At 37.7% G+C, this 60,948-nt stretch overlaps 3 protein-coding genes and 1 long non-coding RNA gene across 10 annotated transcripts in view; 2 read left to right on the top strand and 2 right to left on the bottom strand.

Moving 5' to 3' along the window:
* The first annotated feature begins 21,058 nt into the window (after positions 1–21,058).
* On the top strand, positions 21,059–22,564 carry LOC5564012 (mitochondrial amidoxime-reducing component 1). Its single transcript, XM_001648284.2, has 3 exons — positions 21,059–21,392; positions 21,478–22,342; positions 22,405–22,564. Exons 1-3 carry the CDS (start codon positions 21,383–21,385, stop codon positions 22,508–22,510), a joined length of 981 nt encoding a protein of 326 aa, XP_001648334.2. The 5' UTR covers positions 21,059–21,382; the 3' UTR covers positions 22,511–22,564.
* A 32-nt stretch (positions 22,565–22,596) lies between these two features.
* Positions 22,597–31,955, bottom strand: LOC5564011 (mitochondrial amidoxime-reducing component 1). Of its 2 annotated transcripts, XM_001648285.2 has the most exons (6): positions 31,710–31,955; positions 31,408–31,448; positions 31,040–31,184; positions 30,297–30,980; positions 22,953–23,027; positions 22,597–22,880 (listed from the first exon to the last, which is right to left on the bottom strand). In XM_001648285.2, the coding sequence occupies exons 2-6, from the start codon at positions 31,415–31,417 to the stop codon at positions 22,772–22,774; spliced, it is 1,023 nt and encodes a 340-aa protein (XP_001648335.2). In that variant the 5' UTR covers positions 31,418–31,448; positions 31,710–31,955; the 3' UTR covers positions 22,597–22,771. The 2 variants fall into 2 exon arrangements, with proteins under 2 accessions (XP_001648335.2, XP_021697098.1); XM_021841406.1 differs by lacking the exon at positions 31,710–31,955 and having other exon boundaries at positions 31,408–31,498.
* Positions 31,956–34,425: 2,470 nt separating this feature from the next.
* On the bottom strand, positions 34,426–35,466 carry LOC110674445. Its single transcript, XR_002498871.1, has 2 exons — positions 34,777–35,466; positions 34,426–34,680 (listed from the first exon to the last, which is right to left on the bottom strand). It is a non-coding gene; the product is annotated as an uncharacterized LOC110674445 (long non-coding RNA).
* Positions 35,467–48,317: 12,851 nt separating this feature from the next.
* Positions 48,318–60,948, top strand: part of LOC5564010 (vesicle-associated membrane protein 7) — a 23,752-nt gene continuing 11,121 nt past the window's right edge. The window contains exons 1-3 of one of the 6 annotated variants that reach the window (XM_021841379.1): positions 48,323–48,531; positions 48,590–48,766; positions 55,941–56,148. In XM_021841379.1, the coding sequence (XP_021697071.1) occupies positions 55,945–56,148 (204 nt within the window). In that variant the 5' untranslated portion in view covers positions 48,323–48,531; positions 48,590–48,766; positions 55,941–55,944. Of the gene's footprint in view, positions 48,767–55,588; positions 55,867–55,940; positions 56,149–60,948 lie in introns of those variants that run through there. The other 5 variants (XM_021841382.1, XM_021841385.1, XM_021841374.1 and 2 more) reach the window with 5 other exon arrangements.

The raw sequence follows: 60,948 nt of genomic DNA, 5'->3' as shown, positions 1-60,948 counted from the left end.
CTTAATTTTTTAACGCATTGTGACCTAAGCCAAATTATCGTGGACAACTACGATGTGATGCTAAAATTGGGCAGTTTTAGTGTGATAAAGGTGATTTCTAATGTGTTATTTTATGATATAATTAATACAGAGTATTGCACTGTGAGTATACAAAAGGTCAAAAAACTATTTAGGATCAAAATTCCAAGCTTGACAAAAAAATATTGAAATCAATAAGCCCTGTGAGACCCGATTATTCTGTTGCCATGGGGCCTTAACTGATATAATAAGGCATCAAAGTATACTAAATATGGCTGCCGAAAAGTGCCGATTCAGAAGAAACTTGCTTAGAAAAATGGTCGAAAATTATATAAATTTTGACCTAATTTCATTATATCTTTGAATGTGATGATTTCACAGCTTTGGTATATTCGGCAAATTTGTGTATTTTTGTAATATATAAAATGTTGTAGAACATGTTATGTTCGTAAATTGCACATTGAGCATAGAAATGGTCAAAAAACTGATATTTATGGTAAAATAGGTTAAATTTAAAAATTTAACCGTGAAAACGAAGTCAAAAATATCAAGTATATTCAGCAAAATTGAAATAAAAAGTAAAAGTATATTCAGCAAAAAGAAATAAAACTTTGCTGAAGTAATGATCGCCCAAAAAAATTTTTTTCAAAAAAATTTTTTTGTTCGGGTGTCCTATTCAATCTAATTTAAAAATTATTTTTTATTATTAGTCGGGATGCTAATAATTTTTTGAGATTTTTATCAAATGTTTATTTTTCAATATTCTATTCATACGGAGGCCGAGTGCATATAATTGACATAGTTAAGTATTGTCTAGTACAAAAAACACTTCCCAGACAACCAGAAGTCGCATAACAATTTACAAACAAAGTACGATAGTATCGACCGCATAGAGCTATGGAAAATCATGGACGAGAACAGCTTTCCCGGGAAGCTCACAAGATTGATCAGAGCAACGATGGACGGTGTGCAAAACTGCGTGAAGATCTCGGGTGAACACTCCAGTTCGTTCGAGTCTCGGCGGGGACTACGACAGGGCTACGGACTTTCGTGACTGTTGTTCAATATTGCGCTTGAAGGTGTCATGCGGAGAACCGGACTTAACAGTCGAGGCACGATTTTCACGAGATCCGGACAATTTGTTTGCTTCGCGGACGACATGGATATTACTGGGAGAAAATTTGAAACGGTGGCAGATTTGTTCACCCGCCTGAAACGCGAAGCAACAAGAGTCGGGCTAATGGTGAATGCATCGAAAACAAAGTACATGCTGGTTGGCGGAACTGAGCGCGACAGGGCCCGCCTAGGAAGCAGTGTTACGATAGACGGGGATACCTTCGAGGTGGTGGACGAGTTCGTACGGACAACAACCCTGTAAAGATGGTGTTCGCCACGAATCCGGTCGGAACAAGAAGGCGTGGGGCGCAGCGAGCTAGGAGGATTGACCAGGTACACCAGGACCTGGAGAGCGTGGGTCACAGTCGAGGATGGAGAGAAGCGGCCATGAACCGAGGGAATTGGCGAAATATTGTTGGCGAGGCTTTATCAAGATAATTGATATAAAGCCAAATAAGTAAACATCTACAAACTTCTTGTTCATGCTCAGAATGATTCAGTATTTTTGAATGTATTACAAAATGTTCGACTGAATAAGAATAAGAATATGAATAAGAATCTCAAGAAGTTGAAAAAATCTGTTTTCCAAGTAAAATTAAGGGATAATTCAGAACACATTTATTAGAGAAAATCAAAAATCACTATTACCAAATTTTCTTAAAATGCACTTTAAGATATGCTTATTCAAGTAACAGAAAAAGTTTTTGATTTCACTTGCGCCATTTTGAAATGTTACGCTTGGAAAAGTGAGTGAAAAAACTACAAAAACGCTTATATCTTTTCATATGAAAATTTTAGAGGTATGACGTCTTCAGAGAAAATGTGTATTTTGCTCATATCTAAAACTCTTCAGAACATAGTAGGCCTGAAAAATTGATATTTTCGTTAGTATTGAGGAAAAACCGATTTTTGACCATAAAGTTCTAAAGTGACCTATATCTCTAAAACTATCAGATATAGAAAAAAATGATGTTCTACAAAGTTTTCATATTTTTTATAATCTTCAATATTGTAGAACATTTTGTTGCGCTATCTTTTGAAATAAAAAAGTTTGAGAGCGAATTTCGAAAGCTATGAAATTTGGCGCTTAGGACACTTTTGCATATAACGCGCCTTGACCAGACAAACAAATGTTCAGAAGACACCAAAACCCTATCTCTTATATTTTTAAAGTTATTAATTTATTCCACTTAATTTTGTTCCGTGGACCAATGTGCAGTGCGAGTTGCGAGTTCGTATAGAATGATATTGTCAGATGCTGTATACGTTATAGCCGGTATGATCCCAATTTGCATCACTTTGGCAAAGGAGTGAGACTGCGCGGAGAAAAGAAGATGGACCCACCGGCTTATCCCAAACCTTGCGATGTGAATGAATAGGAAGCATGGGGAGGTAAACTTCTACCTGACACAGTTCATATCAGGTCATGAATGCTTCAGAAAGTATCCCCATACATCTGGGCACGTAGAGTCGCCACACTACCCAGAATGCCCAAACATCGAGGAGACACCGCAACATATAGTTTTTGACTACCGTAAAACGGGGTAACTTTGATAATGTGGGTAACTTTGATAGTGCGTAACCCACCGCATACTAAATGAAATATCATAATTTCTGTTAACCAGTTAAGCAAAACGAATGCAAAACTAAAGAATATTAGTATGACACTTCATGTAAGAGCGGTTTTCATTTTAATCAAGAACATTTTAGGCTTTTTATACGAATTTAAAAAAATTACACAATTTCAGCATTTTCAAAACGCTTACAAACAATCTGTTCTACGATCACTATTTGATGTAGTTTTGAATAGTTGGCCACTTATCTTTGATAGCCTAGTTATCATAGAACTTGAATACGGTCTCAAATCTCTTAGCGAAAAACATATTCACAAACTGGGACCATTTTTGTAATCTAAGTCAGAAATTTCCATATAACGTTAAACGCCTAGAGGTATGCAATGCCCTACAAATGTTCGTTATTCATTCAATTTTGTTCGAATCATACTCCATTATCAAAGTTACCCCAAAACAGAAAACCAACTTTCGATTATATGAAAAATTATATATCCATTCAAAATGAATCAGTTGCCAATTTATCGACTGTAATCGATAGCTAGGATGCCAGTACTTGTTTTAAAAATATAAATTGTAAATCTTTGAAACAGCATGCAAAAATATTCAAGTTTTCTTCGAAAAAACTATCAAAGTTACCCCGTTTTACGGTACCCAAGATTCGCGGAAGCTCGGAACGAAATGCTCGGAAGCAGATCTAAAACCCGACAACATCGTGCAGAAAATGTGTCAACACGTTAGAACGTGGCACGCGGTGAGCACAAATCATGTTGTCGCTACAATAAAAATGGTGAGAAGAACAGAGGGCGTCGAGCCGCGATCGGAGTAGACAAGATCCTCCATCGGTGAAGAGATCGTGCGTCACGTATTATCGGCGATGGGTAGTCGGGGCACCTATGAACTGAAGTCTCATTCCACCGGAATAGCAGGACTGGTCTCGGCATCAAACCGACCAGCATCGAGTTAACGGTCGGGGACTAGTTGAGTAGACCGCGAATTAGCACCGGCAAATAGTTGCCGAAGCGCCTGTGAACCCAAACATTCCCGCCACCGGAATCGCAGGACTGACCTAAACATTTGTACGGATAGCATCGGTTCGGAATATCTTCCGCTGCCGGGGAAATTATCATCGGAGTATGATAGGTCCACTGCCGGGGACTATTCCGAGTGGTACATAGCGTATCACTGGCATGAGTCGTTGGAGCGCTAGTGAACCGGAAGCCATCCTCCAACTGGAATCGCTGGTCCGACTTCGGCACTCTACCGGCCAACAACGGAGGTATGTCATTTATGCTACTTAACCTGAGGAGGCGGATGCTTGTTTGCCGCAGTGGAAGAAGAATGATGTGAAGGCCCGTACTATTAATGCATTCTTTGTGAAAGAAAGTCAGTTGCGTTTCATCAAGAACTTTCCGCGATAGGACTGACAGCTAAAAGTGTGCATGCAACTGAAATGGAAGGATAAACAAAACATGTAAGTGTTATCGGAGCTTAACATTTTCCTTTGTAATCGAACGGTCACTCCGATCACGAAACGTCAAAAGCTCATGGTAAACAAAAAACCAGCTGATCACAGCTGTCTCATGGATTTCCTTATGGATTTCGTAGTTTGCAGGGTTGCCACCATATTTTGGAAAATGTCTGGCGAATTCAAAATAGAAAGTCTGGTAAAATCTGGCAGGCTCCGAAGGAATGATTGCATATCAAAATGTCAACCGAAACAAGAAAATAATATAACATTAGTTCACTTCATTTCGAAAATCAATGAAAAAAACTCTTAAATTAAGCTAGTGCTTTTTGAATATATAAAGTTTCATTAGAAAATTCAAAAAACTTTATATGGCATGTAACATAAGAATTGTTATAGCCTCATATACAGAACTATGTTTTCACTTTTGATTCTATTATGTCAGTTATGGTGTATATTGGATATGTATTTTATGTTTGATTGAGACTTCGCTAAAAGTTGTTTTTCAAAATCTACATCAGTCTTATGAATAAAAATTTTGTTCTAATAAAGTTAATCTGAAAATAGTCAGCTTAGTGCAAACATGAGTGAAACAATATGGTAAAGGTATATTTTAAAGTATCCGAAATTAAACCAGCTAAGGCCTGCATACTCGAAGATTTAGGTTGTTCAAATTGAACACAATCTATTCCATGAGTTTTAACCGTTGTGTGCTTGCTTGTCTCGTAGGAAACCACATTCAAAATGCACACTGAAAATATTTAGCTTAGCTTAGCTTAGACTGACTACACATATCAATGGTTGCTATTCCGTGATTGACCGAGTTCAGTGAAAATACACAAATAATCAACTAGGAGATCGGCTGGGATTGGCCATAATCTTCTTCAGTGTGCATAATTCAGTGCCTCTATTTCATTCATTCATTTATTTAGTTAACATCTACACAGATAACACTGAATCAACAATTTCACGCCACAATACTCGATTCGTGGCCGCATCTCTCCATCCTCGGTTCTACCCCACGCTCGCCAAATCGATACGCACTTGATCAGCCCACCTAGCTCGCTGCGCTCCACGTCTTCTTGTACCAACCGGATCCGAAGCGAACACCATCTTTGCAGGGTTGCTGTCCGGCATTCTTGCAACATGCCCTGCCCATCGTATCCTTCCAGCTTTGGCCACCTTCTGGATACTGGGTTCGCCGTAGAGTTGGGCGAGCTCGTGGTTCATCCTTCGCCGCCACACACCGTTCTCCTGCACACCGCCGAAGATCGTCCTAAGCACACGACGTTCGAAGACTCCAAGTGCTTGCAGGTCCTCCTCGAGCATCGTCCACGTTTCATGCCCGTAGAGGACTACCGGCCTTATGAGCGTTTTGTACATGGTACATTTGGTGCGGGCGTGAATCTTTTTTGACCGCAGCTTCTTCTGGAGGCCATAGTAGGCCCGACTTTCACTGATGATGCGCCTCCGTATTTCACGGCTAACGTTATTGTCAGCCGTCAGCAAGGATCCAAGGTAGACGAACTCGTCGACCACCTCGAACGTATCCCCGTCTATCGTAACACTGCTGCCTAGGCGAGCCCTGTCGCGCTCGGCCCCACCAGCTAGCATGTACTTTGTCTTGGCCGCATTCACCACCAGTCCAACTTTTGCTGCCTCGCGTTTCAGGCGGGTGTACAGGTCTGCCACCTTTTCAAATGTTCGGCCGACGATGTCCATATCATCCGCGAAGCAAACAAATTGACTGGATCTCGTAAAAATCGTACCCCGGCTGTTAAGCCCGGCTCTCCGCATAACACCTTCTAGCGCAATATTGAACAACAGGCACGAAAGTCCATCACCTTGTCGTAGTCCCCGGTGGGATCCAAACGAACTGGAGTGTTCGCCTGAAACCTTCACACAATTTTGCACACCTTCCATCGTCGCTCTTATCAGTCTCGTGAGCTTCCCGGGAAAGCTGTTCTCGTCCATGATTTTCCATAGCTCTACGCGGTCGATACTGTCGTATGCCGCCTTGAAATCGATGAAAAGGTGATGCGTTGGGACCTGGTATTCACGACATTTTTGGAGGATTTGCCGTACAGTAAAGATCTGGTCCGTTGTCGATCGGCCGTCAACGAAGCCGGCTTGATAACTTCCCACGAACTCGTTTACTACAGGTGACAGACGACGGAAGATGATCTGGGATAATACTTTGTAGGCTGCATTTAGAATGATGATCGCTCGAAAGTTCTCACAATCTAACTTGTCGCCTTTCTTGAAGATGGGGCAGATTACCCCTTCCTTCCACTCCTCCGGTAGCTGTTCTGTTTCCCAGATTGTGCCTATCAGCCGGTGCAGACAAATGGCCAGCCTTTCCGGACCCATCTTTATGAGTTCAGCTCCGATACCATCCTTACCAGCAGCTTTATTGTTCTTGAGCTGGTGAATGACATCCTTAACCTCCCTCAAAGTGGGGGCTGGTTGGTTTCCATCTTCCGCAGTACTGACGAAGGCATTTCCTCCGTTGTCCCGTCCTTCATTGCCTGTGCTCTCAGCACCATTCAGGTGCTCGTCGAAGTGTTGCTTCCACCTTTCGATCACCTCACGCTCGTCCGTCAGAATGCTCCCATCCTTATCCCTGCACATCTCGGCTCGCGGCACGAAGCCGTTGCGGGATGCGTTGAGCTTCTGATAGAACCTACGCGTTTCCTGAGACCGGCACAGCTGTTCCATCTCCTCGCACTCCGTCTCCTCCAGGCGGCATTTTTTCTCCCGAAAGAGGCGGGTCTGCTGTTGCCGTTTCCGTTTATAGCGTTCCACGTTCTGCCGGGTCCCTTGCTGCAGCATGACCGCCCGCGCTGCATTCTTCTCCTTCAAAACCTCCTGGCACTCCTCGTCGAACCAATCGTTCCGTCGACTCCGTCCCACGTACCCGACGTTGCTCTCAGCTGCATCGTTGATGGCGGCTTTTACTGTTCTCCAGCAGTCCTCAAGAGGGGCTTCGTCCAGCTCACCCTCTTCCGGTAATGCAGCCTCGAGTTGCTGCGCGTATGCCGCTGCGACATTCGGTTGCTTGAGCCGCTCTAGGTCATACCGGGGCGGCCGTCGGTACCGTACGTTGTTAACGATGGAGAGTTTTGGGCGCAGTTTGACCATCACCAGATAGTGGTCAGAGTCGATGTTAGCGCCACGATAGGTCCTGACGTCGATAATGTCGGAGAAGTGCCGACCATCAATCACAACGTGGTCGATTTGCGATTCTGTCTGCTGTGGTGATCTCCAGGTGTATCGGTACGGAAGGCTGTGCTGGAAGTAGGTGCTACGAATGGCCATATTCTTGGAGGCGGCAAAATCAATTAGTCGTAGGCCGTTTTCGTTCGTCAGCCGGTGGGCGCTGAACTTTCCAATCGTCGGTCTGAATTCCTCCTCCTGGCCAACCTGAGCGTTTAGATCTCCTATGATTATTTTGACGTCGTGGCTTGGGCAACTGTCGTACTCGCGTTCAAGCTGCGCGTAAAAAGCGTCTTTAGGCTGTGAGGGCTGTGCACGTTTATTATGCTGAAGTTGAAGAACCGGCCTTTGATCCTCAACTTGCACATTCTCTCATTGATCGGCCACCACTCGATCACGCGCCTCTGTATATCTCCCATCACTATAAAAGCTGTTCCCAGCTCATGTGTATTGCCGCAGCTCTGGTAGATGGTATGGTTACCTCTAAACGTTCGCACCATTGATCCCTTCCAACACACTTCCTGCAACGCTACAATGCCGAATCCACGGTCCTTCAGCACGTCGGCGAGTATGCGTGTGCTCCCGATAAAGTTGAGAGATTTACAGTTCCACGTACCGAGCTTCCAATCGCTAGTCCCTTTACGTCGCTGTGGTCTTCGCCGATTGTCCCGGTTCGTATTCTCTCGTTGATTATTCGTTGCTTGATTTTTTTACGGCTGGCTTGCAGGGCCTGACACCAACCCCCTAGATTTCCGGAGGACCATTCCCCCTAAATGTTCGGAGGACCATAGTGCGCAGTTTAGCTTAGAGTCCTTCTCTGGCACTCGGACGATGATCAGCCGCCCCTGACATGGGGAACAGACGCTGTTGTGAGCCGCTCCTAACATGGAGTACAGACGCTCAAGGTTTGCAGAAGCAAAAGCAAAAGCAAACCCCCCCTTCCCTGTCAGCATACGACCAAAGTTCCCACCGGGGGTTGGTTACCCGATCTTCCCTAAGGTTACTCGTACCCCGGCCAGTACCGCGAGGAGGTAGGGATAGGAGTTGCTGGGCAAGAGGCTAAGGACCGCACAAAGGGGTCTATTTTATTCCTTCAGGTACGCGAGGTACCAATGGTAAGCCATGCCCAGCCATTTACCAACCAGTGCCTCTATTTATACATGGTCAATAACGGCGCCGGCCACGTCCTTGCAGTCAGGTGGGATTGGGGGAAGGAATGTTAGTGTGTAACCTTTGCTATTTGGAGACCGTGTTTGCCTCTGCATCTCCACAAAGGTTACTGGGAAGGATGTTTGTTAATGGGGAGGATCGTTGGGTCACAGGATTCACTTTGATAAGCGATTAGACCATGATAAATAATTATTTGTGAGCTATAAATATGCTTATATGTAAATATAATATTTTCATTTGGTGTGAACAATATCTATGTAGAGAAAAATTATGCCGACACTTGAGGTGACGAACCTATCAAAGTTTGTTGAATAAAGTGAACCTTTCGCAAGTCTACACTCGTCGAACCATTCAAAGTTTTTTTTAGTTACAAAAATAAAAGTAAAAAGAAAAAGGTGTTTTGAGAAAAAAAAAATTGGACGTATATCATTTATGAATCAGAGTTTATGTCGACACTCACAGTGACGAACCTTTCATAGTTTGTTGAAAAATCATATTTACGTCTCACCGTTGTAACGGTTAAAGGTGCAATCATACATATTTTATAGATTAGATATAGTAGCATGAAACGAGCTCACCAATTGATTCGTCATCCTTGAGCAGCAACAATCCACTTTCAGCTTCACTCGTTTGCTCGGCTATATAAAAACACACAGAGAAAATAGGCGCGCGACCCGAGAGGGAAAACAACTGACGACTGCTCGGGCTTTCTTGACGCACTGCCCAGGAGCAAGCGTCAAGGTCGAAAGATCAAAAAGAACTTATCGAACGCGGCACTTTTTCACTTTACTCGACCGATGCGCGACATGTTTGATCCTGCCCTCATCGCCGGCCCCCGCAGGAGCAAGCGTCAAGGTCGAAGGATCAAACACAACTCTCAAAATGCACACTGAAAATACTTCACACAAAGCTCAAATAGAACATTGCAGGAAATGAACCCAATGAATAGACTTGATCAGAAAGTTTCTGGCCGTATGTTAGTTAGAAATATATTTTGAGCAGTTGTACAAGACTTATGCATAATTTGGACCAAGCACAACAATTCTTTAAGGTAATTATAGAACAAAGCCACAGCTAAAATTTTCAAGAGAACAAGACTTGTGAACCAAACAGCGCTCCGCGTTGAAAATTTATCCCATTGGTTGCCATCAGCAAGCAAGCAATTTGATTAGTTTTCAACGCGAACTGTTGTCAGATTGTCCAGTCTTGTGCACTTGAAAATTCAAAGTTTGGCTTCGTTTTATAATCACCTTAACAGTTGGCGGTCTTTGTATTACATAAATTGTATAACAATTTTAGGCGTGTCGAAACCACGACCGTTCATTTCTAGGCGTACTCTGATCATTTTTATGAAAATTTTAGTTTGACAGCAGCCTGGCTGCTTGTTGATTTTCTGTTCGCATCCCCCAGGCTAAGACATGTAATAACAGAATGGAAAACAATCAAACTATTTTTAATGATAATGTCCTACACACCGCCAAAATTGTAGCTTAGTGTTCTATGCGTTGGAGTCTATACAAAAATGCGATTAAAAGCCAAATATCTTTATTACAGTAAGTATCACTAAGTTACACAAAAGTAAAAATAGTGAACAGTGATCGTCTGTACTTCAAATATTTCTGTTTCCTATTACCTACGCCCAGAGCCATAGCGTGACCTCATGACACCCTTGGCGAACCGCCATTTCAGCGCCCCTTAAACAAAGCTAATCGAAATTATTTTTTGACAAATTTTGAGCCATTTCTACAAGTTCTATTAATACCATCAAAAGAGTCATAAATAGTTAAAATATTTTCTTAAGTTCAGAACACATTAAATTGTTGGCTAAACTTTTTTTTTTATTGTCTGCGTACTTTTGAATGTTATCCGAAAGATGCCATGAAAAATTACGAAGAACAGTACATAAAGATAGAAACAAATCTAATCTAATTTCAATCTATTTGCCGTGAAGAACTGGGAAGAATTTACGAGTTTATGCCTGAAATAGAACTCGATATCAATATTAATTCCTTAAACAATTTAATAATGTTTTACAAAAACTAACCTCAAAATTGTAATTGTAAAGTATAGGATAGTATGGTTTAGATTCTTCGGAAATTGAAATATATTTCATATTTTAGGAAATTCATAGAGAAATCAAAGAAAATTCTCTAAGATTGTAAAAGATATTTTGTAGAAATTTTGCTTAGATTTAGTCAAAATGTTCTCCAGAATTTTTATTGCAAAACAGCAATGTTGCAATTATGTTATGATGTTACGGTGGAAGAGATGGTTCATCAAAGATCTATGAAAAGTATTTTTTTTATATATATTTTTGTTGTAATATACTTAAAAACCATTAAATGAACAAGGAAAATCTCATCCAGGCTTTTTTTTTCAAAAGGTGATCAAATTTTATGAACAATGTTAAAGAGGTCTTAATAGTTACATTCAACTTTTATACTACATTTTTTAATAAAAAGAGTTTCAGCTGGTGTAGAACATTCTTAAGGTTATTAAAAATATACTACAAATTCTAAAATTATGTCTGCTGTAAGAATTTTCGTCTAGGTTTAGAGCAGTTTAAAAAATGGTCAGAGTTATGAAAATAAGAATACAACACCTAATCAGAATCACACCAAGAATTATGTAAAAGACCGATCTATCGTATCGAGAGCTCTGCTCAGAATCCTGTCCTTGATTTTGTGAGAATCTTGCCCAATTTTCGTGGATTTTGTGAGAATTCTGCACAGATTTTCGTGGATCCCGCTCAGAATAGTGTTAGATTCATGTTCAGTATTCTATGAAAATTTCATTTAGGATCCAGCCAGGGATTCATTGAGATTGTGTTCGACGAATTTAGCCATTATGCTGCAACCTTTATCAAGGCTTAGTAGAATTTCAGTTTTGCATGTCAACTTCTCAAAGAGTCATAAGTGGGAAAGTATTTCAAATCAAACTATAAGGAATGAACAATGTGTTTTGATATGCTTGTTGCATATTTTATTAAACACCTTTCAGAAATTGTTTTACATTTTTCTTTATTGTGCCTAATATTTTTTTTTTGAAATAATTACTAATAAAATACTCTAATTTAATATGTATCTTCCAAAATTTTACCAAAGCGTGAATTACTCATTTTAGCGCCCCCTTTAGGCTGGCGCCCTTGGCGGGTGCCAACCTGGCCAACCCCATGCTACAGCACTGCCTACGCCATAGTGTATGTATTTTTATCAGTGCTAAAATAATGTTTATTCGAATAAATCCTACAATATTTTATATAAGTCCGTAAAGTCTGTCTAGATTTGAAAACGTCTTGCAAAATGAGCTGTTTGTCTTTTTGTCTTTCTTTCGATAAAAAATCTGTCAGTGCCAGATTAATCTTGCATAATGGCAACCCTGGGTTGGAAGCCAATGTAAGCTGAAGCTAGCAGAACAATGCCTGGCTATGAAGGATAATCACAGCGAAAAGTGTCAGCACACATGGCACCACAGAATGGGCCTCAGAGATATGGACATCGTGAGTATAATCAACCAGAATGATATGGCAAGCGGATTTGAGCTGCAAGACTGTGGTGAACGAATCATTTGTAAGTGTTGTTTCAAGGGGAAATTAGCTCGCCGACCATTTCCGCAGATTCCAGAGCGAAAATCACTGCAGCCTTTGAACTTAATCCAAACGGCTCTGTGTGGTTCTATGGACAACCCGACCCCCAGTAATAATACATAATGACCATGATTGATTATTATACACGTAAAATTTCCTTATAAAGATGAAATAAGGTAGGATAAAAGTTCCTTATAAACGAAGGTTCCTTTCCTCACCAAATGAAACATCAATAGAAATAATTTGATCACCATTCTTTCTCGTAGAGGTAGTAACAGAACTTAACCCACAAAACAAAGCCCTAGCGCATTAAAAAGATTTAAGGGGAGAGAAATTGATCAACATTTCTTCTCGCTCTTTATGAATAAAAGAGTCTCAGCGATAAAATACAACAATTCTAAATGAATGCATATATCCTTAGATCATGAAATAAGGGTTCGAGATGGAAGAAAGTCATTTCATTATTCTTCCATATCCCACAAAACGTAATGAGCGAGTGCGAACGTGCTCGATCGTCTTACTTATGTATTACAGATTCGAGTGCGTTTAATGAGGTTATGTTATCTTGTATGACAGCATAACTGTATATTCACTCCAAACGCTTAGCATAATGCTATATTAAAATAATGCTACAAAGCATTTACAATGCTAATCAAATAGATCATTGCTTGACAGTTATTGAATAACTACATGATAACATTATTAATGCATAAAGTGTTGACTTTCGACCAAATTAATGCAATTATATAATGCTTGTGGTTACTTGGGTAAGCGGCTATTAGAAAAAAAAAAGTTCGAAAAGATATGGGGTTTTTACGCCCGTTTGATTGGACTACAGTTCATGCAAAAGGGATTTTCCCCATCTTAATCCTCATTAAGACATCGATCAGTTGGAGGTATGAACAACTAAATAAATAAATAAATAAAAAGAACATGTGGCTGTAGCAGTCATGCGACTCAATGCTAAAGGGAGTCTATAGAAGCAAACGATGGAAATAGGTGGATAGGCGTCGCAAGGGACCGACAAGATTGAAATTTAATTAGGTGGTGAAAATTGAGCAAGCCATTACGGATTTCAAGAAGCTCCGTATATTCGGATGTAAGGCTTATGTCTACATTCCGGATGTAAAAAGCAAAAAATTCGAACCGAAGGCCGAAAAACTTATCTTCGTCGAACATTCCGAGCACCATAGAGGTTATCGCTTCCTCAATCGCAACGCAGACAAGATCATTTTCAGTCGCGACGCACGATTTGTTGTATTGGACAACGGTTCAGAAGTGCACGCCGATACGGGAAAGCTGAGCGAGCCAGAACAACTGGTGGAAGTGTATGTCGCGGAATTGCGGATGTGAAGTGGAAATCATTGACCCGGGCGAAAGCGCGACAGAAGCGCCTGAACAACCCGAAGAAGAAGTATATGAAGATGCTGAAAGTGATATCGTCGGTTTTGCCGAATAGATACGATGATTTTGTAGTCGGACTGGCAACCCATGTGGAAGAGCCAGCTGATTATCATGAAGCGTAGGCGGTATCCGAGTGGAAACAAGCATCCTTTTATTAATCGAAAATCAAAACTAAATACTCGAAATAAGATTTTGCTGTACAAAACTGTATTTAGATCAACTCTAGCCTACGCTTCGCCAGTATGGTCCGAGTGTGCCATGTCTCATAGGAGAAAGCTAAAAGTTTTTCAAAACAAATGTTTAAAAATGGTTCATAATTTACCTCCTTGGTTTAGTACCAGCGAATTACATGACATTAGTCATATAGAAACCCTAGATCAGTACTGCAATAGGATTAGATCAAACTATTATCAGAAATGTGAAAGTTCTTCTTTTGATATGTTGCGTGCTTTATGTAATTAGTGTTAGGGTCCTAGCTTTTAAGTTTTTAATTGTTTCAAGTAAGCGGTTTTTTATCTGAAAAGATTGTTTTCCTCTAAATAAAAAATCAATATGATAAAACATCATCACTATTTTGTAAAGATACTTAAAAAATCGATCTAATGTTGAAAGTTGCTAACGAACTCATTATTTGTAGAATAAGGAATTTATTGTATAATATTCTTTATGATGAATAAACTGTTGATTGATTGGAAACAAGCAATGAAAGAAGAAATGCAAGCTTATAAAGAAACCCAATAGTTGAACCTAGTACGGCTTCCAGCCGGTAAGAAACTGATAGCTGCAAAATGGATTTTCAAACTCAAGAAAAAAATAAAATGGTGAAGAGATTAAATATAAAGCAAGGGTTGTAACTGTAGGCTATACTCAAAAGCACGGTATTGATTATTAAGAAGTGTTTGCATCTATAACACGTTCACGATTTTCCCAAATTTCGGAGTTTTACCCGTATTGTATTGATTTTATTTGTTTATTATTTTGTCTCATTTCACGGCACATCAGCGATATTTGTAAATTTCAATCTTCGCTACTAGATTCTTTTTGTAATCCAGTCAACAATTCTTCAAGAATTCTAGCAAAAAAAAAAAACTTACAACGAATGTCCTTTGTGGTACTTCCACGAACTATTCAGGTATTCAACCATGTGCTTTGAAGAGATTCCTTCTTGGAGAATGTGGTGGGTTCCGTCTGCATCTTGACATCTTGACCGAATTACTTCACTTCTCAGAGCTGCGCCTACTCGGTTGATTCTAATCTACCACATCTCCCTTTGTTCAAAATCAAAATGCTTCTGATCATAGTAAATCAATCTCAATTGCTATCGGTATTATTCCTACCTAAATTATGTGAATCTTTAGCTTGTATAGTTTGCTGATAATGGTACAATGATGCTCCATTATATACCAATTCATCCCTTGTTACCTGGAAATCTGACCCTTGACCATCGAAAATTAATGTCGTTATTTTGCCTTTAGACCCTGATAATTCAATGTGTCTTCTCTGGTTCAATGCGTGATTAGCACGTTGTCCATTCAGGTCTTCCTTTCTTTACTTTAATCGTAAGGATCATCTTTCATTTTGCCTTCTCCTAGCCAACACGTTATTAGCGTGTTGCATCAAAGCCCTTAATTCTGACTTGCTTTTTCCGAATCAACACCTCTTCACGTTGTCCGTTAAGGTCTTTAACATATTCTTGCCTTCTTCGAGCCAACGCGTTGGCGTACGTTGCTCGTCAGGACTTTTATAATACGTGCCTTCTCCGAATCAACGCAACTCAACGTTGTCCGTTAAGGTCTTTGACTTATTATTGCCTTCTTCGAGCTAACGCGTTGATGCGCGTTGCTCGTCAGGACTTTGACAATACGTGCTTCCTTCGGACCAACGCATCTCTACGTTGTCCGACTTTTACTTGTTCAGGGATGTCTTTCATCTCTTCAGAGAACTGGAATGGAAGCACTCTCTGCTTTTGTTGTCCTTCTTCACTTCGTGTGACTCAGCATCATATGCTAGCACTTCAGCTAAACTAGATTTTTTAAATGGCTTCTCAATTTCTCAGAAATGCTTTAAGATTTTCTTCAGCAACTTATCTCAGTAATTTGACAATACCAAGATTGAGATACAGTCGCTGTTCAACAACGATGGGCGCTTGAATACGTCGATCACGATCCTTGGCTACTCGGTGAAAAGGGTCGTCAGAAATTGTGTTTTTCATTATGGCAGCATTATCGTTCACCTTTTCATTCTTTGGATTAATGATGTTGTTGCTGACGCCTTTCGGAGCCTAATATAATCGGTTGTGATTTGTATCCCATCTTAGTCGCCAATATGTGGTGGGTTCCGTCTGCATCTTGACATCTTGACCGAATTACTTCACTTCTCAGAGCTGCGCCTACTCGGTTGATTCTAATCTACCACAGAGAAGAAATTCCTTCCCCAATTATGTTCGTACTTTCCAGTGCTTTCCCCAAGAATTCCTTTACCGGTTTCCACTGAGCTCATCCTGGGATTCTCACGAAAAATCATTCCTAGACTTATTGATCACCAGAAAATTTCTCTATCAAATAGCTAAAAAATAAAAAAAACACTTGAAGAATTTCTCCAGAGAATGCATTAAAAATTATTTTAATAAATTCTCTTGGAAGGCCCTCTACATACTTATTACATATATATTCCAATTGTTGGTTAAAAGTATCCTCCAGTTGTCCATTAAAAATTTGATTAGGATATTCAGGAATAACAACAAGCAAGGATTTATTCCACGAATTCCTCAGATAGTTCAACAACAGTTCTTCCCACTTTACTTTCGAAGTTCTTCCTAAATGTCTCTGCAGGATTGTTAAAAAACGCACTCAAAATTATCCGGACTTCCTGCAAAACAATCAAATGATTTTTCCAGGTGTTGCTCTAAAAATTCCTTATAATATTTCACAAGAATTTCATGAGCAATTGAAAAAAAAATACAATTGAGAAAATTTTATTCATGATTATTCAGAGAAATTCTCCGCATTTGTATCTGCATTATTTTCACAGATATTTTTTTAGATTCCCTAAGATTCTTCCGAAAAATTCACCAGAGATTCATCTGAATATTTTCCAGAGATTTTTTTGTTTAAACCGCACTAACGATACTTTTCGGAATTTCTGAAGAAATTTTTCATCAGATTTACTAATATTTTGCAATTTATTCTTGAACTTTTTAAAAATTTCTCTAGAAATTCCATCAAATATTTTTTCAGGGTCTAGAATTAACTCTAATTTTTTTGGTAATGGTCATCTCAGGATTTTTCCATGAATAAAATTTAAATAAAAAATCTCCATTCTCAATTTTTTGGTTCAAAAACTACTCCGGGATTATCACAATATTTTAAGGGTTTGCTCTACATATTCCCCTACAAATCACTCCATATCAGATTTTTAGAGAAACACATACAAAAAAAGGTTTGAAAGTACTTTGTTGGTAATCTTTTGAATAATCATTATTCGGAAAAAAATACAGAATTCCTGTCGTAAAATTCAAGAATTGACAATGTACCTCATAGAAAAGTTAAGTGGTTCTTGTAGGGTTTACTACAAAAAATCTTGTTTTTTTTCCTCGTCTCCTATAATAGAAAATTATTGATGTTTTTACTGAAAGCATTTGTAACTAAAAATCTTAGATAAAATTTTGTATCAACTCCGAAGTTTTATGATACTCTGGTGAACATATTGATGTAGAATTTTTCCTACGTTCAGAATTTCAAAACAAACTTTTTTGAAGGGTCTATTATTCTGTAATACTGTAAGAGTTTAACGCGAAAACATTGAGAGTATGTTTTTAGTAGAAAAATTCAAAACTCCTATAATTCACCATTTTTTAAATTATTCGAAATATTGCATTTTTTTGGAGTGTGGACAGATTTTTGTACGAAGTTCCTCAAAGCGTCATGCGAAGGAAGGAGAAATAAAAGCAGGTTGAAAGGTTAAAGCAGTGCAATAGATGGTTAATGGTAAAATTAAAGTCAAGTGATTATTTATCTTATTTCTAGAGGTAAATTACAGGATAGTTGAAACCTCTCTAATTATTTGACAAATAAAATAAATTTCTCCAGAAGTTGCATCAGAATCTTCTTTAGAAATTATTTTGAAAAATATCCTTCCTTGATTTCCGGTTTTCTAGAATTCTGCCAGCGAGCCTATAGAAATTCCGCCCTAAAGGATTCTGCTAATAATTGATAACATTATTTCCAAAGAAGTGTTTTAAGGAAGTTCAGTACAAATTTCTTTACTTTTCTACTTCTCAGTTATTTTGCTACATATTTCTCTACAGATTCTTGAACCGCAAAACTTTTTCTGGGGTTTTCAACAAATTTCCTCTGAAGAATTCGCAGGCAAGCGACATTTAAAAACCTTTTGTTTTTAATTCTAGAATAATCCGGGGAATTGAAGAGAAATTTCTCGGAAAAGAAAACATAGAAGAATGTTTGACGCATTTTTTTTATTGTTTTTGGAAATATTTGTTAAGGACTTTTATGAGCTTTGCGGAAGAATTTGTAATAAATTTTATGGAAAAAATATTTAAAGGGATTCGCAAAAGAATTTCTAGTAGAACAATCAGCAGAATATCTCAGTATTAGATTTGACAGAATCAACTTTTTGAGGAATTGCGAGAAAAAACTGAACTTGTGAAAGATTTAGTAACATTTTTAGGTAAATCCGGGAACATATTCCGTAATCAATTTGCTAATGAAAAATAGACAAATAACCCGAGGAGGAAAGAATAACTCGCAATAACTTATGCATACCATATTTTGGTATCATACCATAATTGGGTATTGTTCAGTTTTCAATACCTCGTTTTGGTATTATAAAGGTATTTAAAAAAAAATGTTTCAAACAATTAAAAACACTCCATATACCAACGAAAGGTATTGAGGACTGCTATTATTGAAATAACTATTATTGAAAAAAATCACTTTTATATGAAAATCCATCAAGTATTATTTAGGTATTGCAATACCTGATCTAATTATCAGCTTGGCATTTGTAGAATATGCAGGAGGTATTATTTTAGGTATTTTACCTTTTATGCAGGGCTCATTCATACCTCATTCAGGTTGTAAGTATTGAAAATTATCTGGTATGGAATCAATTTGGTATTCAGTAGTTATTTTCTTCTGTTCGGTAAGGAATGAATGTCAACAAGGAGGAATTCACTATGAAAATATGAACAAGTCCCACAATATTATTTGATTTATTTACAAGACATTTTCAAAAGTTCTGAAGCCACCCTTCAATATTCCTTGAGGGATTTGATTATACTAAAATTCTGTAAAGAATATCGAAGTTATTTAAAAAATTCTACAAATCTGTTGGAAAATAATCAAATTAAAATCTATGAAGTAATAAGTTTTCTTGGAAAAACATAGTTTAAGCGACAATTCTGTTTCATCTTTCCACATCATCTAAAGAAAACTTGGATACGCCAAAATTCCATGAAAGTTATGTCTTAATTTTCAACAAGAATTTTCGCTATGTATTGTCTTAGAAATTCCTTTAGAAACTCTGTCTATATTTTTCAATTATTTTTTTCGGACACTATACGAGTTGGAGTTAATGTATGAATTTCTTTAGTGAATTCTCATTACCGGATATCTCGAGCAGGGTATCCTCCAAAAACATAATAAATCAGAATGCAGGGAACATGCTGCTTTATGCTGAAACAGTATTAATTGGATTTGGAACGAATTTTGGGAAATGAATTTCCAGGATATTGACGCTTTTATTGTCGATAAATTGCGCTTATCGCATACAACAAAAAGTTATTTCTAACAGTAACCATTCGATCGACAGCAACGGTTAAGCTATCGGTTTTGCGCGATTCACCACCTCGCTGCTGCTATGTGAGACAAGCGAGGTTTCCTCACTTCAGTTGTTCAACATAAGAAAACGTAAATACTGAAGAGATTTTTGTCAATAACCATGACTCTTGTTATTGACAAAAATCTCTTCAGTAGTTACATTGATTCAGAAGATTCTGCTACGTGTTAATTTGTTGTGTTTTTTTTTATCATCATAAATTCTGGGGGGGGCTGGATGATTCTGGAGGGGGCCAGGCCCCCCTGCCCCCCCCCCCTGTTCCTACGCCAATGGGGAAGGGAAAGAATTCGTTTTGGTAAACGATAAAGATTTAATTTGAAATGAATGCACCTAACCCGATTCGCAATGTTGCTCGATAAACGCAATGTACGTCGAATAAGTGTTCGTCGCTCCTTGTGATCAAATGAACAAACACTACTAACGCGATATAGGGCACTTTTCACTTCACGACGCGTACGACGTACGAATCAATATTGATCCTGGTCGCATCAGCCGCCTCCGTCGTGATCAAAGGATCAGTCACTAATCGGAATACTTGAATGGTAAGGTAGACGATGAACTATATATGCGACAGCCCGCTGGTTTTGAAGCACCCGGACAGGAGAAGTTTGTGTGTAAGTTGCAGAAAGCATTTATGAACTCCGGTGCTGGAATCAGTCACTTCACGCAGCATTGCTGGACGATGGATTTAAAACAGCGAGGATCGGATCCTCTATGCGCGCGAGAGCAACGGCGTTATCGTATACTTACTAGTGTACGTTTACGATTGTTTGATTGCTTGCACTGACGAGGCTATAATCGATCGTATTTATGCGGAACTAATGGAGTTTGAAACCAGATCTCTTAGAAATGAGCGTTATTTCCTCGGGACGAAATCACCAAGGTAGAACCGCCGGCTTTGTGTAATCGGACGCTTGCGTGCCGGTAGTCACCCCTCAACCAAAGTCGCAAGGTCGACCTCGGCATCCACCCGATCCGCCCGTAGAGCATGACAAGAAGAGTAATGCAAGTGCATCTATCATAAAGAGTCTCACTTGGCCCAGTCGTGTGCCGGCTCTAAAATGTAAGCATGCATACAAGTTGAAAATGCGGGGTATACCTGCAGGCGATAATTAATAAATATGGATTGAAGGCAGTGTTGTTAAATACCATGAATATTATGTGACCTTGACAACAGAATATTGCGAATAGCCATCCCTGTTAAGACCTCATTAGAAAATGTTTTTCCTGATGACTATTTCTGAGGTACTCTAGGATAGCCAATTTGAAGATGCAATGTTCCGTATGAGAGAGCACTATGCGCATTAGTGTTTATCTCGTAATTTTATATTAAACAGCTCTGATGTAAGGCAACGGGAAGAGAAAGCACACATTACAAACACGTTGTCTTTGTGCGTCACGGCGTTCACATACCAACTTGTATATAGTAAAAATTATAAATAACTCTTCAAAGTGAATGTAAACTTGACAAAAAGTACTCTGAATCATAGACTGATTCGCCGAAAAATAATGTAAAATTATCATCGGCTCAAATCCCTAGCCACTAACACCGCGACAAAAGACTTGCAAACAAATCACTGCAACTGCGCAGAACGAATGTTTACATTTTTATTCAATTCACGACCACTCAACTGCCGACCTTCCGCACACCTACACGATGCATCGACAAGGGCCGGAACCAACATCGCACGATAGCACACCTCAGTTCAGTTCCAGAGTAAATCTCACAATTCGTCGAAGCAGATTCCCTTATCTGTTGAACGGTGTCCAAAGATAGAGCAGTCGTGCAAATCTGTCCCGGTTATCAGTTTTTCTGCTGTTTTGCACCGTAAATAAGCTTCTGATTGGTTGGTCTTGGTAATTGACGCGAAAGGCGCGCGCGCATGTGTGAGCGAATTGGAAGATTTGTCTTTTGTTCGCCAAGATCACGTCGCCACCAGTCGTTGGCAGACAGTGTGCAGCACAAAAGCGAAAGCGATGTTCTCCAGTAGGTATCATTTGTTGTGAAGTGATTTATATAAATATACAGGATAATTAATAATGTTGTTTCAATTGGCCTTGATTGGATGCAGAATTGGTCGAGGAATTCAGTGGACTTAGTCCGTCCAGGCAGGCCTTACTGGTGGCTGCCGGCGTGGGAACGATAGCCGTTGGAGCGGTAGGCGCTTGTCACATCAAGAAGAGGATCGACAATACTCCACCGAAGCTTTGGCGCCGCGTTGGAGAGATCAACGAGATCTATGTGTTTCCCATCAAGTCATGCGCTCCGATCCGGATGAGTCGGGTCAAGTGCTCCGATTTGGGACCTCAACGGAATATGATGCGCGATAGGATCTTCATGGTGACGAACCTGGAGGGCAAATGGGTCACGGCCAGGCAGAAGCCGAAGATGGTGTTGATTCAACCGCAGTTCGACGACGGTTACAAGCAGATGACTTTGTCCGCACCGGGAATGGATGACATCACGATTCCGGTTGGTGCGTTATTTGAACAGAAACCGATAAAGGGAGTGGTTTGGGGTGAAACGGTCCCAACGGTGGACTGTGGAGATGAAGTTGCCAAATGGCTGTCGACGTATTTGCTGGAAAAGCCTGAAGGCTACCGACTGAGGTTCTATCCCTTGGATAAGACTTCGCGCGTGAAGAGTGATGACGATTCGGGTGCCCTGCAAGATGAAACCAGTTACATGCTGTTCAACACAGCAACAGTGGAAGATTTGAACACACGCCTCGATAAGAAGGTATCAGTGCTGCAGTTCAGACCAAATTTTGTCGTCAAGGGTCCCCCGGCTTACGCTGAAGATGATTGGCGATGGGTGAAGATCGGAAGCACAGTGTTCAAATACGTTAAGCCATGTCTGCGATGCGTGTTCACGAACATTGATCCGGAGAAGGGCTCGAGCAGCGTAGAAGGACAACCCCTGAAGACCCTGAAGAGGTGAGATGGATTGGGAGTGGGTTTTGGAATTTTTCACTTGACATGTGATTTTTGATTTTTAGCTATCGCAGAAAACCGGAATTCGGAGAGGCACCTGCATTTGGCATACATCTAGGCTTGAGAGTTCCCGGTGAGGTTAGCCTCGGAGATCCAGTATACTATGGATGAATTAATCGTATGCCTTGTATAAATTTTAATAAATTTGTTGTATTTTTAAAACAAGGATTTTTTCTTTCTTAATAAGAACATCAACGTTACATAACATGCGGATTGATTTGCATAAAAAAGCAAAATACTGTTGAGCTCCTATACCGAGTCTGTTCAATCACGTGAACAGCAAGTCACACAACGTAAGAAAACATATATAAAAAGTGAGGAATGGCAGCTAGTCAAGATGACGACGATAGCGATATGGTCCGGAACGTAACGTTAGCATCCAATGTAGACCGTTTCACCGATTCGAACGGTGCCCTCCTTGCGGATGCCCATCTGCATGCCGACAACCGGTGAATCGCCGAGGCCGGGCTTCTTGCGGTAGCTGTAATGATAGATTAGTCGATTTTAGAGAAATATGTATATTGGACTCAAAATTGGAACTCATTTCACTTACGTTTTCAAGGTTTTAAGTGGTTCGCCTTGTGGGCTAGGTATACCGGTTTCCGGATCGACGTTAGTGAAGATGCATCTGTGGATAATGAAAGTGTTATGAGTGTTTTGAATTTGAGTGGACTTACGAAAATTACCCATTTTAAGTGGTTTTCCATTTGAGAGCATTTAAAGATATATAAAACATGAAATTAGTTAAACCAAACATTTCCTCATAAGAGCGTGCAAAAATAGCTAGTTCAAACTTAAAATTGGAGCATAAAAAGATGGTCTAAGGTAACTGACAGCTCCCAAGTGTTTTGTAAAGATTACGTAAGAGATTTCCAGGGATTTTAATGGGGTTTTCTACGAGCTTTCTGACAGATGTTTTCGGAGATTCTCAAAAGACCTTGTGAAAGACTACCAAAGTATACGAAACTGGCTATGAGAATCTATCAAATAGTTCTTCGGAGTTTCTGAATTTCCTAGGGATTTCTAAAAGGTTACCTTAACCATTTTCAGAGGTTCTCTGGGATTACTAAGACATTTCCAAGGGATTTTCACTTGGTTATCAAGAGATTTCTAGTCATTTGCTAGGGTTACTAGTCGCTTACACATATCCCAAAAGATTATCATGGGTTTCCGTGGGGATCCCAGGGATTTAGAAAGGAACAAAAAAATCTCTCCAATGGTTACTATTGGGTTTTTGAAAGGTTTTTTGAAAATATTCCAGGCTTCCTTTACGGTTATCAAAGGACTTTCATGACTTTTAAAGCGATTTTTGGGAATTTTTACAGATTTCAGGATCATTTAAGGGACTTTAAAAAGCTTAACACTCAAAAGGCCACAAATTTTCAACTTGAAAAAATTATGCCTCAGGTAAATTTTGACCAATTCTGATGAAAGCGCAAGATGAAAATTGATGAGAGGTCCAGTATTAATTATTGTTTTGATGGTATGGATCACAATCCTCGAATACCAGATGGTTCCAGAGATTCACTTGGGGTACCTATCTATGGCCATTTGAGGTATTACAACAATTTGTATTAAAAATCAATTCTTTTCTATCTAAGACTGATCACAACAGATAAAAGTATTGAATTTTACGTCTTCCAATATGCCTGCAGACTGTCCGATGTGCCTTGAGGGAATCTGTGAAAGGGGACAATTGCGTTTTCTCACCAAAATGCGACAGTTCTTTCCTCATGGTTTTCCATGAGAGGGCTTTCAATGGATTTGAAAAGGATAAATGGCCACATTGGCTGTTGCTAGAATTGTCAGCGGACATTTTCGTTTCCATTTTAAAACACGTCATGCGACAGCTTCTTCTTCACTACTATGAAAATAGCTCAAAATTATTTTAGGTCCTCAGAAAACTGCTTTGAGAGAGAAATTGCATTTTCTTGCGGTTAGTGCCAGGCAATGAGCGCATCGTGTCGTGTGGGTTCGATTCCTACTGCAACCATTTAAACTTTTCTTCAGGAATGTTCCTCGGCTATCTAGTTTTAAGTTACAGACTGTGCAGCTAAATTGCTGAAGACGGTGTCCGTAGCTTTTGAATATACAGCAAAACCTCTTATTACGCGCACTTTTTTTACGCTCATTCTCTTAATGCCCTCTCTTTTCATGCTCCAAACTTACGCTCCCTTTCATTACGCTCCGAAAATTCCAACTTACGCTCCTGCCTGATGACGACCTTCGAAAACCAATCTATTTTGGAACGTAACCGATGAAGAGATGTCAGCAATCGATGGAATCAAAGATGGCGACTTCCGGTTTGTGAAAATCACTTTAATCCCATGCAATAAGGGTATTTACGAGACATAACCAATGAATAGATGCCGGAAATCGATGTTCGATGCCATTCGGAAATCCAAGATGGCGATTTTCGGTTTGTGGAAATCACTTGAAACCCATGCCATATGGGTATTTTTGAGACGGACCGATGAGAAGATGCCTAAAATTGCGTCAGACATTTGCATTCTACTCCTCGATCTTGTTCCAAAAATACCTATATTATTTGGGTTTTCAGTGGTATTCATCTTGGATCCGTCATCTTCGATTCCAAAATGGATTCCATCTTGGAAGTCGTCATCTTGGTTTCCAAATTTGACGTCAAACTATGGTTTCTGTCAATTCATTGATATCCTTGAGAAGAACCATCTATACACCTCAGCGCTTCGCAAAACTCCTTGAGAACAAACGAAAAGCTTTTTTCGCTTCTAATTCTTTCAACGTTGAAAACCAGAACTATCGCGTCTGATGGAAACGCATGGAGATGCTTCTTCAGTGCGAAGATTTGTGGTCGGTAGTGTCGGAGGCAAAGCTGGAACCGCAACCGATGATTAGTCGAAACGTCATCAGAATGCGCTGGCTACTGTCGTCTTCTACGTTGATGATAGTCAGCTGAAATGAATGCGGGATGCGGTCTCAACATGGCTGAGGGAGAATTTCTGAAATCTTACTCATTGTGTAAAAAGTTATTATTATGATTTTCACCAGATCCACAATTTTCTCAGGAAACACCATCAGGGATTTTTCCATGCATTCATTTTTAAATTCCTACAAGAATTTCTGAAGAGATTTTCTCAAGAATCGGCCAATTATATGGGTAAAAAACTGCTGAACACTTTCCGCTGGCCTGACCCTCTGTGTCTGTGTTCTCTATGCCATTCAGGTGTGCATCGTAGTGCTGCTTCCATCTTTTGATTTCCTCGCCTCCTCTCCATCATATGTGGTTTCTTCAATCCCAATGAAATCTTAAAGAAATCTCATTGAGATCCAAGAGAAGGTTTCTTGAAAAATCATTACCAGAAGCTCAAAGCATCCCGCAAATCGCAACTACAGAGTAGCATACATGACTCTAGACAAAGGTTTTTTTCTAATCTCCTAACTTCTGAAAACGAACACATTTGTGCAAAATGAAGCTCTCAGCGACCTCTTGAAGTGGCGCTACAAAAAATAGTGACTCATTATACATTAAGGGTTAAAAATGACCCATGACTTTGAAATGGAACTCTTTTTAAAGCTTTTAGGCTTCCAACAAAACAAATGCTCAGAACCATTTCCGAAATGGCCAGATTAGGTAAATTTGATAATATTACAAATTGAGATCTTTCAACATGTCATAATTCATGTTTTTGAATGACGTTTTACTGCTGACTAATAAACTCTTTTGACCATAATCGCAAATTTTGAGACTAGCTCAAATAAGGCTCCAGGAATTATATTAGGGAAACCGGTCAAGAATTCATCTCGAAATGTATCCAGGAATTGCTGTACAAATTCTATCAGGAATTTCTTCAGAAACACTTTCAGAGATTTATCTAAGAGAAATTTTGATTACTACCAGATTCCGAAAGGGCTCCATAAATATCATTAGGAATTTCTGCAGGGGTTTGGCTTGGATTTCTTCCAGGAACTCTCCAGGGATGCTGAAAGGAGTTCTGGAAGATATCATGAGTTAATTACTATAGGAATTCCGGAAGGCATCTCTGGTGAAATCCCTGAAAGCATCTGTGGAGAAATGTCTGATACATCCTAGAAGAAATTCCTGAAGTAATTTATGGAGATATCCCTTGAAGAATCACTTCAGAGATTTTTCCGGAGGAATCCCTCAATAAATTCAGACAAATCCCAGGTAAAAGGCCTGTAGAGATTTTTCTTGGTAAATCCCTTAAAAAAACCTTGAAGGAACTCATGTAGAAATTTCTGAATAAACCTCTGATGAAATCCTTGTTGAATTTTTCCTGGATGAATTCAGGTAGATATTTTCATGACGGAATCCACGAAGAGAATATTATCTCTGGAAAAATTACGCTCAAGAATTTTCAGCGATTTCTGCAAGAATTCTCTCTGCGCTTCTCCGTTGATTAATTCTAGAAAACCTGTACAGCGTTTCTGCCAGTAATTCTACCAGGAATTTCTGGAAGAATAGAAATGTCTCCAGGGGTTATATAGGGAAAACTTCAGCATAAGTTCGTCCAGGAAAATCTCTTCATGTATTTCTTCAGAAATTTATTCAAAAATTTGTTCATGGACTATTTTTGTGGTTTCTGCGGAAAAATCTGTACATAAGTTTCTCCAGTGATTTCTCTACCAAAATCTTTATAGTAATTCTTACAGGGTTCCAAAAATTACTGCAAAAATTTCTTTAGGGATTCCTCGAGGAATTTCTCCAGGAATCCCTCTAGAGATCCCTTCACGGATTCCTCTAAGGATTACTTTAGCAATTTACTGAAATAATCCTTCGGAAACTTCTACAGCAATTTATTCAGGTAACCATTTAAAGATTTCTTCAGCAATTCACTTCGGAGATTCCTAAAGTTTTCTTTTTTTTCAGAGAATTGTCTAAGGATTTCTATGAGGATTCCTTCTGAGATTTTCGTGCAATTTCTTACAGTTTTTTTCAGGGTTTACTACGCCAAGAACGAAAACCCACCTAAACAAAAACAACAAACTACTTCAGAAAAATCTACTTGGGTCTATTTGAAACTGTTCCTGGGATTACTTCGGGAATTTCTTCAGAGATTTTCCCGGAAGATTCCTACAATAATTTTTTTCCAAGTGTTTAACCATCCTATGGAGATATCTCCAAAAGGTTTTCTGGAGGATCTTCCAGGAATGACCTCAGGAATCCCTACAGGGATTTTTACAAACAATTCGTCAAGAGAGAGTTTCTGGAAAAAAATCAAATGAATTACTGGATGAATTCACAATGCAATATCTGATGCAATTTATTTAGAAATCTACGAAGCCTACATGGATAAATTGCTAAAAGCATTCATGTAGACATCTCTGGGGGTATCTCTGAAGAAATCCCTAGAAGCAACTCTAAAGTTATCCCATGAGAAATCATAGGAGAAATTTCTGAAGTAATCCCTGGAAAAAAGCCTGTTGAGATTTTTCTTAGTAAATTCCTGGAAAAAAATGCCTTAGAGGTATCCATGTAAGAATTTCTGGAGAAATTCTTGGAGAAATCTCTGAACGACTTCATGAAGATTTTTGTGTATGAATTCATGTAGAGATTTTCTTGGCAGAATCCATGAATCTCTGGATAAATTCCGCTGAAGAGATTTCTCCCAAGATTCATTCAGCAATTCCTACAAGAGTTCTTTCAGAGACCTCAATGGTGATTGATCCAGAAAAATCTCTACAGAGTTTATTTCTGAGTTTTTTTTCACTGTTCTCTTGGGAAATATCTCCAGGGGTTATATTAGAAAAGTCTCAGCATTAATTCGCCCAGGAAAATCTCCCCATGAATTCCTTCAGAAATTCCTCCATAGATTTTTTCTTGGATTTCTGCGGAAAAATCTGGAATTTCTTTAGGGAATCCTCGTAGAATTTCTCAAGGATTTACTCCAGAGATCCATCCACAGATGCCTTCAAAGATTCTTTAAGCAATTTACTCAAAAAAGCCTTATAAACCCCTTCGGTGGTATACAAGGTAACCCTTCAAAGATTTCTTCAGCAATTCGCTTCAGAGATTCTTACAGATTTTTTTTCCCAGAGGCTCCTCCAGAAATTCTTCAAGAAAAAATCCACAGGGATTCATTCAAAGAGTTTTCCAGTTATTTCTTAGAGAAAGTGGCGAACTCACCAAGGGCAAAAAGCCAATCAAGCAAAGATAAATTCCTACCTTAGAAAAATTTACATAGGTCATTCGGAAATTGTTCCAGGGATTCCTTTAGAGATTTTCCCGGGAGACGCCTACAATAATTTATCTAGGTATGCTTTCAGGAATCTTACATAAGGGATTCCTCCATAAAGTCCTGTAGAGATTTTTCCATGATTTTTTCTGAAGGTTTTTTCCAGGGATTGCCCCAGGAATCCTTCCATGGTTTTCTACAAAACGGTCTTTAAAAAAGGAGTACCTGGATTTTTTTTATGAGGAATACCTGGAGGAGTTTTCACAGTCATTAATGATGAAATCGCTGTCAAAACTCATGGAAGAATTTCTGAAGGAATTTCTAGATACATTCTTAGAGGAATTCTGAGAAGATTTTAGAAAAATCCTTTCAGTAAGTCGTGTACCAATTTTTCTTTAAGAACTTTGGAGGAAACTTTTGACGAATCCTTCGAGGAAATCGCATAATAATTACTTGTGGAGTACCTGAAGCAACTCTTAGTGCAAATCCTGGTAGAATTCTTAGTATTATCTGCAAGGATATCGAGAAATCTCTGGAAATGTTTAGATCTAGATATGAAATGACTACTGTTGAGCTATCGCACGACGGTACTTTATAATGGTCTGAAAATAGCCACTCCATAACCTGCCGGAACCGGTTCCGGAATTTCCTACCAAATCTGACCAAATCTAAATGTTTGTCCACTTGATGCTCTTGTAAATGGAAATAAAACACCATGAAATTTCAATCGTTCTACCATATATGCGCATGAACTTCTGAACATGATATGGGAAGTGGGCCATTTGGCATAAAGCCATTTTGTCTGATGCCATTTGGCATAAGGTCATTTGGAAATATGGCCATCTAGCATAATGGTCATTTGGCATAATGGCCATTTGGTATAACCAAATTTATGGCCAAAATATGGTTGTTCTTGATGAAAATTGTTATGCCAAATGTCTATTATGCTACATGACCGTTATGAAAAATGTCCTCTCTGTCAAATGACATTATGCTTAATGACCCAGACCCTATGATATGTATCAATTTTATCTGAAGTAGATTTCAAGTGCCCCTGTGTCATACTAACACAATTTGACCAGGATTCCGTTTTATGGTTCTATTTTTTTCATATAAAGCTAGAAGAACGAAAATTCAAACGGTTCAAAATGTATTTTTGAGAGCGTTTCAAAATCATGGGTCATTTTTGACCTTTTATGTAAAATGTGTAACTTTTTCTTAATGCTTTAGGAAAGTTAAAATGCCAGTTTAAATTCTATACTCTCTGCTCTCATATCGAGAAGACAGAAAATAGTTCTTAATCGTGTTGGTACTGTAAGCCCAATTTATGTCCTTGATTTGATTCATTTTGCCCTGCATCTGTGTCGTGTAAGACTTGTTATATACGGAGGTCAGTGTGTTACAGAAACCATACGATACTGAAGGAGGATTAATATGCTCTCTAAAGTTTGGCCCTCCATACGTCGTATTTTTGGTGGCTGGATGCAGATTTCTGCTTCACCGCAAATGAACCCATGTCCATCTACTTATAAAGTGTAAGACTCCATCATATTTGTCGTGTAATCTTATGATTGTTATTTGTCTTGTCTGTCCAATTGAATTAAACCAATCCCGTCCTGATAACACATTTTGTCAAAACAACTGATAGAAAACCAGCTACGTCCGAAACAAGACAATCTCCCCAAAAAAGACAAGCATCATCTTCTTATCGTCTGACTCACCTGGTGCAGGGTTTAACATTTTTGTAAATCGTCTCTCCAATCTTGATCCACTTCCAGTCGTCTTCCTCGAATGCCCCGGGTCCCTTCACAACCATGTTCGGTCGGTACTGCAGAGCCGTTACCGGTTTCTCCAACCTGGAGTTCACATCGGTAACCGACGCTTCCGAAAGCAGCATATAGCTGGTGGCGTCGTGCAGGGCTCCAGAATCTCTAGCTGTCAATTTCAGGTGAATCTTGTTTTTCTCTCTCACATCCCGGGTAGGGTAGTCCAACGGATAGAACACCAAACGTAGACCGAAGTCTTCACTGAGCAAGAATCGGGACAACCACCGGGCTACTTCTTCTCCGCAGTCCACCGCAGTGACAGTCTGACCCCAAACCGATGCCTTGACCGGTTCTACCGATAGCAGACGCTTAACATCTACGCTGATGTCCATCATCCCTGGAGCGGACAGGGTCATCGTTTCGTGCTTGTCGTCGAAACGTGGTTGAACCATTACCATAGATGGATGACTCCGGCCGGTGATGAACGTTCCATCAGTTTGAACCACCATAAAGATACGGTCCCGGAGCAGCGCAATACGCGGTCCCATGTTGGAGCAGTTGATCTCGCTGACGCGAACAGACCCGCATGATTTGATGGGGTAGACATGAAGGTCCGTTATCTCGCCCACTCGACGCCATCTGAAATAAATTGTAGAATTTATTGAATTATGTAACACAGAAGACCGAGGATTACTAACTCCTTGGGTGGAACATTTTCCAGGTATTTCAGCGCCAACTTGTAGATGCCATAACCGGCTAAGGTGGCTACCCCAACTCCGGCCGCCAGAAGCAACGCATTACGGGTAGCGTTTCCACTGCCGGAACTAGTCTCGTCGAATAGCTCTATTTTCAGTTTCACAAAAGGGACTTCTTCGTTAGTTCATTGAAGGATGCATTCATATTTGAAATGATTCGGATTGTAAGCGTGATCAAATTTTACCCATGCGATTACAAGTCCAATTGGATGAGCAGTGTGAGGGAATGGAAAATGTGAATGTGAATCTAAGCGCTAGCGACAATGGGAATTCTGCTAGATGTGTATAAGAAAAAAAGGCAGGTAACTTACTGGACATCATCTCCGGGTCGGTTCTTCTGGCAATGTGGTGCCTGAACGTGAATGGAATCGAACAGAAATCAATCATTAAGAGACTTCCCTAAGATTTAGCGTATCAGAATGAAGAGAAAGATAAGGCCCGTCCCGTATCGCCAGCCTCACTGGCAATAAGGTGATAATTAAATGAACTCATCTTCTTGAAAACCGTGACTCGGTCTCAGAGAACAGAGTGCAAGAAGCGATAGTAGTCGCAAATATCACGCGTCATTCTTTTCTTATTCTTATAGATTAGGAACAATTTCCTAGGTACTCACTTGTTTTCTTGTGCCCAATTGCTCTACACCCTTGGCTTATGCTAAACCAATTCGAAAGACAGACAACGACTGCGATGGAGACAAGTTTCAGCCACGATAAGATATCTTCGACTGGAGGCGGAGAAGAAGACGACCGTCTTGCTGAAGTCTTATCTCTGTGATACGTTATCGACTTAATAAAAGAATACTAAGTATTGGGTCATCTGCGCTGAGACACCGGTTGTATGTTGGTGCTTGTTTGCCTCAGCATCGATTTCGATGAGGAATTTTGCAAACAAACAATCTGATGTCGTTTGTTATGGCAGAAAGTGTAATAGTGTGCGCATGTGTTTGTGAGATGTTGGGTCAAGAGCCTTATAAAATCAGTTCAATGTAGTATTGGTTGAAGTGTTGCTGGAAGATCTAAAACAGTGCAATAAATTGTTTCTGGATTGATAAAATGCAGCATTTGAATGAATAACTTTTATGGAATTGTTCAACTTACAAAAATGTAGCATCATCTTTAAAGCGTAATTACTTACAGAACAAGCTAAATCGAGAAATTATGCCACAATATTGATTAGTCATACCTAATTCCAATAAGAATCCAGCAAGCCAATTGAAAATTCAACAATCCTTGAATCATTTGTGTGGAAAAGTGTAAAGCGTTCAGAAAAAGGTCATTGTACAGACATAGTCTGGCCAATTGTGTATTGGGGTATTTTTTGAGCTTAAGAAACTATCAGTGACTTCTAGGAGTGGCGTTACAAATATTGTGACTCCGCAACTAATTCCTGTAGAATATGATTCTCAAACATACAAAGGATTGCTGAAAAATGCATGATTTAATTTTATGCCAGATTTCAATAAAGTCGAAGGACTCCTGGTTATGTATGATTATACTTGATAATTCATTAGAAGTTCAACCAGAAATTGTCTAAGATCATTTCTTCATAGATTGTTTCATGGATCCTTATAAGTAGGGTTACCAGACGTACTCTTTTTAGAGTACATATATTCTTTTTCGCCTTGAATATTTGTGTACTATTATTTTTTGCTAAACAGGCTTAAGTGTACTCTTTTTCCAGATAATGCTGAGAATTCTTTAGAAATCAAATAATCAGTTGAAGAAACCAGGTTAAGCTCTTTCGCATAATAAATATGCAATCCACAGATTTTCGACAATTACTGGCCGAACCAAATTGGTATTATTCGCTCAATAATGATTGGAATGAGTTTATGTGCTCATTTATCTCACCTAAAATAGAAAAAAGTAGTCAAACTAAGCAAACTCTTCCTTGCTCGATGATATGTATCTCAATATTTCCTCTAACTCTATGAAATACGTAGTCCCTTCAGTCTAGCATACTTTAACCCCGTTATAAGTTACACCTCTCTAGCTTATTGTTCCCTCAATCGATTCAGTTTCCTATGCAAGTTTACCTCTCTTCATGTATGTCATAAATATCGTCCAAATTTGAACAAACTGTCTAAGAACTGAATATTATGATTATGTTGATAGTTTAATTAATGCAAGTCCACTTGAGGGCGATAAAATTTGAATTTTAAAAACCGTTCAAATAAATTCTTATCAAACATCGAAATAAGTTAAATAAAGGTCAAACTATTGAAAAATAGTCGAATAAGTATTGATCAATTTTGTTTTATAGTGATTTTTAAAAATTTAGCATATTTGCAACACCTTTTGTTCGAGCACTTTTTTAGAAACGCCATTTTGCAAGTAAATTTTTGGCTAAAGCTGTGAGGAAGTTAACAGGTCCTTACCAACACTTAAAGTGATTCTTTTCGAAAACCAAGTTTTAAAATTCACTGTGGGATTGTTCAAATATTACGTAACGCAACAGGGGGAGGGAGGGGGTCTTACATAGTGTAACGATCCATACAAAAATTTGAAATTTCCCATACAAACGCTGTTACGTGGGGGTGGGAGGGGGTCTAAAATTGGCAAATTTTGCGTTACGTAATATTTGAATGAACCCTCTACTCAGTTCATCTGGTTTCCTTCACAAATGAATATTGTTTTTAAAGACATTTTAAAAAAATAAAGTAAAATTCCAAGAAATCTCCCGCATAATTGGGAACCATACAAGAGTCATTTCCCAAAACATCCACAACCATTTGTAACAATACCAGAATAATTTGGTTAGAGATGCTAATTAACAATAAAGCAACCCTACCACGAACGGGTCTCACAGTTTCATAAATGGTAATTGGAAAAATAACAGTGTGGGGAATAGGCGGTTAAGTTATGTAACCATAAAAAAAACGACGATTTTCTCGAACAATTTTTTTCGTTTACAATTTACGAAACGGTCGGTATACTCTCCATTTTTTGACCTGTTTACTGTAAACCAAATAATGTTGATACATTTGACCCATTAAGTTGGATTCAAACCGAATAGTGTATGTGTTATTATTCATATACGGTGGCTAACAGTACTTCCACTCTTTGCTGTACTATTCTTTTGTGCTTAAAACATAAGAAACAATATCCTTCTTCGCATCGGATTATGGATTATGCAATGTGCAAAAATAGATTTTTATACATTTTGTTGCGTTAAAGCGGTAATGCAAATAAATTAAAAAAAAAAAAAACAAAAAAGTTCATCAAAACTAAACGTTTGAAACGCAACAAAACGAACAAAAATACTATTTTTGCACTTTGCCTAATACATTTTCCGACACGAATATGACAAATAAGAAACAATCAAACATCTTAAATAAATGAATCTTACTTTTATTCAACTGTAGGATTGAGCGTAGAATAAACTTGCCATGCTATTGTATTTTCAATGGTGTTCGAATTATTGCTGCTTAAATAGAAGTATGGTTAATCGAACACAGCTTCTCCTTCTAAATGCAACACGATCGCTTCGGATTCGACAGCTAAACATTCTGAGGCGGGTGATTGCAATTTTCTCCGCAGCAAAACCCAGCTCTATTTGGACAAATCCTCCAGATGGGACCTGTCCTGCCGGTGTGAAAAGAAATGAAAATGTAATGGTAAATAGGGACATCGAGTTTTGGGCATTTTATTTTAGTTATTGATATGGATCCGTAAACTTACCTGATTGTTATTTCCAATGATTTCGGCTGATCCAACCTTTCCCTATTTGAAATCGAATTCCGTAGTGATTCTCCCATTGGGGGCGCATTAAAGGCAGCAGTACAACCACCGTTCGGGCTAGTTTCACATAATTTTCTTTTGATAATAGCTTTAGCGCACTCATCAGAATCTGTATTACGTACCAAAATAACCGGGATTATTTTTAAAACATTACTTTCAACACATTTCAATACTTTCGATTTGTGCAATCAACCAATTATTTTTTTAATTTTTTTTTCTCAGACAAACCAAAACATACACGTTCAAAACAGTCCACAGGTTTTTGAATATAAGTATTTCATGCAGGATGATTAAAAGAATTTTTCATTTGAATAAAAGTTAAACAATGCGGATTGAATAACAATGTTGTTCAACTTTATTGTTAAAATTGTGCGAGAATGCAAATTATTGTTAATCACTGTATGAAATTCACTCAGTCGCTGCAGTATTTTTCAGATGTGTATTAATACTTGGAACTATTTGTCGAACTGTCGGATAAGAGTAACAACTAGTGATAGTTATCTGTGTAAGTTTGATCCGCAAAAATAGGCACAAACAAAATGACAAATTGTGATCTTATATTATAACAATATTTCGCGTGCATACATCTCCATATAATTCAACAATGTTTGGACATTGTAACAAACTGTCACTATTTGGTATGGGTTTCGAAAAACGTTTTATACAGTCGAAAGTTTTCGGTCTCATACTGTCCAACATCAAAGCAAATGTTTGTGGTACACTAACATTTACAGATAAAAGAATCATACTGTTCGGAAAGTAAGGCAAACCGTAATTTGCTATGCGGGCTGTAATGAAGTATTGAAAATAGTGCCTGTGATCAAAAAGAGGGATATATGGCTGTCATTATGAACCTGCGATTGTTTGGATTATTTAGGCGAGAAAAGGTCGTAATAAGTAAACATCTTATCTTTATTTTATTTACAAAATACACTCAAAATATGATTTTTAAATAGGGAGGTGACAAAATCACAAAAAAACGGAAAACTTTGTTTTTTTTTTTGGATTTAAATCAACGAAAAACATTTAAAAAAATTGGGACAGGGCTTTAGGAGCCTATATATAAAAAAAGGTCACAACAAGAAAATTAAAACAATCACATTAGCATAAAGCGCCTATATAGGCTAAGTGTACTCTTAAGTACTCTTTTACAGAATTGAAAAAATGTACTCTTTCCGCTGAGAGCAAATCTGGTAACCCTACTTATAAGATAAATTATTTATTCATGGGATATTCTCCATTAATGTTTCATGAAATTTATCTACAACAATATCGAAGAATTGTTCCGAGAAAACATGAATATATTCTTATAAGCATTACAAAAAACTAGATAATTTTATATTAGATTTAATAAGTAAGATATCTATCAGAATGCCTTCTAATGAGTAGTAATTCTTTACATGATTTTACAACGATTTGATTGAGAATATTCCAAGCTGTTCATTTGATTTGATTTGATTTATTGTGACTGTAGGCATTTGCCCATTATCTTAAACTAATTACAATTTTCTTCCGTCAATACAACAAAAAAATAAATCTTATTACATACTTAATTTGTTCTTTGGACATTTCGACATTTAAACAATCACGGTTTGCATTATAAAATGACATCATACGATATATAGGTTCATTCCTAGCATAGTTTTGAACTCTATTAGGAATTCGAAACGGCCTTGTTAATCTTAAACCTGTTCTACCCTCATATAATGAAATCTGAGGGTAGAACAGGTTTAAGATTAACAAGGCCGTTTCAAATTCCAAATAGAGTTCAAAACTATGCTAGGAATGAACCTATATATCGTATGATGTCATTTTGTACATCGAGAAACTTTATTCTTCCTCCAAGATATTCTTCAAAAGTTCGATTTGATTCTACAATAATTTCTCAAAAAGTTCCTCCAGTGATTCCTCTAGAATTTATCAGAGGGATTTTTCAAACACTTTTTAAACACCTTCCTCCAGTAATCATCAGAAATTCTTGCAAAATAATATTAAAATTTATTTTTTCACTAAGAAATCTCTCAAAGGTTTTCAATGTAGTTCATGTACTCCTCTACCAATTCTCCTCGCTGGAGATGAACCAGCCTTGGGCTGAAAATCTCCCTAATAAAGATAATAATAATAATAATTCTCCTCGCGATTTCTCAAGTAAATCCAGTAAATTTGCGCAGGCATTTTTAAAACGAGTAACCCTAGAATTCCTTTTAAAATTATTCAGAATTCTCTTCCATAGATTCCACCAAGGATTGTACTCCGTCGAGATTTCTCTGTGAGTTCCTGATGAAATTCATTGAAAGAATTGTTTTAGTATTTTTCACAATTTTTGAGCAATTCTTCCAACAACTCTTTCAATTTTCACACAACAAGAATGTGTACTTCAAGCAGCACCAAACCAATATCTTCCTGCACAAATTAACTTCCTGAATTAATCATGGAATTTGTTCAGTTTTTCAGTTTCTCCTTGAAGTTTGTAAAAATTACTTTTATATGAATTTCTTCTCGGAGTCTTTCAAAAGATCTTCTACGGATAACTATACCAGGAATTCTATTTAAATTTTCAGATTGCTTTTCCCATCTCCAGGGTGTTTTTTTTTCATGGTCAAAACAATTAATGAAAATTGTTAAAGATCTTTAAAGAATTCACCAGACATGTACAGTACTGCGCTGCTGCCCCAACGACCCTGGTTGACCGTGGCGAGCACACATGCACTGACCAAACAGCACCTAGAAAATACTGACAACAAAACGCAATTGGATTGCTTGGTACAACCATCATTTGTTGCGCCAAGAAGAAGGCTTTAGACGATAGTGAATTGGACCCCAAAGCTCCACTCCATCCCCCATTTGCTGCACCAACCAATCCCCCACCGTGTTGGAGTCGGAAAGCAAACTCCGCTGTAATAGAAGGAAGGTAGGACTCGACTAACCGCCATGACATATTTCTACTGGAAACTGAAAGAATTCCTCTGAGAACTCCTGAGGTAACTTTAAAATTCCAAGAGAAAATTTTCAAGACAAATAAAAAAAGACGATATTTTTGTGCAATTTTTGCGAAGTTTCTGAAAAAAAACTAAATGTAAAAAATAAAAAATGTCTAAAAGAACTCGCCTGCGAAATCCTTTATGAAATTATAAATATATATTTTTGAATGATTCAATGAATTACAATATTTGTCCTTATTGGAACTCCTGATAATTTTAAGTAAATTTTTCTTCTTGTAGTGGTTTTCTGTCCTATTTGCATTCATCTCTGGAAGCTTCTAGAAAAACTGCTTCAGAAATCCTTGTCAAAAGTCTGGGTGGAATTTCTCAGAATAGTATACGAAGATTCCTCCATGAATCATTGCAACAATTTGTGAGAAATTGGAAAAATTTCTATAAGAATTCATGAAGATATGATCAGTGGTATCAGATTTGTGAACGAACGCGTGTCTATAACTCACTGGAAATTGTTAGTGCAGTTCATGGTAAAATAGCACGGTAAATGGCTGGGCATGACGTACCATTGGTACCTCGCGTACCTGCAGGAATAAAATAGACCCTTTTGTGTGGTCCTTAGCCTCTTTCCCAGCAACTCCTATCCCAACCTCCTCGTGGGAAGATCGGGTAACCAACCACGATGGGGACTTATGCTGACAGGGAAGGGGGGATTTGCTTTTGCTTCTGCAAACCTGGAGCGTCTGTACTCCATGTTAGGAGCGGCTCACAACAGCGTCTGTTCCCCATGTTAGGTGCGGCTGATCATCGTCCGAGTGCCAGAGAAGGACACTATGCTAAACTGCACACTATGGTCCTCCGGAAATTTAGGGGGTGGTGTCAGGCTTTGCAAACCAACCGTAAAAACACATCATCACAACTTCATCGGAAGCACACGCATAATCTCCGATGTACTTAAGATCCACGGTTTTAGCATCGTAGCACTGCAGGAGCTGCGCTAACACACACGAGCTGGGAATAGCTTTTATAGTGATGGGTGATATGCAGAGGCGCGTGATCGGGTAATGGCCGATCAATGAGAGAATGTGCAAGTTGAGGCCCAATGGCCGGTTTTTCAACTTCAGCATAATAAACGTGTACATCCCTCACTCCTGAAGCACTGATGATGATAAAGACGCTTTTCAAGTGGAAAGTTCAGCGCCCACCGGATAACGAACGAGAACGGCAGTCGTAGGCCGTAGGTAGATTTTGTCGCATCCAAAAATATTGCACATTCGTAGCACCTATTTCCAGCAAAGCCCCCGGATCGGTACACCTCGACACCTCAGGAGACAGAATCGTAAATCCACCACGTTTTGATCGATGGACGGCACTTCTCCGATATAACCGACGTCAGAACCTATCGTGGCACTAACATTGACTCCGACCACTACCTGGTGATGGTGAAACTGCGCCCAAAACTATCCGTCATCAACGATGTATGGTACCGACGCCCGCCAAGGTACAATCTAGCGCGACTGAAACAACCGGATGTACGCGCAGCATCTTGAGGCAGCGTTGCCGGATAAGAGCGAGCTTGATAGGGCCCCTCTTGCGGGACTGCTGGAGGACAGTCAAAGCAGCCATTAACGACGCAGCCGAAAACATTGTCGGATATGTGGAACGGAGCTCAAAAAACGATTAGTTCGACGCAGAGTGCCAGGAGGTTTTGGAGGAGAAGAATGCAGCGCGGGCTGCAATGCTGCAGCATGGTACACGACAAAACGTGGAGCGATACAGACTGAAGCGGAAACAGTAAACCCACCTGTTCCGGGATAAAAAGCGTCACCTGGAAGAGATGAAGTTGCTGTACCGTTCTCAAGAAACGCAGAAATTCTATCAGAAGCTCAACACATCCCGCAAAGGCTTCGTGCCGCGAGCTGAAATGTACCAGGATGGGAGCATCATGACTATTGACGCGAGGTGATCGAAAGGTGGAAGCAGCACTACGATGAACACCAGAATGGCGCAGAGAACACATGTACGGAAGGTCAGGACATAATACTAGAAACGCGGATGATATAAGAACACCTAATTTTTTTACCAGTGCTTCACAAAATTCTTTGTTTTTTAAAGGAATCAATGTCTTCAATTCGATGCCTATACACATCAAACGTGCAACAACACTAACACAGTTCAAAAGACTATGTATTTCACACGTCAAAGCTGCCTTTTGAACAGCTACTCTGATAAGTTTTTTAGACTTAGACTAATTTTATATCTTGACGAAGTTATCATTAACTGATATTTTGTATGGACTAAATTGTATTTGTTTTAATATTATTGGGGCACTAATAAACTATAATGTTCGCCTCGATGATGATGATGGATTTTTTTATATTTTGACGTAGTTATAGTTTACTCTTTTTTGTGAAGTCTACAGAGATTTGAGCCCCGCGCGCGGTACACAGGTATAAATGACTTTTGATTATTTATCAACCAATTTGGGGATTTAGGCTGTTGAATGATTCTATTAATTAGTAGTAAGTTGTCTGGTTGAATGTCGGAAATTTCTTGAAAATGCGAATAATGCCCAAAGTTTTTGAAATCAGCTTGCGGGGTTACCAAATCTAGCAATGTTTTGGATTTTGTTGAACTTTCATGATCACTAGTAATGCTTACGAATATTGATGGTTGAGACCAACAGTGTTTATTAATTTATTTTTTTGCTGTAGAGTATGGAAACTTCTAATGTTGTTTACACCTGTTATAATAATCAGACCGAATATTGCTTGTAAATCTGGTTAACATTGATCACAATTAATTATCTAAAAGATATATCGTCTAGCTCAAACCTTTGTAGGGGTATGTGGCGGGACCATCATCATCATCATCATCGAAAGCGGTGGCTACGTCAGCACAGCGGACAGTGGAAACCAACCAGCTCTCACGATGGGGGAAGTTAAGGATGCCATTCAACAGCTCAAGAACAACAAGGCCGTTGGCAAAGATGGTATCAGAACCGAACTCATCACGATGGGCCCGGACAGGTTGGCCACTTATCTGCATCGGCTGATACTCAGAATCTGGGAAACGGAACAGCTACCGGAGGAGTGGAAGCAAGGCGTTATCAGCCTTATCTACAAAAAAAGACAACAAACTGGAGTGTGAAAACTATCGTGCAATCACTATCCTAAACTTGGTTGTCAACTTCAAGGTTTTTTTTTCTTAACATGGTTATTATGTTAAAAAATAAGTCGAGAAATTTATGTATGCTGTGTGTGTTAAAGAAGCGTAATCACGCACAGCAAAAATAGATTGATTTTTTTTATACGATTCAACCACTCTCCATCTGTGTTGCTGCTTAAATATGTTCTTGAGTATTTTTACGATAACCTTTAAGCGCAGCAATTTGCGATAGAAATCATTGCCACGATTTTTGCAGAAGGTCAGAATTAAATCAGCATTGGAGAGCTTGACTTGTAAATCCAGAAAATTGATTCAAAGTGAAAATTGTATAAGCAAACATGTGTAATATTTGAAAATTTTCAATGCGACCAACTTTGTTTCAGGATGACTTTGTAATCCGAATGAACAACTACTATGGTGGGATGCTCATTCGTTCATTCTAAATGGGACAAGTCGGAATCACATTGTTTCCAACAATTTCAAGAATAAATGCTCAATTTTCATGCATTCTCGAATGCTTAATAAAACAGAGATGCTTCCATCGAATGCTGAATGCATTCTGAGATTTTTGAATCTTTACAAATCAAAGAATAACTGCTTCGGGTACTGCGTCAATTTCCCGTAGAAAAGGTCCCTATAAATCTGAATGTTCGACAAACTTCTGACATAAAGCCCTTAGTTTGTTTCACAGAAAAGGCTAGAAAATTTCTTTGAATTCGTATGCAGTTTCAAAATTCTTCAGGTATCAACAAATAAAAAAAAAACACTTTAGAAGAATATTATTGTGAAACCATTAATATCCACAGTGTTGATCAAACTATGCTAAATTTCTACTCTGAAGAAGGTACTTAGTTGTAGGATGTGCAGTCATGAATTTCAAAAATATACTTAATATTTTGACCCCAAAAACCCCCCCTTGGTTGTGGTTGCGCCCATTGGCCTGCCACCCCCCCGAAACTCGGACTCGACCCACCTGAAAAAAAAAGGAAAAGAAATTACAATATACAGTTAAACCTCCATGATTCGATGTTCCATTACTCGATATCGACTCATGGAACCATATTAAAAGTCAAATTTCATGGTTACTATAAAGGTTCCCTCAAACGGCTTTTCATAGTATTGCTGTTCCATGACTCGATATTTCCATGTGTCGATGATCACTTCCATATCGACTCATGGAGGGTTGACTGTAGTTTTTTTTTTTAATTTCTGGATAATCAGGCAATATGAAGTTGGATGACAGGCAATATAAAGTTTTAAAGCTGCTCATATAGGTACTGCCATACTATCTACATTTTGCCCTTTATGTTCTTGATGTTGAAATTCACTGAAGCACATTTTAGAATTGGCAGAAATGGTTTGATCCATTTGTAATCGTATTGTAAATTATGAAATCAAAGTCTCTTAAGCTATCAAGTATGATTAGTAATTTTAAAACAAGCCTCAATTTTTAAAGATAAATTGTAAAGTTTTTTTTTTACTCAAATCAAATATTTGGACTAGAGTACGAATCGTTGTTAGTCTACGTGATTTATGAACATTTAACATCATTTCTGCTCAGAGATTTGTATCAAACAAATTGTTTCTTTATTTTCAATAGTTTTTCATTTATGTAAAATGACTGTAGTTGTAAGACGCGACGCTACTTGTAAGAAAATAAGATAAAACTTGCTTTTAGAATCTGAAATCTGATGATATATTGATCGAAATGTAATTTTTAAAACATATTTTAAATACCCCAAGTTGGGAGGCTTCACATCTGTAGTTTTACTGCAAGTTTGAGTAAATTTTGAATGACAAGCTACAATGGGTCTTCGCATATTAAAAATTCGCACAAAATATTCAAAAAAATCGCTCTGTTTTATTATTCTCCCAAAATTCTAGTCCAAACCGAATTGAAAAGATTAACTTGCTTCCTGTTTAAGTCTGTGTTCGCGCAACGCTAAGTTATTTGCCTGTAGACGAACCACGGTGTTAACATGTCACATCATGATCATGCATACCGAATCAGAACCCCCACCCCTGACTGTGAGAACGCATCGAACGATGGCAAGAAAAAGAGAAATAATTAGTGTTTCAAACGAAAACTAAAATTGCCATTTCCTGGAAATTCCCGGTAAATTCTCTAAAACTCATTTCAAAAATTGTATGCATTTCTTAGAAGAGAGCTGTTCTGTTATAGCTCTTATTTATTTTAGTTGATCTTATAATTCTGTCTCTTTTTGTCAGTAATTTTTTCTCCAAAAAATTGACATTGACTTTGGGAAATGGGTCTATCAAACATTGGCTCACTAAGTATGTTTTTTGTATAGATTAATTCTGGACAAGTAAACTCAATTGATTACTTATTAATTTATTGATTACTCTTAGTATATAGATGTCAATTTTGCACTTTTAAAGGGCACAAAAAGTGTCAAAAATATGATTCTCTCAGAAAAATATTCAGCTCAGAATTAACCACAATGTGCGCAATATTAAAGTACTGTTTTATAGCAAAATTTCAGCTCAAGCCAAGAAAAACCCTGCATACCAAAGTAAATTACGAAGGTGCTCAAGTAATTCATACATTGAAATTGTGAACTAAAAAGCATTGTTAAAGAATTTTGTTGCCTTATTCAATTCATGAAAAAGATCCTCAACCTTATCTTACTGTCTTGTCTTACATACATTCTTTCATAGACAAGAATACCGTCACAAAGATGAGCAATTTTTAAAAGTTTAGTTTACGTCATATATTTTGCTTCATTATATGTGACCAAAGCGAATAAACATTCTAAATGTTTGTTATTCTGAGATTCAGTGAGAACATTAGTTGAAATGGTATGAAAACTAAAATGTATAGTAGCGGTTCTTTGAATAATTGTTTATTGAATTTTAATTTCAAGAAAACCCAGAAAACCCGGGAAACAAATTTCTTTCCCGGAAATTGGAAATCCCTGGAAATCACAATTTTCTCTGCCCGGTTTTGGAAATCGGAAATTGGAAATTGGAAAATAATGAAGAAGAAAACATCTATAAGGTACCGTGGGATAAGTGGATACAGAAAAATCAATAGTCACCTTCATTGTTATGTACGGCTAACGTGAATAATGTAATTCAACGATTCTCTGTGGATAACAAACGATGGACTAATATGCTTCTAATCGACATGTATTTCGATTTTTCTGATTGCTATGTATTGAGTGTGAGGGACTTGAAAAATTGCCCCGAATGAACCACTTGCCCCACCATGGTGTGGATCACCAATAAAAAAAATCTGTTCTCAAAACAAATGTGGTGTAATTATGTATGGTAAGAATGATATTACTCTCGTTCTTGTTATTAGTGCTAATGTAATGTTACATTTTAATACTTTGAAATTAGAAAGTATCTTTATTTAATCAAAATATATAGAAAAATATGTATGGAGTAGTTCACATTAATTATAAGAAAAAAAAAACAATTTTACTGAAATAATTTGGAGAAAATGCAACCATTTATACACATAAGTTATACAGAAGTATTGTAGGATGATTCCTAACGATGTTTTCGAAAAACACTCGTCATTTAAAAATATTAGTTACATTTACTTTTGAATAACAAACTGAAATTCTTCTATTCTATTTATGAATATAGTTGTAACACCTGTCTAGAACAATTTATATGGTCAAAAAAGGTACGGTACAATGAGTTCAATTGGAAAATAAGTCTATTTTGCTCTTTTGCAACTCAGGTTAGATAAACCACAAAAAAGATTGATGTGAGTTTTGAAATTATTATTCTTTTTTTATTCGTTTGTATACTAGAAAGGTTAAAAAAACATTTAGGTGGATTAACTCAATTTTTCTATGGTCAATTTGACAAATTTAAGCTGGGAATGGAAAAAAAATAACAAAAACAACATTTGCGGGTATGAAAACTTATATAAATGCTCGTAAGCAGTCTGCCAATAAATGTTAAAGATACTTGATCCACTAACCCCACCCCATTAAAAAGTAGGGGTAAGTGTACCATGTACAATAAATCTGTATTTATTTATAATAATGACATATTTTTCATTGTGATTCATTCAATTAGAACTAAAATGCTCACCTTGTGTCGAAAAAAATAATAGTATTCTATTTTAGACAGAAATACAATGGATTTTTGGTTGATGAAAAACAATTTTCAAATTAATCAATATTTGCAGCTTACAATTTTGCTTGTGTAAGTGTACGTGTATTACCAGTTTTGCAATAGTATTAGTGTGGGCGTAAGAATATACCGTTTTGATTCATATTACGGACACTTAAGGCCTCAGTGAAGTTTAACTCACAAAAAACATGTAAAATAAATCATTCTGTATGATTCCTCCGCGTTATCGAACCTTCAAACCCCTTAACTTTCTAATGGTGAGTGAAGATTTCGATTCCGAAACATGAATAATTTTAAATAAATAGAAATGTGTGGACTTTACATGATTCTTATTTCGGACGCTTCCTAACTTTCGCTTCAAAATCCGGACACTTCGATTCGAATTCCGGACAGGTTAAACAAATCATAAATAGAAAAGTCAAATCATCAAATGAAATTGTAAAACCACTAGAGAGACGCCTAAGCAAGTTGGGCATTATAAATTTTCATAGATATCTATGGAAAATGCTTGTTAAAACAAGCCTTGAAAGTGAGAACTTTTGAACGGCAAAAATTGAAACATTTCGTGTGAAATGTTTCCCATACAAAGTAGAGTGTCCGGAATTAAAAGCTGTCCGTAATATGAATCAAAACGGTAGCCTAAAAGGAAGCAATGGTGCGAAAACATTCAACATATTCAATTATTTATGCTTAATATTGATGAATGATCCACTTACCCCACTGATACACTGATACCTTACTTAAATATTGGCTTCTATACAATCTGCTACCAACGAGAAGGGACCATGGCCCCCCTCAAGTATGTTGGCTATTTACGCCCATGGTTGCGCCACTGCTTGGTTATGACTTTTGGCATTGGTTACGGCTTTAACAGATTCTATGGTTGAATCCCCTCGCATTGGCAGAGGCGTGATGATCGACGGAGATGAGTTCGAGGTGGTGGACGAATTTGTCTACCTCGGATCATTGATAACGTCGGATAACAACTGCAGCAGAGAAATTCGAAGACGTATCATTGCCGGAAGTCGTGCTTACTACGGACTCCACAAGACTTTGCGGTCTGGTAAACTTCACTTCCGTACTAAGTGTACCATGTACAAGACGCTGATAAGACCGGTAGTCCTCTACGGGCATGAGACGTGGACAATGCTCGAAGAGGACCTGCAAGCGCTAGGAGTTTTTGAACGACGTGTGCTTAGGACGATCTTCGGCGGAGTATGTAAGAACGGCGTATGGAGGAGAAGGATGAACCACGAGCTTGCGCAACTCTACGGTGAACCCAGTATCCAGAAGGTCGCCAAAGCTGGAAGGATACGATGGGCGGGACACTTTGTGAGAATGCCGGACAAAAATCCCGCAAAAATGGTGTTCACCTCAAATCCGGCCGGTACAAGACGAAGGGAAGCGCAACGAGCTAGGTGGTTTGACCAAGTAGAGCAGGATCTTGGAAGTGTGGGGCGATCGAGAACTGGAGGTTAGCAGCCATGGACTGAATTAATTGGCGTAACAATTCCCTAAACAATCTCTGCAGGATTGCATGGAAAGATGTTTCAAGAAGAATAATTATTTTATTTATTTATTATATTTAATAGAATTATTTCTTGATAAATCTCTCGAAGAATACCAATAAAGAGTTTCCTGTAGAAAACCCAGTTTTCGGGGAAAAAAATACGGAGGAGCAATAAAAAAAACCTGGGTGAATTGCCGAAGGAATCCTCGGAGGCATCTCTAAAGTAATCCCTGGAAAGGCAGGGGTTTTCAGACTTTTCCAACTTTAATTTTTAAAATAAAATTGTTATGCAGAGCGTCTGTTACCCATTGCAATTCCATTCAATTTAAAATCTTGATTTTTAAAAGCGTCAATTGATTCTTCAATTCCAACAAAAACCATGGAGTAATATATGTATAAGATGCATATTTATTAATTTTTATTCTATTTCAAAACCAATTAGATGATATTGAGTAGACTTGATTTCATCCTATTGTCTCAGAATCTGAAAACAGTTATATGCAAAAACTTGCTTTAATACTTAATTTATGTAGTCAGAGCTTGAAATTCATCACATGTGGCAACGAATAAAGTTTGAAACAAAGTTGATTAGAATTGTCTCATACAAAACACAACAAATATCAATTGAACGGACTTTCAATTCAAAACTTCAAGTAGGTATACGTTCTCCTTCATCCAAATTGCTACAATTCAGCTTCTAAATTTAACTGTATTTAGTTTTTTACCTAATAGGGTAAAGAATTACTTGGACACGTATGAATTTAAAGAGTCCAGTTTGTTGCGTGTATGATGCATATTGTAATTCAATATGAGGTCAATAGATTAAAAAAAACACTGTCGAAGTGAATCAAAAGTGCTATGAATAAAATACGGTTCTTTACGCCGAAATTTTCCGGCTCTTGTAATAACCAAGCGTGTGTTTGTTGCGAAATATTCTCAATTTTGTCTGAGTCAATAATATCATAAGAATTTATCCCAAAGCATTTCTCAAATTCATAAGAGTATACATTTATGGTGGTATGCTCCATCGAAGTTAATTTTACTATAGTAAAATCGAGGATAATACGCGATCAGCGTATTAACTTCGATGGAGCTTACCACCATTAGAAATCTCAACAATGATCTGAGCTATAATCAGGGGGGGTATACGCAACGATGTGCGTCTACCGTTCATGTTTTGTGGGTGTGTTCGTGTGGCTCACAACGCTGCTAGACATCCCGCTGTTTGAGTGTTGAAAAGCATCAGCATTTGCTGTCTGGCATGGCCCGCATTTTCGACCTGTGCTGTTTGGGTCGGCCCGCGTGAGAGATGATTGTTAGGCGAGCTTTGTTTGAATTTGACAGCCGTACACCCACCCTGGATATAATTTGATTTAATATTGTGACAGCATTGCTGTTCTGTCAAACACACAATACTACGGTGGCGCTATCTATGCTTTTCATAACGGCCGTTTTGGTTATTATATGACGATTCATTGTTAATGGATTTTTCCATTGGTGCAAAAAAGAGGGTTTTAAAATATTGCACCCAACAAATGTTTTATCAAAATTTGAGATGGTCGATTACACGTTATTTTGAACAGTTAGCATAGAATGATTTATATCTTATTTAGATATTTCCAATTGGAATGGAAAAATTATATACTCCAACAAGATTGCATTTGCTTCATTGAATTCAGAGATGGCAGCACCCACGTGGTTGGTATGCCAGATGGACAACAACAACAACACTGCATGACATCTGTCACCAGCAAGGAAACTTCATTCCAGTCGCCCAGTTTAATGCAGCGATCTACGTCGTGAAGTGCATCAAAATAAGATAATCACGATTCAAAATATTTTGCAGTGTTTTTGTGGTGTTTGTTCGCAAAGGCAGGTAGCATACAGAAAAAAAAAGCTTACAACTGATTACCATATAATCTGCGTTGTTCTTTCCGTGGAATTCGTGTCGAGTCATATCTCAGCTCAGTGCGTACAGATTAGATATATCTTTTATTGTATGTAATTTTATCTGAATTGTGATTAGGTGACTTCCTTCTGAACATTCTGAAATCCACTGTGCAAAAAGGTACTGGGGAAGGGATCAATGTCGTATTGGACTGCTGCTGCGAGTGGATGTTCTGTGACCCCGTTTCGACGCTGAAGTGAAATCTTTGGGGCGAATTGTGCTGTAACCTTTGTTTAGGAAATAATTCGGAAATTTGTAAGTATCTGGCGGAACAGGAACTGCGGACAATGGCTGCCCGCTACTTTCGCTTACATATGCACATATAGAGAGTGATTCATCCTTGAGCGTTGTACGCCCTAGAAAGAGCGTAAGCCAGCAACTGTGCAGCGACTTGTTTACTTTTCGCTGCCATTGTTTTCAAGCAAATTCAAAATCTTGTCTCCGTCCGACGTCGGTTTCGAGCTTCAAGTTTAGCTGCCGATCTCATGCGTCAACAACAAAACGCCGAGTGGCTCAAAAGCCACTGCTGCTGATAAGACGACATGAAATATGATACGTTCCACTTGATTGGGTTGTTGTACGCAGGCAGATACTCTGGCTGCACGCTGTCGGACTACTGCGGTCATGGGCGTAATCAGAGAGGGGTCAGATGGAAACGATTCTGGGTTTACTGTATTTAGATGATATGGAAGATGAGTAAGGACTGGCTGTTTTGAGACACCCAAATATGTCATCTTTGTTACGATGTTACTGTGCACTGTAAACTCGGCATTACCCTTTAAGGAGTAAAAAATGCCCATTTTTTGCCGATATATGCAGCTGTCAAAATAATGGGTACTTAAAAATTTCCAATAATGGGTATTAAGTGCCCTTTTACATATTCCGTTTATTTACCCTTTAATGGGTGAAAAAATCCTTGGCAACAATCGGTAGATTTATGCAGCATCCTAAATACTACAAAGTTTTGTTCTCATAAAAATACAATAAGTTCGAAAAAAGGCAGAAAGGTTCAAAGTAGGTACATAAATTGCCTTTTTTGTATGTTTTATTTATTATCCTATCATATTTTGCAGGATTATTTTGCTGCCGAGTAAATTCCGCATTCCCGAAACCTCTAGTAGCAGTGGCCCCATTCTCCAGATCAACAACTCAGTCAGATGGCTCATTCTCCTGCATTGGAGCAATAACAATACATCGTAATAAATATATTGAATAAAATGTATTATATTCTCGAGATTTCATTGTTGATTATCCTACGAAAAGTAATATAAAAATTAAATTATATTTTCATCTTAAAAAAGAGTAAAATTTACTCTGTTTCTCGTGAAAAAATATTCTGGATAGAGGGTAAAATTTACTCGTTGATTTGACGTACAAGCCGTTTATTCTTTAATGAGTAAAGGCCCTTTACTCTTTTTATGAGTTAAACTAGTTTCTCTCAAAGAGGGTACTTTTTTACCCTTTAAAGGGTACTTTGGTGTTACAGTGTGTATCTAGATGAAAATTTGAAATAGAGCTCCTCTCACCTTCCTATTCGTTACTAACGAACTTGGGTTTACGCACAATGAACTCACTATTGTAAGTATAAGGTACCCGTAGATAATCTATAGCAGTGATCCTCAGGCCTGTTTTTTCAACCATTTTTATTTCTGATTATGGATAATTCTCGTAATAATTTTGTTTCATGTTCTTGCTAACTTGGCCAGTAGAACAACTTCCTGAAGAAAATCTTTGCGGAACTTATCCGATTTGAGGGATACAGACATCGCATGCGGCCCGCGGGCCGCACTTTGGTGACCACGGATCTATAGCATCATTAAAATGAAAACATGGTTTATATTATCGTTCATTTGGCAACCTGTTGTGTTATATCAAATATATTATATTAACAATATGGTTCACTTCCACTTATCCCATACACAAATTTGGCGACCCATTTAGCATTGCCAACAGCACCATCTGTTGACGAAAAAGGTGACTACACCATGCTTTGGTTAATTCCTTTTGATCGTGTACTCTGGTTTGACGTCCCTCGGTGACTTTTCTCATTATTTTGATTTTAGATTTGCAGAATTCGAGCTTAACATTTGAAAACGTACCGTTGAAACACCGTGCACAACCAAAATCATAAACGGAAATAAAAGATTGATTCAAACTATGATAACGTAAAAAGTATAGCGATTTATGTCTTTCAATTAGGACATGACTGTTGAATAACTCCCGATAATTGTCATAATCATAGATATTTGTTGCTTTTCCCGTAAATGTAAAATATGTATATTAATACTTTTATTAACTATGACAGTGCATCATTACTTCGATAAATTTAGACGCGTGCAAATTTAAACGGAGGCATACTTCACTTTTTTTTAAAACAAAATAGCCCGTATTTCTTTTCAATGGACCGATGCACGAGTTCACTAATTTGACGTTTAAGCGGTGCCGAATTCATTGTCACAAAAATAACACGGCACCGCTAAAACATCAAATCTCGAAAACTTATTCAAACAGACTCAAGTCAAAACATATACTAACTTACTTTATCGATTCCACGTGTTTTGCAGACGAAATTCTACATGTTTTGCTCTGAACCAACTCGATTTTTTACTTCTAGAACGTTTAATTTCCGGATTTACAAAACGAAGAAAGTAAGATTTTCAACTTTCGTAACCTAACCCCACTACTTTCGCCGCTCCACAAATCAAAACAAAACACTACTTGAGTCGATTTTACACTGATACAAAAACGTATCAAGTTACTGAATAAAACGGCTTATCATTTTGTCATAAAATTGTTGTGGGAAATAATAGGAAATCTTTAGTTTTTTATTGCGAGCTTATTGTATGCAAAATTTATGCAATGTACACGGCGAAAAAATGTTTAAAAATTGATTAATTTTAAAACAGTTTTAGAAGACAGGGTGTGATTCTTCTGAATTAATTTTCTCAAAACCGTATGGAAATTAGTTACGTCGATTTGAAAAAGTAATCGAGAAATAATGAAACCGTGCATAGGTCCATGGATATGTTGGACTTCAAACTCGTAATTTCTAAGTAATGCAAATCAGTCTGCAGTTGTCTAAAATCAACACATAATGCTGTCGACCTTTTTGATAACGGCAAATGATTCAGCGACCTTCCACTGTGAAATCAATGAAAGGATTTGATCATAATACTCAGGCTTGATAATTCTCCTCAACATCATCAGAGTTCGGTGAAATAATCTAGAGCAGCCTCTTTGCGGAGGAGCGAAAAAAGGTAAGCAGAGAGGCAACGAAAAATGAGCGAGGAAGATGCATTACAAAACACAACAGAGTAAAATTCCATCAAAAAAGGGTGCTCTCATAACTCCCCGAGGACTGCTTTGTTCGGGTGGCAGACTCAAGCATCCTTTTGAAACGTGAGTAAAGGTGAGCATCGCAACAAAAGAGAGAGAGAGAGTACCAGAAAAAATCCTCGCATTTTTATGCACTCTCGCTCGAATCGCTTGAGGATCTGTGTTGAAAATTTTGAGTTCAATTGTTTCTCCTTAGAAAAACGGCAAAATCGCCTCCTCTTTGCATCGCTGAGGAGTTTCTATCAAGCCTGATAATACTCACGCTTTCATTTAAAAACTCTTATGAAGCACGGTGTATAAATTACGTAGTACTTAATTTGACTGTTCATTTGTCCCTTTTTCAAAGTCTGTACAATGTTCCAGCACATAATTTTGTTAATAATACAGAATGGTCTTCTATCGTATGTGTACAAATTATTTTGAAACTTTGAAAAATTTCATTCAGATTTTAGCTTGGTACTTTTCATATGTTACGCTGGATATGATATGAAGTGTCACTAGTGTCACTTTGAGATGCTGGAATGTTTAGAGTGTATTAGTTGCCACGTTTGCCTTGTGTGGCGCTACAATCACAAAAAAGATCACGCCAGAAATATATGAGAGTGACTCATATTGTTAATATAATATATTTGGTTATATGCATGATTAATCCATAAATCTCAAGCGAATTCTCAACAATATCTCAAAGATTTTCGAAGAATTCTTCAAAAAGTTCAGTCATAAATTCCTCCGAGAATTTTGTGTTCTAGCAATTAGTTTGGAAAAACATCTCGCTCATTCAAAACTAAAATTGAATTTAAAAAGATGGTAGCTATTTCAATCTTTTGATATTTTTAGTGGTCCAGCGTTCAGCAAGGCTAAGCTGAGGGCCGTGGATTCAGATCCCACCATTCGAGGATCTTTTCGTTAAAGTATTTTCGCAACTTGTCCAGAAAAATATTTTCGCGACTTATATCCCAGACACAGACACATGCAAAAGAGGTTAATTGGCAGAGAAAGCTCTCAGTTACAGTTAAAAACATTAAGAAGCAGGCTCTGTCCTAATTGGGAGTAACGCCAGAAGAAGATTTTTTTATTATATTTAGCGCTCACTCCCTCGAGAAAAACACCACTCTTAACACTAAATGTTCCTTTCGGACATTTCGGAAGGTACATGGAAAATAAATTTCACTTAAATTAAAGTTTAAATCATTGGGTGTGACAAAATAAAAAAAAACCTGGGAAATATGAGAAAAATACTAATTAAACTTCATCACTTTTGCAAAAAAAAATCACTAGAAAGGCGAGCAAATACCTTAAGACTCTAATATTTTGCTTATCTTGAAAAATAGGCCTATTTTATATTACAAACTTCTTCAGTGTCGAGCACTCGATAGAACAGGAGCATCTACCCTGGAGACTCCTCTGTCAGGTACCCTAGATCAATTATCCCAAGAAACAATTGTTGCTTTAAAAAAAGTTTCTCAGAGCTGTTTTATGAGGCTGTTAGTTGTTAATGATTGACTTAGTTAACATGAAACTATTATTCAAGACTTATTCGCCCAGAAATGGAACCATTTTATTAACGTTATTTAGTATATGTTTATGCAATGACATAACTTCGGCTGTTAAACAGTAGTAACATTATAATTAGACTTCATAATGTTTATTCAACATTCAATTCACCCGATGCTTATAAGGCGTTTGTTTGACACGATATCATGACGTGTTATTTAGTTTTATTTTCACTTAGACAATTATTAAACAACCAATAGCTTAATAAAACAGCTCTCAGAAACTTTTCTCAAGGGAGAAATTGTTGCTTGGTAAGTTGAACATTACTTGTGATTGAGAATTTGAATCTTAATCGGTAATAATGGTTACTACCACACTTCTGCAATTTTTTGACAAAGATAAACCTACAACTATGTTTAAGAGCTTTTATATTACGGGTGGTTGAAAGGTTGAATTCAAAGCTTCTCAAAGCAAACATATCATCACTGCCGTTTTGACCCATTTAAGTATTGTTGAAAAAGTGACGAAACAAGTGTTGCTAAATATTCTAAAAGCTTGTTATTCAATTGCATGTCGCATATGAAGTCCGGATCTGTAGAAACAGCTCACCTTCAATTATTCCCAAGTAACCAGTAAGCACGACAATGCGGCACGGTAACAGCATTATATGCGCATATAGGGTAATCATTTGATGCGTGTCAGTTTTATGTACGCATATAATGCTGTTATAATGCCAGAAAAGGCGAAATAGCGTGCCACTATAATGCAAAGAATAACCGTGCTTCTCTGAATCACTAATGCTAATATAAGACCACGTGAGAAAAGTCAGTTGTTTTCGCCAGGTTTTTAGGGCGAATATCTAGTGCTTTCGCGTACGCAGCCAGAGAGCTTTCGCGTTTGCGGCCAATCAGCTGCTACACGAGGTAAATAAAAGAATGAATGAAAATGGATACCTCGAATGGTATGCAAAAATATAATAAAATGATTCAGATAGTAGTTCTGTGTATCAGACTTCTTCATTTTGGTGGTTTTTATCCTTTTGAGGGTTTGCCTTTGCTACATTTTGATCCTTGTTTAATGATGATGAAAATTCCTAATTTTGCGTCTCAAACCAGCGACACCCGTATTGTTATGTTGTTGAAGTCCTGCTCCTTTGATCCTTCGGCCACATAAGATGAATATTATTGGGAAGAAAAAAGACCAATTTAAACCATCACTTTACCCCATCATAGAACCTGCGATTGTAGTAGTGAGAAGATTTATTTTCGACTCTCTCTTACCACTATATGCATACACAAAGCACGTGGTATATCTGTCAAAACACAGGAGGACATTTAAACAATATTTAGTGATGCAGTAATAGAGTTTCTATGCAGTAGAAGTGCTGTTATTAGGCCTGTAAGCATTTGTAGTGCTATTTTAATGCATGTATGCATCTATGATGCTGATTAAGGGCTTATTATTATTGCTTATGGTTACTTGGGTAATAGAGAGGCTTTTAGACAACCAAACTAAATTATCAAACAACGTTGCTTCAACTGTAGTTCTACTTGCTATAAAAATTTCATGAAAGTTTGGAACTACAGCGATGTCAAGAATATATGCAACATTTGATCATCACTTTATACAACTTATTCTTTATTTCAACTACCACAGCTGTTGTAAAGCTTTAGTTAATTAGACAAGTTTATTAATCGCCTACAATTGTTTCTTGGGACGTGTCTTCCAGACTTGTAATTACCCAAGCAACCAAAAGTTCGGATAAAAGAGTATGTTTTGGCTTAATCACACACTTAAATTAGAATGCCGAATTTCGGCTAAATTTAACCAAAATCCGCACAGCCGAGAAATTTTGTGGGTTTTTTTTAAGAAAACGGCGAAAATTCCCCAATAAAATCGGGATTTTTTTTGATGAAGTTCTATCTCAAGTGACTAACGCGCCATTGCGTGTAACGCCAATAAAGTCAATAATAGCTATAGGTAACGGACTATAATTCTGATAGAATTTATTTTAGTGATTTCTTGAAGGAAAATGTGGATAATATCCACTGGACCTCTTCCATGGTTTTTCATTTCACGCAAAAAGGGTGCAGAGGCTGATGATGGATTTGCGTGAAACTCGTAAATTAACTTTAGAGGTCGCTCACCCCTTATGATGTAAACCCTGGCTACGCCCACGACTGCAGTCAACTGTTTAGGGTGGGCAATCTACGCTCACTTGAGGCAGTACTGGCCGGCAAGTAATGCTGGTCGTCCCTTCGCAAGGAAAGTCGCTACAAATATGCCTGACTCACTGCCAGTCTTTTGTATGGCTTTGTTGAACTAAGCGAGTATCGCTGTTTCACTAGAATGCCAACCAGCATAACTCCTAGTCAGCGGCTTGCTCGCTCTGCCCAGCAGCAATTTGTAATTAAATTATTAATCTTTCTTGGCGACCCGGTGCGATAAGGCGTCCTCCGTGCGTTTTGTCGCGTACTTTCGTCGGTCGCGTGCTGATCTTGAACTCCAAGGGCCTAACGTTCACGGTTGAAGCTCCCTTTTCGCAAATCGATTCGGCACCAGTTCAGTGACCTTCTGTGTTTCTTTCTTAACATTTTAGCAAAATGCCGATTCTGTACAGCGTCATCACCCGAGGGCCCACCGTTCTGGCCAAGTATGCCGAATGCGTCGGAAACTTTGCCGAAGTGACGGAGCAGATCATCCCGAAGATCAAACTGGACGACCACAAGCTGACCTATTCGCACGGGAACTATCTGATACACTACATCTGCGAGAATAGGATCATCTACATGTGCATTACGGACGATGTAAGTAGAGGGCTTTTTTGTTGCTATCTAGGGAGGAAATGATGAAACAAAGATGACTGCTCTAAATGATCAGTCACGATGGGGATTTTTTGTTGATCGTGAATACATTGTTAGCTGTTTTCTACGCATCAAGCAGTGACAGTGTGTTGCATTGATAGGAAGAACTAATCGGCATTTTTGGGACATTGAATGCCGGTTGACCTTTACGGTAGAGTTATCATCGTTCGGGGCAATCCTAAGCAGCGTGTCAAATTATTTTGGATTTTCGAAGAAGACAAAATTGACACAAATTTACTTGTGATGGTTAAATGTCAACAACTTATTGAATTCAATAAGAGATTTTTTCTATAGAAGATTCAGTCAGAAATTGATCTTGAAATTTTATACAGCCATAATTTCCCAGAAAATCAATCAGTGGCATACACATGGACCAGAGCCTATGGAAGCTCAATTTAATTTACATGATGGTATTAGCAAAGGCAAATTTTGTTATAGCAGTAGAAAAAATATAACAACTTGATAGATATAAAAGATAAAAGATCTGAAAAATATTATCAAAAATTAACCTTGGAATACCATTATTAAGGTTGTGTAAGATCTGTAGAATACCGTATATAGGTTTTGTAAGATCTATCCAATATCAGCGAGTTTTTCATTAGATCTGCAAACATCTAATTCCAGAAGTTCCAGGAATAAAATTATGATATTCTCTTCAAATCTTTTGTCTCCCGAAATCCCGATTTGATGGTCAGCTTAGCTTCTACTCGGGACCTCCAGGATTATTGAAATAAAAAATCTACATCCAGTATTTTCCAAAATGTTCTTCCAGGATTGAACATATCTTGAATCTTGATAAGATTGCATATTGCCTTCAAAAAAGTTATTCAGTTGATCAAGAGTTGTCATTATTAGGTCCAATTGATTTAAAATTAAAATTTTGCCATCAGGTGGCCAGATGTCTTAACAACCTCATTACTAGAAAAGATGCCATTTTCGACAAAATTGTTCGATGGATCGCGGGCTGTCAGTAGATTTCCAGTAGAATCGAAATATTGCAAACAGGCGACGCTATTGAATTTATGCAGTTTATGTTTTATGGATTTATCAGCATTATTGATGTATGTTTTATGCTCAAACGCACTTTCATGTAATGAAAATCCGAAATTACCTACCGTCGTTGGGGGTGACAATAGGTCAAAAAGGGATATGTACGATTTATTTATTGAATAACTATCGCAATTTACTTCAATAAACTTCAAATTTTGTGTGTATGTACTTTGATGGTACAATAACAACTGTTCAAAAAATTTAGAAAAATATTTATTCACAGCGGCACCACAAGTGAATGAAAAATGACCCAATCTCACCCCATAGAGGGGGTGACATTGGGTCACTGTAATTAAAATAACTTGTTTTTGAAAAAATGATTTACAATACCATTCACAGCTGAAAAATATTGATTAAATACGATGCAAACAAGACGAAAAGATATCTAAGATGTTTCACAAGTATGATAAACCCACTTTAAGGAACGATTATACCAAAAAATTGAAGAGCTATCAGAATAAATGTGTAAACCCAACATTAATCGTTAAGTTTACATAAATTTTCTTGTTTCTCCAACAAATTGTTTTCAAAGTCTCATCCCCATTGCCTATTCAGGTTTCCGAAAGGTGTACTGAAACAGTGATTATTTTAAACGTTCGCAAATATTTCGGTGCGACATTCCATGATCAATACGTTTCAGCAGATGTTGACGTCATAATCCCCGGTATTTCAGCGATCCAACTCATTTGTACTTCCGTGAGATGTTTCTATAATATGAAAACACTAATGAAATATTGAATTTGAAATTGAATTGAAGAAAAAATTCATTTACTAAAATTTTACGATGTTGCTGCGCACGAAAAACAGTTGCTGGTTTGAGAAATTGTCAGGATGCGTTGAATTGTTATTCAATGCACGGAATACTCAAGTAGACTTGTTTGATGTTTCGGAGATGCTGTATTTAGAAAGAATAAACAAATCTAAATGAAAAAAGAGAACACCCGATACCGACAAATGTAAAAAAAGTGGACTTGTGATTTCATTTACTATCGCTCTTACTTGACCCAATCTCACCCCCATTTTAATGTTTTAGACACCGTACCGGGAAAAAAATATTTTTTTGTGGAAAAATCAAATAGATTCCGGAAAATACATGTGAAGTGTAATGAAAAGACTTTTAGCTTTCTACTAATATAACTATAGACGTTAAAGTACATGCGTGATACTTTGCACAGGAGATATCTAATGTTGTAAATTTTATCTAGTTTCAACATACAAGTTTATCGATATAGTAAACAAAAACTACTATTTCTAAAGATGTATATTGTGATGAATTACGTGTAATTATATGTTCCCTAACATATGAATTACAAATTTTAATAATATCAGCGTTATTGGCTGAAATATTTCATGTATCATATTTTTCCGTTTTGACCCAATCTCACCCCCTAGACCCATTGTCACCCCCATCGACGGTACTGTTTTATTTTTTCAAAGATGCCATCTTTCTAAGTATTCAGGATTCCATCAAGATCAAAACTTGCTTGCTAATTAGAATCATCTGATGGCAAAATTTTCAATCTACTGCATCGAGTAATAACGCTATAAGTTTTGTCCAATCGAACAACTTTATCGGAAACACCGTTTTTTAAGAAGTCAGGATCATGAGCGGATAAACCAAAATCGTATACTCATCTGCGCTGTCTGGAGGTGACATGAGGGGACATGGGGTAAGTGTGCCACCTCCAATTTCACATCGTTCAAATCAATTTTTTAATGTTGAACCCAGAATAAGTATAAAGTGAGTTCTAATTGAGGTTTGTGTAAATATTACAGATGAAAATTCATACTACGAAATAAAAAAAAAGTTTTTATCTCACTAACGCAAAAATTGCGAAATATTTTAAGAATGTAAGTCTTAAAAATAAGCTTTGGCTCCCATTAAATCCAAATCATAATGATTTTTCCGCACAGAATTGATGATTTACGATTGCTCAATAGAATTGTGCAGAAAATTGAAAAATAAAAGTTTTTTGAAGTAGTGTTTTTCATGTCTATATTAAGGGACAAGATGGATACCGCAATCTTTTCCTATAAAATTAAATGAAGATTTATTTTTGTTGTGGAATATTGCATTGAATCAATATTTCCTACTATCTCAAATAAAAAAAAAATATCAAGGACGTTCAAAAAGATTTCAGAAAAGATTTACGAACATAACAACTACCAATTACCTAGGATGAAAACTTAACTAATCGCGTAGAAAAACGGTTTTACTGTAAAATTAACTTTTATCCCTAAGTTTTTCTGTGTAACGACTCTAAAACATACCGAGAAAATAATAATATATAAGATTTGTTGCATTTTACTCTGGTGGTCTTCTTGCCCCATACAAGTGGCACTCTTTCCCCGTGTCTCGTTGAAAAACCTCATAAGAGACATTTTCAAAAATCTGAAATCAACATAAATTTCTTACATTTTTGAAAACCACCGATAACGTTATTTAGAACAACTGGTGAGCTTGTCCTTACACTGGAAAATTCTTCTTAAATTATTCTAGTCCGCCATGATTTGAACCGATATATCCTAAAGTGCCTTTCTTGCCCCCAGCCCTCCTATAGAACCTGCTGGCACAAGTAATGACAGCCCTGGACTTACTGAATAGCTTTGCTGATGGCACTAACGTTCCAAATCATCAGGACATATCCATACAGACAAACATATATAACACGCAATTTTAATATTTGGTAGTTGGTCAATGGTTAACTCGTGGCACTCGTATCGCTTTTGTTCGAGTTTGACGTTTGCGCACTACCGCCATCTAGTCCCATAAGACTCATATGAAGCATGCTAGCAGAAAAAATTCTTCCAGAAATTTTCTGGAATTTATTTAGAACCTATTCCAAAATGTAACTCTGAAAATCTGTCAAAAATTGTTCTGAATATTCCTTCAGTAATTGTGCTAGAGAGTACCGGGAATGCTTAAAAGTATCACTTCTAAACTTCATCAAGCAATTTCAACTAGTAAATCTTTCAAGAATGCTGAGTTATTTCGATGACAGCTTTATCAATTTCCTCGGAGTTTGCTCCAAAAATTCTTACGAGTACTCTTTCAACACGTTTTTGACGATTTCTTCTTTATTAATAAATCATTAAACTTTATAAGTTTTCGCCAGGAAGCTGTCTTCAGATTACTGAAGGAATTTAAGAGTCTTCCGAAGGATCTTGCTTATACCGTGATGAATCAAAATCCGGACGGTACCAATATCCGGACGCCTAATCGGTTTTTATTAATTTAACAATGATATTTGCCAAAATAATATTAAAAATAAAAACAAATTTGTAGCTGCAGTTTGACATTTTTCCTGCGTCGCGCAAGTTTTCGTTGTAATAATTTGGACTGGTTTCCCAGCATTAATTGATTCGTAATAATGTGGCGAATCGTTTGTTTTATTTAAAATAGTGGATGTGGTGATAGATTATAAACATAAATGGATGAAGGTGGTGCTTGTGAGTGCAAATTACTTAAAAAACTAATGAATTTAAACGCAGAAAGATGCTGTCCGGTTTTGCGAGCCACTGTTTCTAAAGTCGGACATAGGGTGATATCATTGCAAATTGCCAGTGTAAATGAATATTTAAGAGGTGTATTTGTAAAAAACTGAACAAAATGAATATTATGAGTGATACAACAATAGTTATTAAACGAAAATCTGTTTCAGAACAATGATAACAGTGGCTTTACCACAAAAT

The sequence above is a fragment of the Aedes aegypti genome, chromosome 1 (assembly GCF_002204515.2).
Source record: "Aedes aegypti strain LVP_AGWG chromosome 1, AaegL5.0 Primary Assembly, whole genome shotgun sequence".
Classification (NCBI taxonomy): Eukaryota; Metazoa; Arthropoda; class Insecta; order Diptera; family Culicidae; genus Aedes; species Aedes aegypti.
The sequence above is the reverse complement of the archived record's forward strand: the minus strand, read 5'-3'. Positions and strand labels throughout refer to the sequence as shown.

Excerpts from the sequence above, each read along its gene's own strand:
- LOC5564012 (XM_001648284.2), top strand. Across the intron at positions 22,343-22,404 it reads CCCCTGAAGACCCTGAAGAG|CTATCGCAGAAAACCGGAAT; the intron begins GTGAGATGGATT and ends TTTGATTTTTAG.
- LOC5564011 (XM_021841406.1), bottom strand. The coding sequence starts at position 31,483 with ATGATTGATTTCTGTTCGATTCCATTCACGTTCAGGCACCACATTGCC. Across the intron at positions 30,981-31,039 it reads GAAAATGTTCCACCCAAGGA|ATGGCGTCGAGTGGGCGAGA; the intron begins GTTAGTAATCCT and ends AATTTATTTCAG. Across the intron at positions 23,028-30,296 it reads AATGTTAAACCCTGCACCAG|ATGCATCTTCACTAACGTCG; the intron begins GTGAGTCAGACG and ends CATTATCCACAG.